This window comes from Halichoeres trimaculatus, unplaced genomic scaffold, assembly GCF_033239565.1.
Source record: "Halichoeres trimaculatus isolate MK-OKI-2021-1 unplaced genomic scaffold, fHalTri1.1 fHalTri1_scaffold_20, whole genome shotgun sequence".
Classification (NCBI taxonomy): domain Eukaryota; kingdom Metazoa; phylum Chordata; class Actinopteri; order Labriformes; family Labridae; genus Halichoeres; species Halichoeres trimaculatus.
The window spans coordinates 2,779,447-2,851,378 of record NW_027437198.1 but is presented as its reverse complement, the minus strand read 5'-3'; the positions used below and the strand labels follow the sequence as shown (position 1 = coordinate 2,851,378).

Genomic DNA, 71,932 nt, shown 5'->3' with positions numbered 1-71,932 from the left:
TAAATCAGCTATAGGCTGACTTTGAAAACAACAGCAGTTGCTATGTCTGGTTTGATTGTGTATTTACAGCCCTTTATTCAATTGTGCCTTCGTTTCAGGATTTGAAAATAGTGGAACTTTTCCTCAGAGTGGCAGCAGTGTGAGCAGCTTTGAATCAGGTAATACCTAAATTTTAGATGTGACTTGGAATCGGTTGTGAGGGCAAAACAATCAAACAGGTTGTGTTTTAAATCTTTTTTAATTTCTGTCTCATCATGACCCTCTCTATTTCTTCAAGGATCAATCTCCAAAGTGGAGTTCTTGGAGGCTTAAGTTCATTGGCAAGAAAAAGTCATCAAGGATCTGGAACAGGAACGCAATTTTTTGTGTGAACAAATCATAAGGCAACAACTAAAAGAAGGTGAGTATTTTCTAAGTTAATTGTAAAGCTATTTTAACTCATTACTGAAAATGTATAACTTACCTTTTCATATTTTTTATGAAAGCTAAACCCATGCTTTATGCCTCAAAAAAGTATAAAGGGGACAATGATTATACTGAGAAAGCAGACAGCCCTTTGTCAGTTATTCGGGAATCTTCAGATAGTGATGTCATGCCAAGACCGAAGCTGAAGCACTCACAGTCATCTACATCTCCGAGTGAGCCTGGCCGGGTTCATGTCAGAGGTAAATTCTTAGTTTTCTAAGGTTTTCCCTTCAGTTTTTAATAAATTTTACTCTATTGTTTACATCTGCGTTAACTTTTGTTCTGACGGTCAATTAAAAATAACATCTGAAGTAAAACTGACTGAACAGATGGACTTAATGGACAGCTCATGAACTTATACAGGGAGTGTTCTAAGTTTAAATAACATTTCATTTACCAGATTATGTAGGGAAAAGACAGGATACAATATTCTAATTATATAGTTTTAGCATGTGTGTAAGGAAAATGCGGATCGAAACAGGTGGGTTTTGAGTCTGGATTTAAAAAGAGGCAGGGAGGTAAGATTTCTGAGATCCGGGGGGAGAGAGTTCCAGAGCTGGGGAGCAGAGCGACTGAAGGCCCTGCTCCCCATGGTGCTTAGGCGAGCAGAGGGCACAGTGAGCTGGGTTGAGGAGGAGGATCTGAGGGAGCGAGCAGGAGTGACGATGTGAAGGAGGTCAGATAGATATGGAGGGGCAAGGTTGTGGATGACCTTAAAGGTGAACAGGAGGAGTTTGAATTCTATCCTATGCTTTACCGGTAACCAGTGGAGCTGCTGCAGGATGAGGGTGATGTGATGGTGGGAGGGGGTTCTGGTGATGATACGGGCAGCTGAATTCTGGACCAGTTGAAGTTTATGGAGTGACTTTTGGGGGAGACCGAAGAGGAGTGAATTACAGAAATCTAGGTGGGAGGTGACGAGGCTGTGAACAAGAATGGAGGTGCTGTGAGGCGTGAGGGAAGGGCGAAGACGGTTAATATTTCAGAGGTGGAAGTAAGCGGACCGGGTGATGTTATTGATGTGAGAACTGAAAGAGAGTGTGCTGTCGAGGATGACACCCAGACTCTTAACCTGAGGGGAGGGGAGGACCGAAGAGCTGTCGATGGAGAGGGAGAAGGTGTCCATTTTAGAGAGTGTGGATTTGGTGCCAATTAAAAGGAGTTCTGATTTGTCACTGTTTTATTTAAAGAAGTTTGAGGTGAACCAGTAATTTATTTCAGATAGGCAGGAGGTGAGATAGGGGGGTGGGAGTGTGGAATTAGGATTACAAGATAGATAGAGCTGGGTGTCATCCGCGTAGCAGTGGAAGTTAATGTGAAATTTACGGAAAATATGGCCTAAGGGGAGGAAGTACGTGATGAAGAGGAGGGGCCCCAGGACGGGGCCCTGGGGCACACCTGTGGTAACTGGGGAGGGATCAGACCGGAAGGACTGTAACTGAATGAACTGAGTGCGGCCTTTGAGATAGGACTGAAACCAACTGATGGGGGGTGTGAGTGATGCCAATGGAGGAGAGTCGACTGAGAAGGATGGGATGTGAGATGGTGTCAAAGGCCGCACTCAGGTCAAGAAGGATGAGGATGGAGAGTGAACCAGAATCAGCTGCCATGAGGAGGTCATTAGTGATTTTAAGGAGGGCTGTTTCAGTGCTGGTAGAGGGCTTAGAATTTTTAATGAGAGTGGCGATTTCAGATGGAGTGGGGAGATGAAAACTGGAAAAGCACTGAAAATGGCTGGGAGGAGGTGGAGGGGAGATGGCGGCCTGGTCAAGCATAGGTGCTGGTGGATATTGTTGATTTTGTCATTAAAAAAGTTCATTATGGAGGTACAGGTGTCCATGGAGTAGAGATGGGGGGGGAATTAGGTGGCTGGGTGATTTTATTAAGTAGAGCAAAGAGGGTCCTTGAGTTGCCGGTATTTGAGACAATAAGACTGGAGTAGTAGTTGGATTTGGAGTGGGTAATTGTGTCCTTGTATAACTGTAAATGGTTACTGTACATGTCCTTATGGATGGTGAGACCAGCTTTTTTATGGAGGCGTTCGAGTTGTCTACCCCTGGCTTTCAGTGTATGGAGCTAAGGGGTATACCAGGGGGCAGATGAGGAGAAGGAGACATAGCGGGTTCTGCCTGGGGCAAGGGAGTTGAGGATATCCTGTAGACTGTTATTGTAGAGGGTGACCAGTTCATCAGGGCTGGAGAGGGAGTCCGGGATAGGAATGGAGTCTATAATGGTGCCGAGAGTGTCCGGGTTAATGTCCTTTATATTCCTGAATGAAATGAGCCGGGGTAACTTGATGGTGGAGAGGGAGAGTGAGGGGCTGAAAGTGAGGAGGAAGTGATCTGTGACTGGGAGTTCATCGGCGGTGCAGTTGGAGGGGGTGAGGCCAGAGCAGCAGATTAAATCCAGAAAATGTCCTTTTTTATGAGTAGGGGAGTTGGTGAATTGGGAAAAACCAAAGCTGTCCAAGCAGGAAAGAAAGTCTCTGGTGAGGGGCAGACAAGAATTGTCGATGTGTATGTTAAAGTCTCCCAGCAGAATGACATTAGGAGAAAGGGCAGACAGATGGGTGAGCAGAGTTGAAAAGTCATTTAAAAAGTCCCTGTGTGGTTTGGGAGGGTGGTAAACTGTAGCAACTATGGCTGTAGAAGGACCGGACAGTTTAAAAACAAGGCATTCAAACGTATTGAATGCAGGCACGGACACGGGGAGGATTTTCAACCTCTCGCGGTGAATTATCGCGAGACCTCCTCCGCGTCCGTTGCCACTGGGGACAGCAGATGTAAACATAGCCGGGAGGAACGGCTTCATTTAGCTGGGAATAATCATTTTGCTGTTGCCAGGTCTCAGTCAAACAGAGAAAGTCCAACTTACGGTCGGTGAGGAGATCTTGGATAAGATGACCCTTGCTCATGAGGGAGCGGATGTTGAGCAGACCGAAGTTTACAGCAGTGTTCTCATGCTTGATAGCAGCGTTAGCAGACCGGGCTAGGCTGGCTAACGCGCTGTGGTCAACAGTCCGGGCTGGGTATCTGGGAGGACGGCGTGAGGTGGACCAGAAATATTTGATTGCAGAGGAGTTGTCTTGGTGGAAATTCCTGCGGGACCCACAGTGGATGTATTTACGGCGAGATGGAAGCGCGATGTCCTGGTGATGGTGCAGCACATGTGGTGGGGGCTGGGGTCGGTACCAGCGGATCCATAGCAGCTCGGCAGCAGTGTACTGGAGTAGTCCTGCCACAGGATGATGGCAGGACAGCAGGAACAACCAGACAAAAACTGACCAAGCATAGAGCTTGTTTGCCTGCATGGTGACAGCAGCAGGACGTGGATCAGAGCTGGTAGCAGTGCAACAGCCGGTGGGCAAAAGTTTGCCGGTGAGGACGACGCACTTAAAACATCAACTCGGCGTAGTATCTTAAAGGTGGGTGCCAAGAACTCACACATAAGGAGCAGTGTAACTTATTGCTTGTGTCGTCAAACCGTCATTCATAAAACCATAGTCAATTAAAAAGTTTAAAAGTTTAAAAAGTTCCAGAGAGCAGCGGCATTGAGTCACGCCAGCGTCCACTCAACCGGAAGTTGTGATTAGCGCCCCTCTGCGTCTTCAACCCCTCCCATCCGCCCCGTTCATGCACACACGTGTGTGGGGGGCAGGACGATAGGCCGCTTGAGCGTTTTCTTTTCGTAGGCAGTCAAACATGGACAGACAGAGAAGAAAGCTCTCTGGGGCACAGAACAGTAAACGGAAGAGGGAGATGAAAAAAGATCCAGTAGCAATACAAAAAGTTTTTCAAAATGGTTGAAAGACAGTCGGTAAGTTCTGTCAGTGTATGAAAAAGAGGCTTGTAAATATTAAGTTTAGCTAAAGCTTCTAGCTAAAGCTGCTAAACTTTACTGTACTGTCCTGTACTGTACTGAACATGCCCACCGATAGACGTGCAGACGTGATTAGATGCAAGAAAAATGATTATTTAATTGCTATTACTACTAATATTACTTTACAATATAATATTACATATATATTATATATTACAAAATTTCAGATATACCTGTGGACTTGCACTAATGTCCTCTTCACTCCAATTTGTGTTTCACAATTGAGCCTGACATGGGCATGGCCATAGCAAAGTATGAGGTCAGCGGTCTGGACTTCACATATTGTTTCTGAGTTGTTGTTTTTTTTTTTTTTTGACAAATATGCCCAACTGAATAAAACATTAACTCATAAAAACATGAAACCTTTCGATGAAACGTGCATGTAAGTTGTAAATTGTGGTAAACATCCACGGGCTTTGTGCTCCGTCTGTGCCTGTGTGTGTGTTGCGGTGAACAGCTGTTTGATCAGCCAATGCACGTACCCGCAAATGCACCCTGTGACACGCTTGGCAGTGGGCTAAATTCATTCAATCTAACAATACATGACAATAACCTTAAAAAGGCACTATTGCTGCACTTGGCTTGCCCCCAAAGAACACATGATCAAAACATCAGCACCGCTCTTTCAAGACACAGTCTCTGCTGTCCGCTGCAGCGCACGATCCGCTCCGTGCAGTACAGGTCTGGTATTTTTCATTTAAAGTTTGCCTGTGACCATTGTTTTATGTCAGTAATGTCATTTTGCAGTGCAGCCTATGTACGCTCTATGAGCGTAAAGATGCAGACAGACGCACAGGGACAGTGAGGGTTAATTAGTCTAACATAGACTAAAATTTTTATTGGTTTCCATCTAACCCTGAAACACTAATATTTCTAATGACACCAAGCTTATGAGTATATGAGTAACAACAATTTGATTTGGTTGCATACAGTATCTGTTTTTTTGTTTTTTTTTCTCCCTTAAATAGAATTTTTCCTGTTAGAAAGACAAGGAAATGCATTTGTCACAGGGCAATGATACTCATAAAAACTGTCAAAAAATCTACTTGTAAAAGTTCAAAAAAGAAACCACAGTTTCTCAGAGCTTGTTAAATATTGTAATACATTTAGAGTATCAGCATTTTTATTACATTTAGTCTCTTCGTGTATACTCACCTCCATGCAGAGTGGAGAAATAACTGATCAAGATTCCTCAACACTCGCTATAAATCACCCTGCACTGGTTTAGACCGTTGATTAACATGTTCTCAGCTCATTTTTCCCCCAGGGATTTTTATATTTCTCCACCAAAATCTGCAGTTTGGTGTCTACGGCTTTTAACTTTATGTTTCGTGTCAGTGGGCGGAGGTAAAGAGGACGCAGGTGACAGGTCGGTAGACTCCTGACGCCACATGTACATTTATCTTGATTGACAGTGGACAAATGTAATGGCAATACCCCAGACTGTTGCCAGTTGTGATGGACCTAGCCACAAGGAACAACATTGTGACTTGGAGTGAGTGGCAGACAAAAACATCACCATACTCTAAGAAATCTACTAATGGTACCACAACTGAGGTTGAAGGCAAGCACACTACTCTGGAAACAAAAGTAGCCAGCCTAGAAAAACTGGTGGAGCAAACAAATAATGACCTGCCACGTTTCAAGGTTCACCTCTTCAACATAGCACACCAGTTCAGAGAGATCAGGCAGCTGAAAGAGAGACTGGCAGAAGATGAAGTAGTTGTATATTTTGACTACAGTGAAAATTACAACTGTAAGTGGAGCAAAGAAATCAAGGACGCTCACTATGGTGGAGGTCATAAACAAGTTACTTTGCATACTGGTGTCCTGTATGTGAATGAAGGCCAGCCGGAAGCCTTTGCCACGATATCCAGCAGTCTAAAGCACGATGCTGTAGCGACATGGGCTCACCTGGATCCAGTGTGGCAGCATATAAAATCCATTCACCCCCCAGTAAAACATGTCCACCTGGTGTCTGGTGGGCCAACTTCCCAATCCCACAATAAGGTTTGTTATGGGTAGAAACTTTTGGACTGATATGAATTACTCAGAACTCAAGTCTGTGACCTGGAATTTCACAGAGTCATCACATGGGAAAAGTGCTCCAGGTGGCATTGGAGGAGCCCTGAAGAATCTTGCTGACAGGCTGGTAGCTTATGGAACCAATATGCCTGATGCTGAGGCCTTGCTACACAACCTGTCTGTGCATAGTCCAGTGAAACTCTTCAAGGTGACTGAAGAGGACATTGAGACATGTGGAGAGTTAGTGCCCCCATCACTGAAGACAGTGCAGGGCAGCAGCGGCTGGTCCATAGGGGGCGCTGGGGCTCCGCCCCACCAGTTGTGGAGAAAGGATTATTTTTTTTATATTTTTTTGCGTTTTTTTAAATCAATGTCAGTTTTACTTAATGGTGTGTATGTGTGTGCCTCCATGCAACCGCGTCATTTAAACAACATTTCCACCAGCTGACAATCATTAAACAGTGAATTCACACTGACAGACAGTGTATCATTCTCTCATGGGGCGCTCGACAAAGTGCCCGTGACTTGCAGCTAAATAGCCAATCCAGTTATGGTTACTAGGGGAAAATGATGAATAATTGGCCAATCAACGTCGCTAAATTCTATGCCTGAAGGGCGCTAGAAAAAGAGCCCCTACGGCTACGTAAAATACGTGACGATTTATGAATGATAGCTCTACGTGAGGAGCCAGCGAACATTTTTTTCGTAATGCGACTCCCAGACTCTATACGGAGGGAAAAACATACGGCGACGAGGAAGAGAGATGATGGCGGTGACGATGGCAGTAGTTCAAGCACAGCTTCGACCAAATTCGGTGAGATCCTTATTAATCCTGCTTGTGTTTTACATAAAAACGACTACTTTTAATTAAAAAAAGATCTGGTTTTAAAAGCATTTTTATTGTCATCTCCTTGGTTTAACTTGCTGCTCACCACTTGATTTTAAAGGACCAGTTCAGAATTTTAAAAATAATTTTAATCTCAACCTATTTTACCACCATTACATAGACATGCTGTATTATCAGCTCCAGAAGAGGAACATTGATGCTGTCTACATCGCAGGAATCACCCAGACATTCTTGAACAGCATACAGGCTATCAGGTACGTTAAATGCATTATTATGACAATTAGCCTAGCCTAATTGTTGATTCTCTGCCTAAATTTAATGTAGCCTAAGATACTTATATGTCATTTTATTCTAATAATCAATGTATCTGTTAAGTTTAGATGAAATAAAATTGCCAGTAATTATAACAAGCTTGGGTTTGGTTAATACATCCCTAACCAGTTTTCACAACTGACTCATAAAACTTTTGTTTTGGATCAGGGAGGCTGTTCTTCATCAGGAGTACAGGGGACCTGTTCAGGAGCCACCCACAAAGAAACGGAAAGCACTGGGAGAAGACACACAGCAACATTTGGCACTGGAGGTAAGCACTTTCTTACACACACACACACACACACACACACACACACAAACAGAGACATCAAATAAAATCAAATGAAGATACTCACCACTCAAGTTACTGATTAGGTTCATCTTGTCTTCATAAACAAGGTATATGAGAGCTGGAAGGCTCCTTAATCCCTGTTGATGGTGTCCGAGTCAAAAGAGATCAGGAAACGGGGAAAGGACACCATCAACAGGAATGAAGGAGCCTTCCAGCTTTCACACACCTGGGATTCACTTCTCCAGAGGCCGTCAGGCAACGGGGGATGTAGCTGGCGGGACAGATCACGTGATCAATCTGTCCCGCCAGCTACTACCGGAAACAGCTGATAAAAAGACACGCCACAGCTGTCAGGATGACAGCTTCTGAAGCAGACGGCAGAGTACGACACTTTTTGTCTTTAAAAAAGAACACTAAAACACTTGTGCTCACCACTCGATATAGTAGTCCAGATTCAGTTGTTTATTGCCACATGATATATATGGTAAATGGACTTGAGCTTGTATAGCGCTTTTTCTAGTCATGGACCACTCAAAGCTGCTGTACACCACAGGTCACACTTACCCATCCACACACTGATGGATCCAATCTTTACTATGACAGCTATCCATCAGTACATCTAACACAGTCACGCCCTTTCATACCCATTCACACACCACTGACGCAGCAGTGGGAGCAACTAGGGATAAAGTGTCTTGTGTCCTTGCCAAGGACAAATCGCCATGTGTTGCCCAGAGCTGGGTTTGAACCTGCAACCTTCCGATCACCGGCCAAGCGCATTCTCCAACTGCGCCACCGACGCCCCATATGAATGATTACAGTTAACAATTTTGGTTTATCACCCAATATAGGCTAGCTATCCAGAACAATGATTGTAGTGAGACATGTGAAGACCTAATTTTTCTTTAAATTTGTATGTTTTTGCATAGGTATGCGACACCATCATGAGCCATGCCAAGCAGAGGTTTTCTTTCACCAAGCACCTCATCAGTGCCACTCTCTTGGAAGGAGACTTGTTCCAACAACACAGCAGAAAGTTCCCAGATTCAGCACTGGAAACCACGGTGGAAGCCTATCCCTCATTGGACAAGGCCAGACTTAAAACAGAATTGTCCTTGATCTACGAGAATGAGGAGTTCAGGAGGTGCTCTGGCTCTCTATCAGGTTTTGATGGAAAACAACCTTGGAGAAACATTTACTGAAACTGTAAGTCTTCTCAATATCATTATCACTACACCAATGACAACATCAGAGTCTGAGAGGTGCTTCTCTACCTTAAAGAGGATAAAAACGTTTCTTAAAAAAACTAAATGCTAAATGCTCTAGCTATGCTCTCCATTGAGAAGAAAATGACAAAAGACATTCGTGATTTCAACAGCAAGGTCATTGAAAAATTTGCCTCTCAAAAAGAAAGGCGAGCAAAATTCTTGTACAAATAACTCCTGGAATGAGAGAGGGACACACAGAGAAACAGAAAGAAAAAACACTGAGAAACAGAGACAGACTAAGGAGCAGACACACTGAGGAACAGAGACACTGAGTAACAGAGACACTGAGGAACAGAGACACTGAGGAACAGAGACACTGAGTAACAGAGACACTGAGGAACAGAGACACTGAGGAACAGAGACACTGAGGAACAGAGACACTGAGGAACAGAGACACTGAGGAACAGAGACACTGAGGAACAGAGACACTGAGGAACAGATACACACTGAGAAGCAGACATACTAATGAGCAAACATATTTTTTGATGCAGTCATTATTTAGTTTCAGAGACTGCTTTGTGTTACTCTCTGGCTTTCAATTATTATGCAATTATAATTTTTGATGCTCCCATGGCACTGTTGCTGTTTTTTTTTTCAATTAAATTTTGCACTTTTGGTAGCACTTTAGATTACAGCCCGCGTCTTACAGTGTAGTTTCCCGTCTCTTACAGTGTAGTTTCCTCAACTGTAGGGGTAACTCTCACACATGTACCTTGACATTTTGCGGTACCTATCGGGTAGTTACGCTCTCGTCTTACAGTGTAAGTCCTGGAGTCTTACAGTGTAGTTTCCTCAACTGTAGGGGTAACTCTCACACATGTACCATGACATTTTGCGGTATCTATCGGGTAGTTATGCTCGCGTCTTACAGTGTAAGTCCTGGAGTCTTACAGTGTAGTTTCCCGTGTCTTACCATGAACTTATCAAAACAGTGTCATTTTCCTGGACATATGCTCTAACGATGCAAACCTTGATGTATCACTTCCTCATCAGCATGGATAAAGATTATGTAGACCAATGATAAAGTTAAAAGCTGTAATGTATTGATGAGTATGGGTTTCACATAATAATGATATTCAGACGTATAAAAAAAACTTTATTTTTTTATACACACAGAGACCCCACATTGTAATTCTCCTTTTAAGTTACTGATCCATTAAGATCACACTTGTCTTTGATTACTGGCTAACTATCCAATATTTTCTGTTATAAATTGCCTCTGTTCTTCGTTAATGTGTTGTAAGCATTTTGTATATAATTTTATTCAGGCAACTTAGAGGGCAGACCGGGGTCCTTAGGATTTTGCGTATTTACGTTCATGCCTTTATGCGGGCAGCCTGGGGTCCTAAAAGTTGTATATCCCGAACGGAGATTCCGCGATTGTTTAAAAGCATCTTCAAAACATCTTATAAGTTATCAGTGATGCATTCTTGGGGAAGTAAGTACTTTAATAGCTTACAAGTTATCTTTAAGGGGTGTTGAGTGAGGAATGAACATTTAGTTTATGTTTGTTTATGTGGCAGGAATTTTGGTTCTTATTTCCCTTACGTTGCACTACTAATGCTAAACAGCTAGTGGGCGCATCATTTACGTCTGGTAGACACTGTCTTTGATTCACCTTCTGTTATTTATTGTTTCAGATACCATACACTGCCAACCCTGTTGAGATGCACTACTGATAAGTGGCTGTTGGACGTTGATGTCACACACATTATTCATCCTCTTCGTTCATTCAATCTCCATGCATCCGGCCGTTGCTGTAATGCTGTTTCTAAAAGGATACATAAAAGACTGAACTGTGAACTGTGTATCTGCCTTTACTCTCTGACCGGAGTATCTGTGTGGATAAAGTGTCCAAGCATTATTCATCATAGAAACACAGATGTCAGTAGCTTCAACAGTTCCACTGCAACAACCCAGCACTTTACCTGTAACTACTGGTCAACACCTGGAACTGGACTAGAGTATAAAATGCACACTAGTAGAGGGTAGTTACACAGTAAGTAAAGCCAACAAGTGTGCACTTTAAAATCCAGCCCGGTTCCAGTTGTTGACCAGTAGTTACAGGTAAAGTAGTGGGCTGTCGCAGTGGAAGTACTGGACAGTTAGACAGTAAGCAGATGCAAGTGTTAACTTAATGGCCGGGTTACTTAAAAGGTGAATTACTATGTGGGGTCTCTGTGTGTTTAAAAAAATAAAGTTGTTTTTTTTTTTACATCTGCAAGTCTTATTATTGTGTGAAACACATACTCATCAATACATTACAGTGTTTAGGTTCATCATTGGTCTACTTTATTCACAATACTGATTGTTAAGAGGAAGTGGCACATTAACAGCAAAAGCATATGCCCAGGAAAATTACACTGTTTTGATAAGTTCATGGTAAGACACGGGAAACTACACTGTAAGACGAGAGCGTAACTACCCGATAGGTACCGCAAAATGTCAAGGTACATGTGTAAGAGTTACCCCTACAGTTGAGGAAACTACACTGTAAGACTCCAGGACTTACACTGTAAGACGAGAGCGTAACTACCCGATAGGTACCGCAAAATGTCAAGGTACATGTGTGAGAGTTACCCCTACAGTTGAGGAAACTACACTGTAAGAGACGGGAAACTACACTGTAAGACGCGGGCTGTAATCTAAAGTGCTACCGCACTTTTTGCTTTATTAGATAGGGTATAAGAAAACCATTTGTTCATGTTCAACTAATTGCCAAAATTGCCAACTAAATGTTCAACCATTCTGTTCACTGAAGGAATGTGAAAACTGGTATCTTTTTCTGTTTTTTTTTTCCGCTTATCGCAACAGAACCAGGGAAGATCAGAGTGAGGGATGTCTCATGCTTCTGTAAGCCTGCATGTGATTGCTACACTCCAAAAGAAGTCACTCTCAGAGAAGATAAGGAAAATGGAGACTTGATTGGAGTTGGGCAGTGGGTGCTCGTTACGTATGAAGGATGCCTGTATCCTGGTGTTGTAACACAGGTAGGAATGTGTTGCTGTTGAGTGACTTCAAGGTTTTAGGATTATTATATTGTGATGCAATAGCAATTTCTCCTCATCTCATATAAACAATGATTGTATATTCTTGAGCTGCTCAACCAGGGTTGGGTACTTCTCAACATGGCTTACCCATTCACCTGAAGCATGATTGTTCATTGCTTGAGCTATCGTAGGCCCGCTCACTTCACACTGACGGTGATTTTTTTTTTGTCTTCTCTAGATCGTAGGTGATGAATATGAAGTAGACACAATGAAGTCCGCAGGTGAGAATCGGTTCTACACCCCTCTACCAAGATCCCAGGGGACAAAGTGTGGTATTTCAGAGAAAATATCCTGGACCTGATCCCTGAGCCAGCTACATCATCAGCCAGGCACTTCAGTGTTGCTGCAGATATCTGCACTAAACATAAGTGAGAGAGGTTTGAAATAATTGAAAATATTATTGTATGCATTATATTGATTGTGCTTGCATTAAACCTTTTGTTAGTGTGTTATGAATTTTTCTTGATTAATTAAAAATGTTATTGCTTTAAATTGTACTGATTGTGGTTGCATTAAACCGTCTGTTACTGTTATGAATTTTTCTTGATTAATTAAAAATGTTATTGTTTTATTGTTATTGTAAAATGTATTGATTGTGGTTGCATTAAACCGTCTGTTATTCTGTTATGAATTGCTCTTGGTTCATGTTTTTTTTTGTAAAGTCATGCTCAGTTTTTCATTGCCCAAGACAATCTAATCATTCAGTGATTCTAATGTAGCTTTACATGATACATGAAACAGTGAAAAAGATATGGGCAATAAAACCTAATTTGTGAATACCAAAAAGAAAGGCCTCTATGTGAGGTCATTACCGCAACAAAGCTTTTCATTACTGTAACAACTTTTCATTACCATAACACTTGTTGTAAGTGTAAATACTTGGATGGGAATGAGTAGTAACTTCAAATTTTATGTTTGCACAGGAACTATTTTTCAAGTCTTTTAAGATTAGAAAATTGACATGTATTTATTTATTTGTAAAATTTACACTATAGGGGAAAAAAGGTATAATACATGTAATTTTGTTATGGTAATGAACATAATAACTAAAATTATTATATCAATAAACATTTATGTGAATGTTTACACTATGTGGCTATTCTGAACTATTAGTAGGACACACTTGAAAAAAAAAGTCTACCTTCATACAAATTCGGTAATGAACTTATTTGATTGATGACTCAATAAAACATTATAAAAATGTATTTAATTTAATTTTTTTTTTTTTCTCACTTTAATTGAGTCAGTTAATTGAGACCCTACTTGCCACTATTGAGGGTAAAAACTGGCAAAATTGACCTAAAATTGTTTTTGCAAGTCAGGACAGTTTCGTGAGAATCACCCACTTGTATTTATATGTTTTATTCTCCTCCATTTCGCCGTTGCACTTCCTGTCAAAGTCGTCGAAATGTGTATCGATGCAGGCTCGCTGTTTAAGGGCTGAATGATCCACTCTCCCTCCGCACTACGTGGACCTTCCGCGAGAACCCCCAAACGGAGGGTTTATGTGTAGCGGAGTGTGTAGGGGGCGGTTTGCGATTGAGCCAGAGTGTGTAGGGGGCGGTTTGGAAAAGGCCCATTCAGTTCCCGGCTACCTGTGGAGGGCAGTAATACGCCTTCATGCGTCTTAACTGCCGGAAAATCACATGAAGAAGAAGACTCGTGACGTCGCTGCTGGTTTGGTTTTGGCAGTTTGTTTCGGTACTCGCATATTTCCGGTCTAACAACAAATCGTTTCGTCCTGGATTTCTTCACAAAGGTACGGTATCTAACTTCCCTGGATGTGTATTTACAAACACAACCGTTAAAGGCCGTGGATTCATTTCCAAGTGTTTAAGAAACCCTGCTTGCGATAAACCCTGCTAGCTAGCTAGCTAGGTAGCTGGCTAACAAGCCAAGCTTATTATCATTAGCATTGGCTTGTGTGTGAGGGCGGTAAATGATCCATTAAATTATCTATTACTTCCAACTACGGCTCTGATTCTTTGTCTGTGCCCTCAGCATTGAAAACTGGAGGATAGTTTTTCCGTATTAAAGCTAATGTCACAATCGAAGATGAGTCGAGGGGAGCCCTGACAGCTGCTGGCTGCTACCTTCTGATCTGAAACATCATCCAGGGTTCACTTTGACTTCAGATCTGCTGAAAGTCGATCCAGAGAAGCACAACTGGAAAAGTGAACGCTCTAGCCACCGTGTTCATATCTGACCAAACAGGTCAGCTGTTAGCAAGCTGACTGTAGACACCCAAGACCCAAACCCCCTAAAGCTGATGTAAGAGCCAGTCTGTCTGTAATATAAGATCCGTTGTTTACTTTGTGTTGTTGTGTACTTTGTTCAATGCAGCTACCTGTCGTAATATTTTTTGAGCTGCATCTGCATCAGACAATTTTCACTTTCGTCCTCTTTAGCTTACTAAATTTATATGCTGTGGAAACGTGTCAAAGTGAAAGTGAAACACCTACAGTGGCCTACCAGCATAAATAATCTGTGTGTTTGTATGTATGTGTAGATGGGATTGAATGTGCAGTAAGTGTGTGAGTGGGCTGATTCAGGAAGCTGGGAGGTGTGTGTCATCATGGCGGATGGAGGCAGCGATGACGAGGTTATTCACCTGGCGAGCTTCAATGTCCACCGCAGCCAAGGTAAGACAAACTCCTCAAATGATGACGTCCTGGCACAGTGACAGTCAATGTGTGTGTGTCTCACACACTCCTATTTTAAATTCTGTACAGGCATCGTTTTACAGAGATGGGTTTCAATAGGGGTCAGGGTAGGGCTGCACGACATGGCCAGAATCCAATATCTTGATATTTGTAGGCTATATCTCGATTCTCCTCTAAATCACCATATTAATGTTAAATCCAACCCTTCGATGCACAAAATGACGTCAGTATAATGGTTCAGACCTTTTAGTTGAATTTCTAAAATTTGAATATAAAAAGGGGAAATCTCAATCAGGTGAAGTTTAGCAAACCTTTTATTTTAGAGAAAACTTTACGTAGTATCTAGGACTGTGACTTTAATGCGTTAATTAGATTAATTAATTACACCACACATAAAAGCGTTATAAAAATCAATGCAAGATTAACTCATGGGCTGCCAGCCATTTCAGAGCATCTTGAACAATCTTTTAAGACCCAAATAATCTTGTTTTCTATGACCATGTAAACATCAAAGTTACTTAAGAAGAGTTGACTCTCTTCTTCTATGTCTTTCTTCTTGTCTTTGGTCCAAAAAATAGAAATATCAAACTTTTTTGATCGTGTTCATCTCGGGCGCTCCATCCTTTGATCCTCTCCATGATCTCCGTCGTCTTTTCTCACGATGGCGCCGCTCTTTCTCTCTGAACTACCGCGACACATCCTCAGTCGGAGTGTGAGCTGCCTGAACTTTTCTGACTCGCAGCGTCTCTCTGTGTCTCTGTCATCTCACATTTCTCCTCATATTCATGCTGAGCTCTCGTCCAAAGAGCGCACCCCCACAGTAGTTTACGAGCAGGATTTTGATTGACAAGCTCCACCAGACCCCTCCTCCCTCTGCTGAAAAATATAATTTACTTCTATAGACGCAGTAAACAGTAATCGAATGTCAATGGCAGGGAACACGGACATTTTAATTAATATTGTCCAGTTGAAAAAAAAAAGGATTTACAACTCTTCTCTTTTTCGTGTATTCATTCCATTAGTCACGCACTATAATTTTGTAATGCCCTAGAATTCAAATTCTTTATGTGGGGACCTTGAGCAGATATAAGATTAAAATGTGATTAATTAGATTAATTAATTAAAAATCCTGTAAATAGTTAGATTATTTTTTAATCTGTCCACCAAAAAAACATCTTCTAACCAAAATAAACAGGATTTTGTTGTTTAAACTTCTGTATGATAATATTCAATGATTTAGTCTTCTACAAAATCTGTTTCAATTGAAAAGTGTTGCTTCTGATGTTAAATATTGATGTGATTAAAATGCGATTACCGTAAAATACCAAATAGTAGCCGGGGCGTTTATTTGTTTCAATCACTGAGCAGACCAGGCGTTTATTTGGGACCGGGCGTTTATTTGGAACAGGCGTTTATTTCTTTCCAAGAAAATAACATTCAGCGGAAGTGGTAACGTCTTCTTCTTTGACTTTTCAAAGCCTCCTCATCTTTACGTTGTTATTGCATAATTCGACCTGGCAGACTACCTGCGTTTGTTAATATCTGGCACGCCACGCGTGGACTGATACACTAAGCGGCGAGCGCCTCGTAGCCAGCTGTGGCTCTGCAGCAGAGGTAGCGCCTTTTTACGACACGATGAGAGCTAGAGCCTTATTTAGCTGAGTTTTTGTGTGAAAGCAACGCGCTGAAAATTCTCTAAATAAAGCGTGAATGCAGACCAATATCAGATTTTTTTGGTGGGAGTCCATTTATTTGTGTTTTGGGTCAAGTAAAATATGGGCTCATCTGAGTCTACACTCAAACGGGGCAGACAAGCAGACGAGCAGGGATGGGGTGTTTGGTGCGAGCGCTCTGGGCTTATGCTGCACAAAAAACACTGCTGTAGGGTCATGTGTGTGCCGAACCGATTATGGCGATCCTAACGGATCACAGATCAATCATGATCTGTTGCACCACTACTAATAAGGTGCAGTCTGATTATGTTTCTTTTACAAAAATCAGTTTTTTAGAGTCAACTGTCAGTTGTGAGCTCAGCGTTTGCATGTGTGTTCTGTAACTACAACCATGGAATGAAAAAAAAAACAAAAGAAATTGACTGCGGCTCGTAGGCTGCGCCGAGTAACTTACCATACCCCTGGCGTTTATTTGGAATGGGCGTCTAAATGTGCTGCTACACCCGGCGTTTATTTGGAACCCGCCGTTTAATTGGAACCCGGCGTTTATTTGGTATTTTACGGTAATTACGATTAATTAATTACAAATGGCATAATTAATTCGATTAATTTTTTAAATCAAGTCCCACCACTAGTGGTAACATAATTTTATTTCCAGTAAGATAATTCATTCAGATTTATCCAACTGGCTGATTATATTGTATCTTATTATATTATATTATACTACACTTTAAAAATATCATGAACTAAAGTTGGAGACAGTATTACTTTCATTTCCATAAAGTAGCTACCTGGATAATGTTGGTCATGCTGAAAGTACTCTAGTGACTTCTGCCTTTGAGCCTGGGGTCTGGTTGAATTGTATTGCATTTGGGTTTGTCTTCTGATAATATTCCGGCTTGCAGTATTTTGGTGTTCAGCTGTAAAATAGCATCAAACTCATCTGCTGTCATGTTTCGAGCAGTGCACAGCTGAGTACCATGACTGAACAGCACTCAGAGAGGGGGAGGCAGAGTGTGCTGAAAAGCAAAAGTGAAACTCAAAAACATGTTGCGTTTCTTGTTGTGGAGAGTTGGAAGAGAATCGGTGGGATCATACAGGCAGCAAAGCAAAACCAAATAAGCAACTACACTCTTGTAAACAAGCCCTGGGAACCCACAACCCCTGACTGATTAGATGTGCAAGCGACTTTCTTCTCTGCTCTCCAAATACCAAAACACGCATGTGCAGGATAGTTTTCCTGGGTGGGCGGGGGCGCGTGGTGCTTGCTGTGAGAGGAGCACTGGCTGAGCAGCAGAGAGTGAAACAAGCAAATCACCGAAGAGATTTACGTTCCGCTGTCTGCTGTTTGTACTCTATGATTGCGATATAGTCACTTTATTTATCTCGCGCAAAAACCCGCAATACATTGAGTATATTCGATAACCCCCCCCCCCCCAGCTCTAGGTCAGGGGTCAGCCTGTCCTTTCCTACAGCTTCGTTCTTTAGGTTCAGGCTGGAGTCTGCAGCTTCTTTCAGAGCTCAAACACATCTTTAAAAGACAACTTTCCACGTTTCTGAACCTGAACGGAAACAAATAATAATATTGTGGCTTCTATCAGTCAGACATGACGGATTAATTAATCAAGGTATAAAAGAAAGATGTGTAGCCTAAATTAAATGTTTAAAACTCTGTTGTAGTTTAGTTTGTCACATCCACGCTGCTGACAGCTGCAGTGATTTCCTTGCAGGTGAGTTTTTTCTGATTCGCTCTGTTTTTTCCGACTGCCAAACAACGCAGTGTCATTTCCTCCCTACCTGTTGCTATGGCGTTGTTGATCACCGGCATGGATCTGTTCCCCTTTTACCCATAATGCGTCCCTCCATGTTGTAAATTCTGTGGGTTCAGCCAGCAGAACCTTGAATATTTAGGGGCGTGTTATGTAAATTACGATTGTTTTCAGCCGCCACATTTATCAACAGCTGATCAGGCGTACGCCGTGATTGGCCCTGGTACGCACGTTTCATAAATCAAATGTGAACGTTGCCGTTAACTGATTTTTACACCCAGATCTGCACAAATTCCCACGCAAGATTGATAAATGAGGGCCACTGAGAGGTGTGGTTATTTTCCAAAGCAAAGTGGACCAAACTAAAAAAAATGGAGCTACAGAGCGTCATGTCGGAGGATCACACATCAAAAAGACCATCTGGAAAAATGTGAACTGTAAAAGAAAAATTTATTGTGGTCCTCAAAGAGACCGTTTCCAAGAGGACTGGCAGGAGGGTGTGTGAGTATATTGAGAAACGTAACAAAGGCATTACCAGGGCTGTCATCAGAATTACATTTGAAACACCGATGTTGTTGTTACAATTGTATTAATATATCACAGTAGGACCACAAGTAGCATAACATATAAGACAATCAACGTTCACAAGAAAAGATTAATCACATGCCCGAGCACTTGTGTTCTGACTCCCTATTTTCACTGTACTATAATGGTGCATTCTAACGTGCAGCTTTACAAGATAAAATCAACTTTTGTTGATCCACAGTACAGTATATGGGTTAAAAAAAGCAGTAGTCTGCCTGATTACTGACACTGATCTCCAGGATGGCAGGCCATGATCTGCTAACTGTACTAAACTGGCGGCAGTTGTGCTTGAGCACAGCATGGTTTGGACGGCCAGTGTGACTGCCCTCTCAGACCGTTCCTGTGAGTGTGTGTGACCTTTGGTTAACCCTTGCTAGTGCAGTCCTGCTGGCTTGTCTCTGCTCTTTGACACAAGGCTGTATCTGTTTAGGCCCTCGACCCCGTCTGAGAGAGCTCATCACCATCTCTGACGACTCGGACGAAGAACCTGTGACTCTGGTACCCGGCAGCCCAGTTTTAGTCCCAGACGATGCTGATGATGACGACGTCAGCATCCTGGAGGTGAAGCCAAGTGTCTAAGTTCTGATGTGTGTGATATTGATCTCTCCTGTGATGGGACTGAGAAGCTAACCGCAGGTTTTCATCTGCTCTGCTTTGTCCCCCTGCAGCCCCTGACTCCTGCACGCAGACACGTGATCCGCCCAGCAGCAAAGTGGAGTGCCACCTCTCACAGAACCACTCCTGAGAAAGGTCACAGTAGCTCAGCCTCTAGTGCTCCCACAGGAGACCCTAGTTCTGCTCCCTCTACCTCCAGAGACAACAAGGCCACCCCTTCAGCGCGGCCAGCCATACGAACTCATGTGCAGCCACACCTGGACCCATCCTCATGCAAACTCTCCCATCCAAAACCACACACCAGCTCAGAGCTGCAGGGCACTAAGAGCACTGCAGTGGAGCTCCATGCAGTCCCTTCACGTACACTGCACACCCCGTCTACATCCACACACTCAAAGACCCACTCCATCACAGCCAGAGGACCTATACAAGACCTGCAGCCTCAGTCTAGCACATGTAGACTCCCCCAGTCTCAGCCCAGCACATCTGGACTTCCTCAGTCTCATTCTAGCACATCTGGACCCCCTCAGCCTCAGTCCAGCACATCTGGACTCCTGCAGCCTCAGCCCAGCTCTTCAGGACATTTCCCTGAGGCAGGGAGCTCCAGCTCTGCCTCACAGGCATCCTGCTCAGTCCCAACAACAGGATCCAGTTCTTGTACACAGACTCAAGAGGATGCTACAGCGAGTGCTCATTTACAGGACAATCCTCAGCCTGGTCCATCCACACAGACCCAGTCCACAGTGACTGTACATCAGCAACTCATCAAGGTGGAGCAGGGGAAAGTCCTGATCCTTCCCCTGCAGCCTTGTGATCAAGCTCCTGCTCTTGTAACCCAAAACCTGCTGCATCCAGTCTCCTCCCACCGCATGCAGGGCAACCTCATCCAGATCCAACCCCAGCCCCTCGCCCAGTCCCCTGCCCAGACTCCAGTCCAGGCTGCTCTACCCCCTCAGCTGATCCCTCCTGCTGTGCTGATAGCCATGGCCCCAGAGAGACTTGGACCTCCAGAGGCAGGCCACAAGATCATCCTTGGGAGCCAGGCAGCTGGGGGCCCAAGTGCAGCGCACCCTCATGTTCATCCAGCTCCTGCAGCCTCAGCCCCCCACAGCGGGGAGGATGCTCATCTTTTGCTCCCAGCTCAAAACCAAGAACGGGTTCATCCAGGTTCTGCTCTTGTTGCTGTTCCTCCAGCGCCAGAAGAGATTCCCCGCATCGAGGACGCAAGGCCCGGTCCCTCTGCTTCTGGAGAGAGGGCCGAGCAACAGCCCCACATCAGAATGCTGGTCTCTGGAGTGGTAAGTGTGTGTGTGGGTCTCAGGGGTCTTCTGACTGTCAGGGGTTTAAACCTGTACCCTCTCTGTCTTCTGCAGCTGGACCTCCTCCCTGACGTCCAGGAAGCCTTTATAGCAGAGCTGATCCAAAAGAACAACATCAAAGACCTGAATGTGTAAGACCTGCATGAAGTCCAGCTTGCACTGACAGATCAGATCTTTCTTCAATGACTCAATAAGACTTTAAATATGAAAGAGTTAAAAACCAGCAGACCTTTTGGGGTCTCTGACAGCTCAGTCTGGTCCGCCTCAGATCACTTTAGGGTTTGTTGAAGCATCAGTAGTGTCTGGCTTTATTTGATTTGATGCTCTGATGTGTCTTCATTCCTTCAGGGGGAATCTGAAAACCTTCCACCAGGTTAAAACTGGGTATTAGTGTAAGTGAGGGAGCCTGTTCACATGAAGCTGCCTCCTCTGCTCTTTTAGGATCTGTAACATGCTGCTGGAGAATCCAGACTACCCCAGGAGGGAGACCTCAGCCTCAGCAGGCCCCACCAGCATCCTCCTGGAATCCGGAGAAGCTCAGACTGAGGTGAGAGAGAGCTGGCGTTCAGACACTAAACCTCATTCAGATCCAGCTCAGACAGACCCTCAGAAACAGCTCAGTGTTTAACAATGCATGTTCTGGGCTCCTCTCAGGTGACAGACAACCTCTTTGACTACCCCAGCCTCGGCACAGTGGGGCCTGAGGCTGTGATGCAGGCCGCTGATCTGCTCATGGCAGATTTCAGAATGCTGAGCTGTCAGGACATCAAATGGGCTCTCAACGCTTTGAAGGGACACTATGCAATCACACGCAAGGTTTGTGCTGTCTGTGTTCCCGCTGAGCACAGAAACTGACTAATCACAAAATCAGTCTGGATGATCCACAGAGAGACTGCCTGGATCCCCTGACAGACAGAGCTGCTTCAAGCTGAGCACTGACAGAGCAGGGTCAGGGCTCGGCTTGAAGAACTACGTGTGACAGGTGTGTCCGTTCAACATGTCAATTCTTCAGTTTCTAACAAGCTGTGAGAAGAAAAGGTGAACGTGGTAAAGAATGTCCAGGCCTAAGCTTAATGTTTTGATTATGTGTTTTCATTATGTGTCTTTAAGTCCAGACCTCAGTTCATGTTTTCATAACTTACCTTTAAGTCCAGACCTAATTTTTCTTATTTTTTTGGTCATGACTTTGCTTTAAGTCCAGTCCTTAGATTCATCATTTCATAACTTTTCTTTAAATTCCAGAACTCAGCTTAATGTTTGCCTAAAGTGTCTTTAAGTCCAGACCATTTCTTTAAGTTTCAATAAGTAGGGATGCACCGAATATTCTGTAACCAAATATTGCAAAAAAAAGCCACATTCGGCCTTTGGTGAAGTGAGTTGAAAGCAAGGGCAAATAGTAGTGCGTGACGCAATGACATAACCGAACGTGATGCGGTGACCTCCTACATTTGGGAAAATGTCTGCGGTCTGGAGGCATTTTAAAATCTTGGAGAGCGAAAAAAGACTTGCAGTTTTCAGAGTGCTCGACAAAATATCTAGAGGGGGTTGCTCAGCAAAGACTTTTAGCACTTCTGCTTTAGGCCTGAACCACACGTATATGGATATTTTTTTGATCGGATATCTTTGTCCTTGTTTAAAAAAAAATCTCCGTCCACACCACAGAAATATCTCTGTTAGAGGTCGACCGATATGGGTTTTTTGGGGGCCGATGCCGATGCTTTCCAAATATGGGCAGCCGATGCCGATATGCGTAGCCAATTTTTCCAATTTGATATTCAGGCCTATAGTTAAATAAATATGTATTTATCACATTTTTGTGAAACGCAGCAATTTCTGAGCAACTAAAAGAAATCTATTACAAGTCGTGTCCAGTCCTATGAACAATTATTCAGCTTTCAAAACAATGAAATATTTTGTCTGAGTAAACACACAATGTAACAAGCAGTAGTAAACATTCACACTCTTCTTAAAATGTCAAAAAAGAAATTTAAACTTATTAATATAATTTGAACAAAAGTATGTAATGTATCCAAGTGGTTCCACAAGTTTGAGGTGCTCATCTTTTTTGTGCCTGATCAAAAATTGCGTCATTTTATACAACGGATCAAAAATCGGCTTTTTAAAAGAAAATACTGCCAATGGCCGATAGAGACAAATGTCCAAATATCGGCCAGATATATCGGCCGGCCGATATATCGGTCTACCTCTAATCTCTGTCCATGCGAAGAGGCCAAACTGGAAACGATCACCTCAGAAGCCTGCAATGCCATGCCTGGCCGATAAGTGGCAGGTTAGCAAAATGTGAAAACCATAGAAGAAGAACGTTTTGAGCATGCGCAGTCAAACACAGTGACTTGTTGCTAGGCGCTTGATGTCATCGCGTCAACACCAGCTCCGTTTAACACCGCTACACGGATCCACTCAACCGGATATTTTTTTAATTCTTCACTTTTTTATCCGTTTTTAAAAATCTCTGTTTATGTGGGTGAAATCGCTGTGTTCGTGTGGTTGAGAGGCCCAATCGGACAGGAAAATGTGCGTTTAGGAATATATCCATATACGTGTGGTTCAGGCCTTAATTTGTCATTTAAAAGCCAAACACCCTGAACAGCATGCTGAGCAAGAGAGCGAGACGGCTGCAGCAGCTAAAAGGAAAGCGTTTTGGCCTCAGCACCCCAACTCCGTCTATGGCCAACATCTTTGAAAAGACAAAAAAGTTCGCACAGGGCAGTGTTAAAGCAAACGGGATTACAAAGAAGGTCATGGAGTTCGTGGTAATTGTTTAGTGTTGTGGAGGACACTGGCCTTCGGAAGCTTATGGAGCACATTGAGCCCTGTTACACAATACTGAGCAGGCGGCATTTCTCGAATGTGTGCTCAACGGAAATGTACAACAGTGTTGCACCTCGCATCCACGAGTTCTTGGTTAAAGATAAGGATGCTGTCTTCAGCTTCTCAACAGGCATATGGAGCTCGGATGTCAGCCCCACCAGCATGCTGAGTTTAACTGCGCAATGGGTTGGTATGGATTTCAAGTTACAAAAGCTTGCACTTCACTCACAGGAGTTCAGAGGATCGCATACAGCAGCAGCCATCTCCGAAGCATTCACCAGGATGTTTGAAACTTGGCGCATTGACCAGGCTCTAAAGTACATGCAGTATTGAGGGATGGTGCTAGAAGCGATGGCAAAGCGATGGAGGACAGTGACCTGAAAAGTATATGTTGCATGGCCCACACTTTACAAGTAGCAGTCAACGAGGAATAGAATAGAATAGAACAGAAAATACTTTATTTATCCCCGAGGGGAAATTCAGGAGTCACCGCAGCATTTAAGAAAACAAAAGTAAGAAAGAGTATAGAAAGTGCAGAAAGGTCCATAAGAAATTAGATGCCAACATCCTGTCCACCACTCGTCCGCCACTCTCCAGCCAGCCAGTCTCCACCTCCACAGGGTCCAGGACTGAGCTTCTTCAGCAGTCTGTTCAGTCTCTGTCTCCTGGATCCTGTCTGCTCACAGCAGGTGAAGCTCCTCCAATGTGGCACCAGCGTCCGATGTCAGCTCCGTCAGCCACGTCCGTGAACAGCACGATGCCGCTGGGTTAGCACGGCTAGCTCGTCCATCCCCCGGAGCTAGATCCTACGTTCCCAACAACGATGGATGGAAGGACAGGTCCACGTCGTCACCTCCCAGCTCAGAGAACCAGCACGTCGTCCTCACCTCCTCCTCCTCAGCTCGAGGGAAATCAAGCCCTACACTAGTTAGCATTGACATGCTACAGGCTGCCAACAGCTAATTTCGCATGTAAACAATGCAGCCATGGTTACATGTAGGATCTCCAGACAAACACAGGAGAAAAGTAGTAAAAATATCGCTGAAGCCAAAAAAAATTTGTGTCCATGACCAACAGTGATCCATACAAAGTGATGATCCACTCCAAATACAAAGATTACGAAAAAGAGACGAAAAAAATTACAAGAAACTGACGAGAGAGCTGCTGCAACAGGCAGCTACTTGGGCAGCGCCAGGATGTGTTAAGTCAGCGCAGTATTGTGGATATCATAGCCACAGGGCTGGAAATTGTAGTCACTTTTTGTATGTCACTTTAAGCATTCTCCCTTTGCTTATTCTCGACTCCAGTCGATTAAAGAACTATTTGGGTCGCCACTAAAATGGTTCCAGCAGGATGTAAGCACTAGGTGGAACAGTACTTATTATATGCTAGAGAGCCTTTTGGCACAAAAACGAGGCTAGGCTGTCTACGTAGCAGATTATGAACTGCCCGCTACATACACCTCATACCAGTGGGTGTTAATCGAGAACACACTCTTTCTTCTCACCTAGTTTGAGTAGGTAACAAAGGAGATAAGTTCATCCAATCCATCTGCAGCAGATGTTATCCCATTACTTGCAGCACTCACATGTCTTCTCAAGAAAGAAACTGAAACAGACCATGGAGTCAAAACCACCAAAAGTGCACTGTCAGAAGCTGTCAACAGACGTTTTGATCAGGCAGACTCTGAGCTCCTGTTCTGCATCGCGACTTTGCTTGTCCCTGAATATAAGAATCACTACATTGATGGGGAGAAAAAACAGAGCATAAAGGAAATGGTCCAGACTGAATTGGACTTATTAAAGCCACTTGGAGACAGTGAAGTGACGCACAAAGAGAGGGGGGAGAGGTCGCAGAGGCAAGAGGAATCGGCACCTCAGTGGCAGTGTATGCGCCCTCAATCTCCTACATGTTCGAAGAGATCCTCCAGGAAAACTGCTCAGATTCCAGGCAGAGAAGTGCAACTGCTCAACAGATGGATTGTTACCGGTCAGAGGTCGTCATCCCCAGGAGTGACAATCCCCTTGCATATTGGAGGACCAATCAAGGCCGCTTTCTTGACTCTGCACAGATGGCACCCAGGTAATGACAGTCAATAAGTTTTACTGTACTTTTCATAACGTAACTACAAAGTGGTTTACTGTTGTAAAATCAAAAGGTAGAATTTAATTAATTCAATATAAAACAATATGGGATGACAATGAAAGTGCTTAAGAGAAATGGCTATGTATGGTTACATTTTAAACAATAAGCTGATAGTACGGGAAAGGGATTGGTTTATTTTCTGGATTATTTCTTTTTTATTGCTTGTTAACAATGAACTGAACGTACACTATTGTGTCCATTCCAAGGTACTTGGCTGCTCCATGCACAAGCACAGGTAATGGGAGGCTGTTCAGTGCTGCATCCAATGTTTGTGATGAGAGGAGGAACAGACTGACATGTGACAAAGCAGAGAAGCTACTGTTCATAAAGAAGAACCTGCCACTGTTCCTGAAGGAGTAGGCTAAGTAAACTTATGCCAAACGAACAATAGTTCATTTGTTATGTGCACTTGGATTTTTATAGATTTTTTCAGTGCACTTGAATGCATTTTTTTGTTGGAATGCCTTCAGCAGGGGTCAGCGTAGGTTCAGTCATTGGCCAGATTTCTTTAATAACTTATTTGGGGCTTGACATACAGGCACAGTTGTTTTAAGTTGTCACAATTGTAAGATGTTCTAGATGTCATAGTTTTCTTCCTTTTATTTTGAAGCTAAGGTACTGTTATTGACAAATCTGTTCTGGCCTGGAATCTGTTGTGGAACTGAGGTTACAAGCACACACTTATTGAGATTTACTTTGGACTTCTGTTTACATTATTTGCCTATCCACTATGGCTAGGCAGACTTGTGCCAAAAGGACAATTATTCATTTGTTGTGGGTTGATCTACTTTAATGAACTTTTTTTTTTTTAAATGCATATTTTGTTTTGTTTGAAGGTCTGGAATAAAAAAAACAAAAACAAAACTTTGTTGTGCTTTTTTTTTTTTTTGAAAAGCAAAGGCTACTGGAATATTCAAAAAATGTCAGAATATTTTATAAACATTTAATTAAAAAAAATGAACATGTCCAAGAATTTATTCCAAGCTATTAATGCACAACCATAAAAAAGTGAAAAACTTAGCATCTGCATCCAATATTCAATATTCTGTATTTGATACGTGGTATTCGGCCAAGCGTTTATATTTTATTCGGCTTCTGCGACAAATTTTCATTTCGGGGCATCCCTATCAATAACTTGTTTTTAAGTCTAGGTCTTAGCTTCAAGTTTTCACAACGTGTCTTAAAGTCCAGTCTTCAGCTTCATGTTTTCATTATGTGTTAACTTAACACATAATGAAAACATGAAGCTGAGGTCTAGACTTAACACTGTTAAGTCTAGACCTCAGCTTCAACGTGTATTTTAGTCCAGATCTCTGGCTTATGTTTTCATAACGTGTCTTTAAGTCCAGACCTTAGCTTCATGTTTTTATAACGTGTCTGTAAGATCAGACTTTAGCTTAATGTCTTTAGAATGTGTCTTTAAGACCAGGGCCCATATGCACGTTCAGTCATTAAACAAATGGGACTATTAGTCCTAAAGTTCTGTTATGGAATGACCCGTTTGGCTGCAGCGTTAGCTGCGTGCATGTCTGCAAATAATGGGCCTGTTAACTTATTACATCATGAAAAACACAGGTGCAGATTACGTCATAATTGAAAGTGCATGTCTACCACTCATAAACAGCAATAAATGGCCAAACAGGCGCTGTACTCCTGTCATTAGTGCCTGTAATGGTGAGGTATACCTGTATTACACTAATGGCTGGTCATGCATACATGCCCTGGCCTTGGCTTTATGGTTTCATAACTTATCTTTAAGTCCAGACCTCAGCTTCATGTTTTCATAACATGTCTTCCTGTCTAGACCTCAGCTTCATGTTTTTATAATGTGACTTTGTCAAGGCCTTAACACCATGGTTTCATAACGTGCCTTTAAGTCCAGACCTTAGCTTGATGTTTTTATAATGTTGCTTGAAGTTCAGACCTCAGCTTCATGTTTCATAACATGCCTTTAAGTCCAGGGGGTATTCCACAAAGCTGGCTAAAAAAGCCTGAATAAGCGGCCACTGTAGGCCATGTCCACAAGCAGCCGGGCAATCTGGATATATTTTATAAGTTTACTCCTGTCGTCCACACAAAACCGCAGTTTTATGTCACTAAAAATGATGTTTTCTGAAAGTGAAGATTTTGGAAAACTCTGGTTTTGTGTGGACGCCGGTAAATGGAGTTTTCAGTTCTTTAACGTCACAGCTGAATGACGGGGGCTCACTCTGATTGGCAGGCACAGGTTTTATGTCTGGAAAACACTGCCCATTATGGGTTTGGCATGCCTTGAGCCGCACTAACAGGTGGATTTACCTGGTGCGTGTGGACGAAAGTATTTTTTTTTTTTTTTAAATGAGGGGGGGATACTCGTTTTTGAAAATACCCATCTACGTGTGGACATGGCCTTTATCTTAGCTGCAGCTCATTCCACTAACGAGGCTCAGCTGTTTTTCAGAGATGCTTATTCAAGCAAGACTAATCCAAGCTGTGGCTTAGTGCCCGTCTACGGTAGATAAAAAGCCCTGAAGTGTTGATTGTCAAAATGACAAAATCACGTTAAAACCAAGAGAAGAGACATTTTCCTCAGTTGAGCAAAAACTCCTCATGAAGTTGTATGAGGACTACAATGGAGAAAATCACATAAAAGGGCAGCATGCTTACAATTAAAAAAGCCAGACACGCTGCTGGTTCAAGAGTACCATGCTAACGTAGGCCTGTGTCAAATCAACAATGATCGAGTTTCTGCTGTGTTGGTTGAGCTTTTTTTTCTCAGCCTGAAGCTTCTCACACTGCTGTGGCCCAGAGGAGACCAATCTTGATGAAATTAAAGCTGTTGACGTGTTGATGAAGATGATTTCTTCACCTACAGACCTGATCAAAATCTTAGGACCAGTTGAAAAATTATACGCTTTGCACATTTGGACCTTGATGAGGTTTTAAGTAGAGCTACAATATGCAAAGCAAGAAGGGGAGCTCAGAAAGGATGGAAAACCTCCCATGGAGCAGAAGGGCAAAAGCTCGCTTGATCTTAATTTTCAGTTTGACTACGCACCGTGAAAGCGGTGCCTCACAAATCTCTTTGACTTTTTGGGTTTTGATCAGGAGGTGTTCGAAAAGTTACCCAAAGGTCTTACTTTATATTTCAGACCAAGAACATCATGCATTGCAGTTTTAGATGAATTTGATTTGAGACATGCAGTTCACAAGGCGTCTTTTGAAAGCCTGTCGGACTTTCTCTGAGACAAAGCTATGGTACCGGTAAGCTTGACCAAAGCCTGCCTTGGACCACTCTTGTTGCGCTGGCTGATTTACCATGGTTACCAAGCCACGCTAGCCCTAAGCCCCGTTTGTGGAACCAAACTCTGACTAAAGTTAGCCTGGTTAACCAAAATAAGCCAGGCGTTGAGTTAAGCCAGCTTCGTGGAATACCCCCTGGACCTTAGATTCATGTTTTTATAAGGTGGCTTTAAAGACAGACGTTAGCTTTCATGTTTTCAAAACGTGTCTTTCAGTCCAAACCTCAGCGTAATGTTTTAATAATGTGTCTTAAAGTCTAGACTTTAGATTCACGTTTCTATAATGTGTCTTTAAGTCTGATGTTTGCTTAATGTTTTCATAAAGTGTCTTAAAGTCTAGGCCCAAGCGCAATGTTATCATAAAATGTCTTTAAGTCCAGGCCTTAGATTCACGTTTTCATAATGTGTCTTTCAATCCAAACCTCAGCTTCATTTTTTCAAGTGTCTTTGAGTCCAGGCCTTTGCTTCATTTTTTCACGTCATTAAATCCATACCCCTCTCTTGTTTTCTTACCACGTCTTTAAGCCCAGGCCTTAGCAGTATGATTTCAAAACCTGTCTTTAATTAAGTCCAGACATCAGGCTCTTGTTGGTTTTGCATGTCTTACCTTAAGCCCCATGTTTTCATAGCATGTCATTAAGTCCAGACCTTAGCATCATTGTGTCATAACCTTTCTTTAAGTCCAGACTTAAGCTTCATGTCTTCATAACCTCTCTTTAAGTCCAGACCTCAGCTTCAAGTTTTTGTAACTTGTGTATAATTCCAGACCTCAGCTTCATGTTTTCATAAAGTGTCTTTGAGATTAGACCTCAGCTTCTTATTTTCTTACCACGTCTTTAAGTCCACACCTTAGCCTTATATTTTTATAATGTGTCTTTAATTCCAGAATTTTGCTTAAATGTTTTCGTATTGAGCTTGAAGTCCAGACCTTAGCTTTATGTTTTTGAAACGTGACTTTAGGTTAGACCTCAGCTGCATGTTTTCATAACCTGTCTTCAAGTCCTAATCTTAGATACATGTTTTCATAATGTGTCTCTTAGTCCAGTCCACAGCTTCATGATTTTAAAAAGTGTCTTTAAGTCTTGCAAAATGTGTATTTATGTCTAGACCCTGCCCCCCCTCTCTTCCAGGCCTTATGTGAAGCCCTGAAGAAGTGGCAGGATTCAGGCGACCCCTCAGGGAAGAGACGGCGGAGCAGAGCCTCTTCAGAGCGCTGCTACATCGACTTTCATTTTGAGCATGGTGAATGAACTTTTCCTCACTCACCTTCTTCCCTACTCCACAAAGCAATGTGGATGTGATCTTATGGATAAAGTCCCCTGAGCTTCAGGGGGACACTTCAGGACCAGCTCAGTGATAAAGCTACCGGTTGTCTCCATCCAGCAGGTTCAGCGAAGTTTGACAAGAGGATGTATTTCTTGGAGAATGACCGTCGGTACTGCAGGACATACAACAACCTGGAACCCTCTCTGCAGAAAGAGCTTTTATTCTACCAGCAGAAGGCCAAGGAGTGGGCAGAGGTACACACACACACACACACACACACACACACACACACACACACACACACACACACACACACACACACACACACACACACGCACACACACACACACTGAGGGGAAGGAGGGGACTGTTGGCTTAAGACTCAGTCAGATGAGGAGAAAGAGTCGATGGTGGTGTGTTTCAGAGTCTGCTCGGTCTCTGGTCATTCTGGGTTTTTTTGCTGCTGTGAACTTTCCCTCTCCCATTTCTGCAGCATGAGGACTTCCTCCTGGCTCTGCAGGTCAATGAGGATGAATACAAAAAGGTGAGATGATATAAACTGAGGATGAATTTCTTGGAACACAGTGAGTTTTTGAAGTCAGACATGTATTGTCCTGTATTTAGTCTGTTAAATGTTTCATGTTAAATTTATACTTTAAATGATGAACAAACGCTCACACACAGCAAAGAAACTGGATCCACTGTAAGAGCTGTAAAAATGTTGAAGAACACCTGCTCCCTCTGAGTCTGAAGCCAGCATCACAGTTCAAACAGCTAACAGGATCAAACTTTACTTCATAATGCTTCTTAAATGGTTCGAATCATGAAGCAGACCTCAGATTCAGAAGGGAGACCATCAGACTGTGTTTGTGTGAACAGTTCACTCTGTGTCTGTGGGATTTCCACGCTCTGCTGAATGAGCTGAGATATCTTTTAGGGACTCTCAGGAATAAGTAGATGTTTCTCTGAAAGCTTTTGTTGTTTTGTTTTTTTGACCTCAGTCAGTGGACATGTCCTCACTCATACAGTGAGGTGAGATTTTTTGCTCAGTCTGAAACCTCACAAGATGACCTGACAGTCCTCCTCACCTCATGACTCCCTGCAGGATGGTCAGCTGATCGAGTGCAGCTGCTGCTTCGGAGAATTCGCCTTTGAGAAGATGACCCAGTGTTCAGACGGACATCTGTTCTGCAAAGAGTGCCTGATCAAATACGCTCAGGAAGCTGTCTTTGGCTCCGGGAAGGTACAACACACACAAATGGTCATACACACACGGACCCTCATTGTACAACCTTACATGGACTCTGGCTCAGATTTAGGTGTAGAAATGAGCTTACAGCAACGTTTTGAAACATGTGTACCTTAGCCAATCATAGCATTCTCCTCATAAGTTGTTGGTAATTGTGGCGGCTGAAGACAATCATGATTTACACACCAGCCCTATTAAGGATACAAACAGGAGCATATATTGGTTAAACTGGTTAATCTACAGCTGGTCTCATTGACTTTATCTGTTGTCAGTTTGAGAAGTATGTCACTTGTGCTCAATTACACACAAGCACAGCAGTGTGCTGTATTTTAGCATGAGACAAGCTGATTAGTAAATGCAGAAAATCGCCTTTGAGTGGATGGTCGGTTTTTTTCACACAGGTCAGGTTGATATGATAACAGAGTCAGGAGTGAACCATACATCATTAGTGATGTATTTTACAGATTGGCAGAAGCAGATGTTAGGAACATCCTTGGTGTCATATCTAATTTAATCTCTGTTAGTCTGAAAATGCTCTGTACTCGCACCACAGTCTTCACAGATGGATTTTCCTCTCTGACTTGAAACTTGCGTACATGAACTCAGAGCTAGTGTGGGATTTGAGTTCCTGATATATGAGGACCATATATACAGCCATGCAGCAACCTCTGGTGTAAAAAATAGGATAGCATGTGGAGATGTTAAAATCTGCAGTTTGCTGAGTGTCCACATGAGATGGCTCCAGAAGTACCAGAGACCACATCCACCCTTAGCCAAAGAAATGTGTTTCCCAGCAGGATAAACGTGTTTACAGCCTGGGACAACAAAGGTCTGAACAGTTGATCTCTCCAACAGCACACACTGACTGTACAAAGGAGAACTTAATCTAACTCAGCAGGTAAGAAGAGATTAAGACCTCAGCTCAGCTGACGGACATGTGGGCGCCCTAAAGCTGTTGGTGTGGAGGCTGAAAGCCCACCCCACTTACAAAATGGCCCCTGTTGCCGATTCTGTTTCACAGCTCCATTTCAGAAACAGACAGCTGACTTCAAAGAGACTACGCCCATTAATTTTACAGTCTGTGCACGGGTCATATGAAGTCACTTGTTGTCATTTAAAGGAACATAGATGTTTAATGAAGTCTTGCGTTTGTGTGTCTCCTCTGGAGGAACACTGGGTGTGATCTGTGTGCAGGTGTTCATGGTCCTAACTGGTGGTCTCTGCTGTATTTTTGTCCCAGTCTGAGTTGAGCTGCATGGAGGGCAGCTGTCCCTGCTCCTACCCAGTGTGTGAGCTCGAGAAAGTCCTCCCAGAGAACATCCTATGTAAATACTACGAGAGGCAGGCGGAGGAGGCGGTGGCTGCCACCTGTGCCGATGAACTTGTGCGGTGAGTGTGTGTAGTTTTGTGTTTCAAATATAAACTGAAACACACAAACTGTTAAACATAAGGCCAAGTGCTTTGAACAGGAGGTAGAGCTGGCTTTAGGGCTGGGCAATGTATCAATATCTTAATCATATTGATATATGTCTTCTACGCAATATAAAGATAGCTCTATCGTTTGTATTGTTATAGCTATTTTTGCGTATTATTAAGCAGTACATTTCTGCACACGGTTCGCAAGTCCGCTCCTTTTTCTCCTCTTCCTTTCTCTGTGTCCGTATTTCTCACACACAGCATCTGCTCCACCTCCTGAACTCTGTGACTTGACAAACCCCCCCCCCTCACTACGCGACAACGCGGGGACAGATTCAGTCACCGAAGAAAAGTTATTCAAAGATAAATAATGCCTCGATAATTTGATGATATTTTGGATCCAGTGTGTCAGATGACCAGCATGACAACGTTTTCTGTTAATGAATGTGGAAAATCGAATTCCTGAGTGCTGTCAGGCGTTTGGTGCAGGATGAAATTGTAACAGCAAGTGCTTCTGTGTAGAGAGCCGAAAGTGCCGGCAAGATTGAGAAAAAAACAACAACAGTGAAACACGACACTCCTTTCCTATTGGTCGATAGTCCATCACCTCAGCCAATCAGAAAAATTATATAGTTGCTAGGAGAGGGGAAGTTTGGGAGTTACAGCAAGTGAGAAGAAAGTGAGCTTTTATCCATTTGTGACTTTTAACATGTTTGTGTGTAGGAAAGTGTCGAGTGTAGCGATGGGTAGATGAGGTCTCGTGAACCATTGCGGCACATTACCCAAACTGTATTGATACTGTGTCAGTACTGTGTAACTTTGTTGCTCGATATGGACACCTGCTGGATCTTAAACATCATTGCAGGAAACAGAGTTGAGAGACTCAAGTGGCGTACTGATTCAGTGTCCCAGAACACACAAAATTATTTGAATTATTACATTTTATATTGTGTAGAAATCTAAATTTTAAGTATCTTTCATGTCTTTAAAATATAAAGTCAATAAATAATGTGAACACAAGTTATAACGTGAATCAAAGTTAAAGTGTTGTGAATGATGATGTTGCTTATGCACTTATCTTTGAGGCAGGGAGGTTTGTTTTCAAATAAAGTTTTAATCAAAGGAACATATCTTTTTTGTGTCTTGGCAATTACGTTTTTGGAGAAAGATCTCCGGCTTCATATCAAGCAGAACCTATGAGGAACCAGATGAAAAAAGGAAATAAAATTGCCTTATTTGGCGATATAAGATCAAAATGATCCCACAAGGCGGTAACCTTACTTTTTTCAGGCTGCGTATCACAATGGCTTTAAGGAAAGAATTGTGCTTCAAAATAAATGGGAATGTTTCAGCAAAGACGCGTCCTGTTGACAGATGCAATCTGTAAAGACAGTTTGGTACCTCAGTGAGAAAGGTGACACTTCAGCTGTATCGGTCACGTGACTTTCTCAAAGCGATATGTGCACCGACACAGGGCTTCATTCTATGAGCTCGCCATGTACGCTGAGGTATCAGTGTCACCGGACCCATCAGTTAAGTGTGTAGTGTAGTTTTTGTGTATCAGAGCACTGAGGCAATTCATGGCAATTATTCTGTAAATCTTTTTGACACCTGATGGTTTTGCAAATAGTTGTACAAATCCTGTTTTAATGCAAATAGTTAACGGTATTGTTTGCTAAATTTGTACATTAGTATTTGACATTTGCAATATATATTTGCATTCTGAATTATAAAAATGAATCGTTGCACATGTTTGTGGTTTCCACATTGAAAAATAAGATTTTTTCCTACTTTTTTTATTAACAAATTTATGTCAAATGTGTTCATACATCAAAACAGAAACAAAATTAATATGAATAATCATAATTACTATCAATGCACGTATCAAGTGTGTGCCAATCTGGTTCGATTGTATGCAACAAAGCAACATCCCAAGGCTAAGTCACAATATCAAGATATGTATCGTATATCGTGTCATGGCCTAAAAATATCGAGATACGGATAAAACACCATATCCCCCAGCCCTTGCTGGCTTCATTTAAAAATTTGATCCAAGAGCTTTGTCTTCTTTGTAACTGAATCAGTTTTCAAAAAGGTAGTGGCCCAGACGAGGACCAAACATAACCCTGAACCCTCTCCCCTCTCTGCCCTCAGGTGCCCGTTCTGCAACTTCCCAGCCCTGCTGGACAAAGACATGTCTCTGTTCAGCTGTCCAAACCCTCGGTGCCGAAAGGTCAGTGCAACTCAGCGTTCCTCTGAGTGCCCTGTGGGGCTGTCTGAGGGAATTCAGGGGGATGAGGATCCAGCTGGGTTCAGAGAGATGGAGGTTTGAAGAAGACCAGTTTTAGTGCTTGCTCAGGCGCACTGCTCACTACTCCTCAGCCCTTTGCAACTTAAACCTGAGTTCAGCCTCACACTGAGTGATTTTATTCTCCATGGCCTTCAGCTCTTTGAGTGAGCCATGTTTAGAGTTTACTCAGGACCAGCAGAGGCTAGTAAAACCTCTGCTCCAGCTGCTGAGAGATGTGTTCAGGTGCAAAACTCTGCAGTCTAATGGTAAATCAGGATGAGTGGATATAAACTCTTCTGTAGTTCTCTTTGTTACCTGAGGGTGGAGCCATGTGTTCACAGATTCCACCCTACACAGCAGCTGCATCCCATTTCAGGCTCTGGAACACACCAAAAGACAGAGAACAAAGATCCAGATTTCTGCTGCTGTCACTTTTCTATAAACCAGACCCAAAGCAGAATCAAATGAACATCAAATGAATCATTAAAAGAGATCAGTCTGAAGCCGCAGTGTGGACGATGACATTCCCCCCACCCCACCCCCTACACACACACACACACACACACACACACACACACACACACACACACACACACACACACAAACTATAAAGAAGGTGTGTTCCTGTCTTTACTCTTGGTCAGGGTCAGTTGGACATAGTTTAGGACTGTGAACAGGGAGGGGCTTCATTATGTAACTGACACACTCTGTAAGCCCACCGGCCTACACACACATGCACACACAGCAGTCTGATTGGCTGGCTGCCCTGTCCACTCCCCTGAAGCTGGTCCCTCACTGTTCAGACACACTTCCCCCTCTTTCAAATGTGGTTCAGATCCAGTTTGACCCAGATTCTCCTCCCTCCCATCCTCCACTGTGCTCAGGCTGACCTACACACACACGCACGCGCTCTCTCTCTCTCTCTCTTATGCTTACACACCGGTGAGATGAATGTTTTCCACATGTGGCTGTGAGGACTGTCTGCGTGTCATAACTTCATGAAGGCGGGGAGATTAAAATGTAGGCCACAGAGCAACTGTCACTGCACAAGTGTGTGTTTGTGTGTGCGTGCGTGCGTGCTTGCGTGTGTGTGTGTGTGTGTGTGTGTGTGTGTGTGTGTGTGTGTGTGTGTGTGTGTGTGTGTGTGTGTGTCTGCCCATGTCTGCGTCCGTGTGTGCGTGCACATGTGTGCACGTGCTTGGACAAACACACACACTTGTGCGCACACACACACCCTGTCTGACGGTTCTCTTCATGCTGTCCCCCTTACTGGTCTCTGAGTTTGCCACTAGCGGGCAGTCTTCTCTGTGGGTGTGATCTAGTTCTGGCAGCAGAAGCTGTTCTGTGATCACCTTATAAGAATCTCTGTTAAAGTTCCTGATTCAGCACCAAATGTGACTGAGGACAGACAGAGGTGAAAAAGATCTGCAGTGAGCCATCAGCCCTCTGCTAGTTTTGTAATTTTACATTCAGGCAAAACTGGTGGATTCAGAAGTGACGATGAACCACAGACTGGATGAAACCAGAACATTCTCACTCCTCCAGAAGCTGAAACATGGCCGTCTCCTGAACTGAAATGCTGACTCAACCACACTCTAAAGACGCGGTCACACTGGCAAACTGTGCCGCGCTTAAGCACGCTTCAGCCCTAAAGCGCGTTTGGAATGGCCAGTGTGACCACAACCCGGCCGTGCTTGAGCACAATTTACTTCTCCGCTTCGGCATGCTTTGGAGAGGTGGGCTTCAATACGGTTTACTTCATGCACAAGCACAAGCACGGGGACAGCGCTGAGCTCCATGATGTATGATCACTGCAAGGGCATCACTCAAGAATCATTTTAAACTAAGTGGGGGTGTTAGAGGGCTGTGTCAGGTCAAAACGACTTACCATTAGTCTAAAAGTGTCTAAAGTTGTAGCAGATTTGTCTGTGTCTGTTGACTCTGATGAGATCGCACTTTATGTAAACAGACGCTTCACAATGGCATAGGTGGGCCATGTGCGTGTGTGATACCTGCTAAAGTCTGGTTTATAAAGGGGTAGTGTGACCGCCTGACGTACTCTCCAGCTGAGGAACAGCGCGGCGGGGGGGTAATCGTGCTTAAGCACGGCACGGTTCAGATGGCCAGTGCAACTGCGCCCTAAGTCACCCAAAGAGCAAAGAGGCCGAGCTTAAGTGAAAATAGGTGGCTCAAAGGTGTGACTGTTGGTCAGATTAGTGACAGGCCCCACTTGATGCTGAGCTTGTAGCCTCAATCTCTTTAAAACAACTTACCTAAAATAAATCCTGAGTTACCCCAGAAAGTCCCAAGCTGCATTTCACATTGGAAACACAACACAAACATGTTCATAAAGTTAGCAGCAAGGAAATCAACAGAGGGCACCAAACTCAACAATAACTACTACCCTCAGGTATTTCAAACAGCAACCTTTAGCCAGATTAAAGTTCCTGAGTTAGACCACAGGGAGGACCTAGAGACCCAGACACCCAAAGACCCAGAGGAAAATGAACAAAGGATGTCCACTCCTCCCTTTAAACTGTCCAAATACAGAGGACTTGCCAACAGCTAACTAATACTATAACAATCACTATTACTGTTACCATCTCCATACCTATAACCATAGCTATAACTGAAACCATCACTCTAAGTATTGCTTATACTTGACTATCACCATCACTATAACAATAATTATCACTAGAATCACACCTATGACCATGAATAGACCAAAATATTATCATTATAACTAGGGCTGTCGCTTTAACACGTTAATTAGGTTAAGTAATTACACTGTAAATTAAGTCATCCGCTGCCAGCCAGTTTCAGTGCATCTTGTACAATCTTTTAAGACCCAAATAATGTTGTTTTCTATGACCATGTAAACACCAAAACTACCTCAAAGAGGGGACCCTTTTCCTTTATAGCCGCATTTCCACCAAGCAGACTGGTTCGGTTTGTCTCGATACGGTGCGCTTTTTGCGGCATTTCCACTGACTCATCCCGGGATAGATCCCTAAAAACCGAGACGAGCCGACCTACTTTTTTGGGACCCTTTCGTATGGGTACCAGACTGAACCGATCCGCTCTTGGAAGGTTGGGCAACATACTGCAGACCGTTGATTGGTCAAAAGAATCGTCACTTACCCCGACAGCGGCTGCATTTCTCCTGGTGGCACACAGACTTCTCTGAAACAAAAGCTTGATTGCACTTTGTATCAAAGAGCAACATGCTAATCACAGAGAGGACAAAATGCTGCATCCATCTGTGCTCTTTGTTTACTGTGCCGCCTTTTTCTTCTTTGTTGGATTTATTAGCGGGGTAAGCTGCTACGGCGTCGCACTATTGTTTCACAGCTGCGGCTTCCGGCATCCAGCTTACACGCCGCCTACCACGAGAGGGCACAGTTTGCTGTGATCCCGTTTGCGTTTCGCAAACGGGATCAGGCTTAAATGTACCAAACCGTACCGAACCGACCCGGACTGCTTGGTGGAAATGCAGCTTATGTCTCTCTTCCTACTTTTGATTAAAAAAAAAAAAAAAAAAAGATTAAGCATACTTTTTTTTGATCGCGTTCATCTTGGGCGCTTTGTCCTTTGATTCTCTCCATGATCTCTGTCATCTTTCCCCACAATTGTGCCACTCTTTCTTTCTTAACTACTGGGACACATCCTCAGTTGGAGCATGAGCTGCCCGATCTTTTCTGAGTCGCAGCGTCTTGCTGTGTCTCTGTCATCTCACATCTTCTCATATCCATCTCTCATCCAAAGAGTGCTCCACTGTCACCCACAGTAGTTTATGAGCAGGATTTTGATTGACAAGCTCCGCTAGACCCCACCTCCCCCTGCTAAACACATAATTTACTTCTGTAGGTACAGTAAACGGTTGTACAACATCAATGGCAGCGAAGAGGGACTTTTTAATATTGGCTAGTTGAAAACAAAATGTGAATTTGTAATGAACGATGAAACTCTGTCGCTGTTTAAAACGCCTTAGGGGGTCCTTTTCCAAATGTTACTGCTATTATTCAACCACCTTCAGTAAAAATAAAACAATGGCAGTTTAGTTCAAACTAATTTCAACTTTCCTTTATGAAATCAAACGTTGTTATAAATAGTCAGAAGGGTAACTCAAAGCCTTAAAAGCACTTAGCACCTTTAAGCAACAGTAAGAAAAATTTTATTGCAAAAGAAATTCTCCTTCGAAACCAAACATTTTATGCTTCAAAATTAACACAAAATACTCCCTTAATGAAATTTTAAAAAAGGATGTCCTCCCTAACTGTTTTTAATGCCTCTTCTCTTTTCAATTGTCCCCGGGGCTTTAAAGCTCCACGCCACGACCACACTCCATTGTCCTTAAGTTCCGCATCCTGAAAGTCCCAGAAAGGAAAAAAAAAAACATATAAGTAATCCACAAAAAAGGCACCAGTTGTTTCTTCTTTGGTCCCAATCAATAGAAAAACAAAAATCCAGTAGTTCCAGAAATAGTATGTCTTTAAAAAACAAAATCTTTAGGTTAATCCCCCAGGTTCCAGCAGGCGTGCTCCTGCAGGGTGGAGAATCCGGCCCTAAAACTTTCCACCCATCTCTTTCACTTTTTCATAGTACTTTAAGTCTTTTATGAGCATTCAAGCTCCTTTAAAGAGACACATTTTATTTTACTTAAGTCTCTATGATATCGCTGTAGAATATTTTCTGACACAAAGACCTTCTCGGATGGTGCTTCCTGTACCTCCCCTTTCCGGCATCACCATATCCTTAAAAAAACTTTTCCTTAGTTAAAACTATATCCTTGTCCTTCTTTTAACCTTTTATCATGGAAACATTTTAAGTTTAACCATAAAATGGCAGTTAACAAATCCCTCATTTAGATCTGTTACTTGTCACTGTGACAAATCTTCTCTTCTTCTTGTATTGATTTTATTAGTCACATAGACTGTATATAGAGTGGACAACCTCGCTCTGCCATTTACCATTGTGCGGTTTTGAAGCCAAAATACCCCAGTCACAGGCGCAGCCATTGATAACACTTTTGCATCCAGCCAGCTTGCTTGGGCCGAGCAAGTTGACATCCATTCATCCATAGTTATGCACTACAATTTTGTAATGTCCTAGAATTCAAATTATTTATTTGGGGACTTTACGCAGATATGAGATTAAAATGCAATTAATTGCAGATCATGTAATCAATATGATTAATTTTTTTAATCGCCCGACAGCACTAGACTACATCCAACACTATAACCATCAGTATAGCTATAACCATAACTATTACTTAAACGATCACCAATACTATGACCATATCTATCACTATCACAATAACCATAACCTCTCTACAACTACAACCAGACTTATTAATACAACTATTGCTACAACCATTACTGTCACTATAACCAGTGATGTCATCCAGCCACCCATTTTTCCAAATGTATCCAAAATGTTACCTTTTGTTTGTGCTTGTTTGTGCCATAAAAACTGTCATTCGTGCTCCTATGGTTTTATAGATATGACATAATTGCCAGAAATTAAAGTGTTAATAACTTAAAAAACCATAGCAGCACAAACAACAGTTTTTACAGCACAAACCAGCACAAACAAAGCACAAATGAACAGTACCATTTCGTGTTCATTTGGATCTAATGGAGGGCTGGGTGAACTCTGGATGACCTATAAATAATATGTAATAACTTAAAAACCGTAGCAACACAAATGACAATTTTTACAGTACAAACCAGCACAAATGAAGCACAAACAAAACAGGCAATTTTCCCTAAATTTTGCAAGGGGTGGGGGGCTAGCTTGATATGCAGGTGCAGACTTTCAGGTTATGAGTTGCATCAGCTGTCACTTTCCACGCTTTTTAATATTCCATGAGCATGCTCAAATATTAATGACACCACCTTTGCCTTGGGGGACCTTGGGTGAAAACCTTCACAACCTCTGTGTGTGTGTGTGTGTGTGTGTGTGTGTGTGTGTGTGTGTGTGTGTGTGTGTGTGTGTGTGTGTGTGTGTGTGTGTGTGTGTGTGTGTTTCTGCCCCTGCCTGTCCTTGGAAGTCTGAGAATGGAGGAGCTGTTTCTAAGCAACCAGGCTGACAGCCAGTGAAAAAACTGTAGTCTCGCCGCTGTCACACACACAAACACAGATGTAGGCACTTTGCAGGGAGAGCCACGCCTCTCCATGCCTGCAGTGAAGCAGCAGCAGCATACAGAGCAGCAGATTATTCAGCAGAACCTGGAGTCAGGGAAAAGACAGATAGAAAAGAGAGGGGAAAGGGTGGGTGGGTGGGGGAGGGACCTAAGGTATCATTACAGTGTTTGCTGACAAATCAGTTAGGCTAAATGTTCTCTCTCTCTCTCTTTCTCTGTGTGTAGAGTCAGTCTGACTGTATTTTCTCTCTTTCTCTGTATGTAGAGTCAGTCTGACTGGTCCTTATTTGTGTCTTATCTAGGAGAGCTGCAGGAAGTGTCACGTCCAGTGGAAGCAGCATGTTGGAAAGACATGTGAGCAGGTCCTGGAGAGGGATGAGATCCGCATGAGGGTTCTGATGTAAGTGACCTTACTTCAAACAATGAGACTCTTCAAAGTCTAGCAGAATGAATATTTGGCATAACCTGATGTTATGTAGAGTCACTTCTTTGTTGAATATCTCAACCCCAGACTCCGGCCCAGGTTAATCCCACATGCTGACACCTTTAATAAACAAGCACACCTGTCACCTGGTGAAGCTCACACCTTTCAGTCCCTGCACTCAACTTTACACAATGGCTCAGGTACCCAAAGTTAATCTGGAGCTGCAGGTGCCTCAGAAAGTATGCTGGGTAATCACTAGGGGATGGCCCTACAGGAAGTAGAGAGGCCATTTGCTCCCTCTGCCCAGCTGGCCCTGAGGCAGCACTTCCTGTTTTGAGCTGCTCACAAGTCGTTTTACTTCCTTAAAGAGGCAGCAAGTGCTTGGCCCCCCTGTGTTCAACAGGATGTTAGTAAAACAGCAGAAGAATACAATCTTCACCACAGATCAGCAGAGTGAGCCTGAAAAAGGAAGAGAGACATGCTCACTCACCCCCTCTGTCATTGAGCTCTTTGGCCTTAAAGTGAAGGAAGGGTTACACTGGAGTAAGGGTTAATCTGGGTAAAACTGAAGTTAGGGCAACACAGGAGTCAAGGTTAAACTGATGTAAGGTTTACACTGGAGTTAGGGTATAACTGTTTAAGGTGTAAAACTGGAGTTAGGGTTAAACTAGAGTTAGAAATAAAGTGGAGTGATGGTTAACCTAAAGTTTGAGTTAAACTTCTGGAGTTTAAGTTAAACTGGAGTTTGGGTTAAACTAGAGTTTATATTAAACTGAAGACAGGGTTAAAGCTATGGTCTACAATCTGAAATCCAGTTGGCTGATGAGACACATTTGAAAAACGCAGCCTCACTCACCCCTCCCCTCCGTGTTCCAAGATCCCGCCCCCCAGCTCGTATCGCCCTTCTTCGCCTCCTAACAACACGCCCCTCTGACAGAGCAAGAAGCCGGCCGGCAGAAGATGTAACAAATAAGACAGTCGTCCTCCTTGTAACACACAGTGGTAGCTTTTTCAATTGGACCGGCGCGATCAAAACCATGAATTGCCTGGCGAAGCAGGTCTGGCGTTGCCACTGCCAGCTAATCAGAGCAGAGCTGACTGTAGGCGAGGCTTTACCTTCCTCAGCGTGTCTTCCCCAGCTCAGTTTACAATGCTAAAGATGTGTGGCTAACTTATGTTAAAATCTATTGACAGAGCCGACCCGTTCCGACCAGTAGTATCAGTCATTAGCCTATTGAGGCACAGACTAATAAGAGTTATTCATCTCCCACTGTGGTAAACAAAGTCATTACCTGTACAACAGAAACTCAGCTGTCCTGGCGTCAGTCTTCAGTCCCAAATCCCTCTGCAGCTTTTTCCACCGGTCGTACATTTCTCCAATATTCAGTCTCTGTTGGCACCTGTATCGCTCATAATTCTTCCTTGCTTCAGCCTTTTCCTTGAAACTTTTTTGTTTTCTTCCCTTCCCTGTGGAGGGTAACAGTAACAGCTTCCTGGTTTCGGTCTTCTCTGGCTCCATGACACTTCAGTAGCTGAGCAGCTAGCTGACGTGAGAGGGGTAGTGGGGAAAGATGAATTGGGACCATGGGCGTGACGGTGCAAAGCAAGGGAGACGGGATTGGATAGACTCATGAGTATCAACTAGTATGCAGCTTTGCAGCAGATATACTGAATTGAGTTTCATACGTTCTTTTTGGTCTTTATATTGTGTAGATTGGACCATAGGACCATAACAGCCCTATAAACTGTGTTAAGATGTAAAAAGCTTCCAAATCGTACACCATAGCTTTGAATGAAGTTAGGCTTAAACTTGTGTCAGGGTTAAACTGGAGTTAGAATTAAGCTAAAGCAAGGGTTTACCTAAAGCTAGAGTTAAACTGTAACTAGAAATAGACTGAAATAACATTTAAAGTGACATTAGAGCTAAACTTGATTTAGGGATAAACTGTAGTTAGGGATAAACTGTAGTGAAAGTGAAACTGGAGTAGGTTTAAACTGATGTTAAAATTAAAATAAAGTCAGGGTTAAACTGTGTCAGGGTTAAACTAAAGTAAATGTTAAACTGAAACTAGAAAAAGATTGAAGCAAGATTTAAAACATACAGCCAGACCGACTCTACATCGAGAGAGAGAGAGAGAAAGAGAGAGGGAGAGAGCATACAGAGCATACAGTCAGACTGACACTACACAAACACTCTGTATAGTGGACAGAGAGTCAGGAAAATGTCACAATCCACACAAGAGACACAGGAAAACAATCTCCAGGTGAAACAACAACAGCGTCCGACAAGTCAAGATAAGTCTGTCCTCATGGTTTATGAGGTCGCTGATGCTGCAGTTGACACAGAGATTCTCAGGTTGCAGATGTGTGGTTTCCAAACAGCTTCATAATTTATTTAATGTGGTCAAAATGTTTCTAAATGGGTTCACACAGGTTTTTGATCACCCAATGAATGTTTTATTATGATTTTTATCTTCATTTAACATACTCAGTTATAACTTTTATCACTTCACAGCTTTAGATCAGTCAAATTCCTGTACCCCCTTGAGCCCTGTGGTTCTCCCTGTGGGGAGGGAGATCAGAGCAATGTTCCTGCAGTCAGAGACACAAAGCTTTTATTTCCTCTTGTTCATTTTTGTTCCTCACTCTTGTTTTACCTCCGTCTGTTTACTTCCTGTCCTGCAGTGAGGAGCGGATGACTGCGGCTCGGGTCAGGAAGTGCGTGAAATGCGGAACAGGACTGGTAAAGTCAGAGGGCTGTAACCGGATGTCGTGCCGCTGTGGCAGCTTCATGTGTTACCTGTGCAGAGAGCCAATCACAGGATACAACCACTTCTGTCAGCATGCTCGTTCACCTGGCGCTCCCTGCCGCCACTGTCGCAAGTGCTCACTGTGGACCGACCCCACGGTAACGTCTCCCGTTTTAAATGTCTTCTCTTTGCCTTTAAGCTTTTCATCCAGTCTGTCCACTGGTTTTTAAACTCAGACACATACCAGGGGAAACAAACGTTACTTATACCTGAGCTGAATACGTCTGACATTTCAGTCAGACCACAGTTTCACAAGCCCTGATTCCACTCTGATGAACCCTGAAAACACATCTTCTCATCCCCACTCTCTCTTTCTTCAGCAAGATGACGAGCGCATCATCCAAGAGATCCAGAAGGAGGGCGAGGCTGAGCTGAATAAGAAGAGCTCAGGTGGGGCCCAGAGTTTTAGCCCCAGTGTGTTTACAGTGTTTGTGTGTGTGATTGTTTGGGACAATGAGATTTGCAATCATAATGAAAAGTTATATTAGTCTATATGCTTTGTTCTACAGAAACATAAAAGCATAAAGAGATGATCGGCAGTTGAGAAAAAAAATTGTACCTCTCACTAAAAAACAGACAAGTATTAATGTTATACATTTTGACTTCTAAAATAAAACAAAAGGAAGCTTAAACACACAACAACACACTTTTTAGTTAAACTGGGGTCAAGATGTGACTTAACAAAGCGTCTGTTTTGAAAATGAATGGAGATCAGATTAGAGCAAATTTTCTTTGTTCATGACAACTTTTTACCCGGTACAGTGGTAAGGTATTCATTAACAGTTAGGTAAAGCTAACTAGCTTTCAGCAGAGAAAAACACAGATCTCTCTTCTCACTACTTAACTTTGTTAGCTAGCATGGTGTTGTCATAGAGACTCCATCTTAGTATAAAACAATCCAGTCCTGCTTGACCCGTTCAGGATAAATAGTAGCATTTAGGATTAACTTATGTTTGCGCTGATAGTCTCATTTTAAAGTGTGGATTAGGATCAGGCATATTTACAGTTTACGGTTTCATTTAGCAGACGCTTTTGTCTAAAGCGACATACAACACAAGCAAGAATTCAGACAAAAGGCAAACCTTGTTAGTGCGACAACAGTGCTACAAGTTGTTCGGCTGCAGGTGCCATTAAGCAGGAGTTCATTTATTTATTTATTTATTTTTGGTGGTGGTGGGGGGGTAATCAACAAGCCAACAAACCACAATTAATTGCTGCAACAGTATACTTCAATCTTCAACAACATTCAATAGGAGTGCTGAAAAATCAATAAGAGCTGAGTCTTACCCCTTAATTCCACCGCAAGCGCAGCGCACTTGAAACGTACTGCGGAGCACTTTAGCTTTCATTGTAATCTATCAGGCAAATTCCACTGCCCGCGCCAGGGCCTGGCACGAGGAATACGCTTCAGGTCTATTTTCTGCGCGGCGGCTTCCAAACCTCGTAAATCCACTGTCGATAAGAAAGCACTAGACAGGAAGTCACCGTGTAAAGTACCCGGAAGATTCCAAATAAAACACAATGCACAGACTCTCAAACGTAACTTTACCCCGTATGTTATAACATATGCCACATCTGAAGGCACGTGCATTAGGTAAACAGTCGGTCGGAGGGTCCTAGACGCACAAAGGCATGGATGAAGAGAAGCTGATCTTGGAAGTGGATAAGTTCAACATTCTGTATGATCCCAAACATCCTTTTTATAAGGATACAGGCAGAAAGGACAAGGTGTGGACTGACATATCAAAAGTTATGGGCGTGGATGGTGATCGTGTGATATCGCTATTCATACGAGAGCCCGTGACTCTCCGAAGATCAGCCCTCCCCTTCCAGATTGAGTGGAGCAGCGCTGCACAGCGCGCTGCTTCCAGTGAGGTTTGACAATCGGAGCAAGACCACGGCGTTTTGCTGCGCTGCGCTTGCCATGGAATTTAGGGGTGAGACCTACCGACTCAGGCCCCGTTTACACGACGCCGAAAACGGTCGATTCCGCAAACATTTCGTTGCGTTTTGGCCTTCCGTTTAGACGAGACCACGTTGCGTTTTCAGTGAAAACGCAAACTTTTGAAAACGCTCCCCAGAGTGGAAAGATCTGAATCCGCTCCTCCATCCAGCTTCGTGTAAACACAGAGCGGAGCGTCTCGGGGTGAAACGCTGACGTCACCGCATGCGCACTCGCAGTTTTAGGTGAAGGCTCCGCGCTCAGCCACATTTCCAGTTGAGCCAGTAGTTGGCGGTAATGCGCGTTATGGTTGGATTGCCGACCGTCTCACACAACAAAACGGCAGAAAAAGAAAGAACAGAAGAGGAGACTTCTCCTTCTGGAGTCGTATGAACGCGGATCGTTTTCACGCCGTCCTCATGTAAACGCGGGTGGCTTTTGAAAACGCAAAGGAAGAATCGTTGCGGGAGTCTCCGTGTAAACGGGGCCTCATTCTACCCCTGAGGGCAAAGAGGAGAAGGGTCAGATTAAGTGCACAAGTGTTCCCTGAACAGATGAGTTTTCAGACATCCCTTAAAAGTAGTAAGGGACTCTGCAGATTGTATAGAGTTAGGTAATTCATTCCACCATTTGGGCACAGCAGAGGAGAAGAGTCTGGCTAGTGATTTGGAGCTGCGCTGGGCTGGGAGCACTAGGCGTCTTTCACAAGCAGAGCGTAGTGGGAGAGAAGGAGTGTAGACCTGGATGAGGGGCCCTAGGTAGGCAGGAGCCATTCTTGTCAATGTTTTGTAAGCCAGAAGAAGAGCTTTGAATTTGATTTGAGCTGCTACTGAAAGCCAGTGAAGCGAGATTAACAGCTGGGTGACGTGCTATTTTTGGCTGGTTAAAGACCAGACGTGCTGCTGCATTCTGGATCATTTGCAGAGGATTAAATGTACACACAGGGAGGCCTGCTAGGAGGGAATTGCAGTAGTCGATGTGTGATATAACAAGGGCCTGTACCAGAAGCTGCGTGGCCTGTTGTGTCAGGTAGGGTCTGATCCTCCTGATGTTATAGAGGGCATATCAACAAGACCGTGAAATTTAGGCCACATGAACCTTAAAGGTCAGCTGGTCATCAATCATGACACCCAGATTTCTGGCAGAGTTTGTGGGCACGATTTGATTGGAATCAAGCAGAACATTGATCTGTAGTTGATCCGAGGGACAAGCAGGAAATACAATGAGCTCAGTTTTGGACTGATTTAGCTGAAGGTGGCGTTCCTTTATCCATGCGGTGATATCAGCCAGACACGCTGATATCCGGGCCGAGACAGTTATGTCATTAGGAGGAAAAGACAGGAAAAGCTGAGTGTCGTCAGCATAGCAGTGGTAGGAGAAGCCATGATGTAGTGTATAGGGAAAAGAGTAGGGGACCAAGCACTGAACCCTGGGGTACCACTTAATAAGCCATGTGATTTAGACACTTTTCCTCACCATGACACTCTGAAGGATCTGTCTGTGAGGTAGGACTTGAACCACGACAGCGCAGATCCTGAGATGCCAAGTTCAGAGAGTGTGGAGAGGAGGATTTGATGGTTTACTGTGTCAAAAGCAGGACAGAGGGACTGACCAGCGGCTCGAGCCAGTTGCAGTGATTCTGTGACTGACAGGAGTGCAGTCTCAGTGGAGTGGTTGCACCTGAAGCCAGATTGATAGGAGTCCATCAGGTTGTTTTTCAGTAGATGCTCAGAGACTTAGTTATAGACTGTGCGCTCAAGTATTTTTGACAGAAAAGGCAGTAGTGAGACAGGCCTGTCATTGTCAAACTGGGCTGGGTAGGTAGAGATTCGTCTTCTTAAGCAGTGGGGTGACCCGAGCATGTTTTAAAGATTCCAAGGAGGAATTCACAATGTGTGTGACTGCAAGTTTGATTTGGGGTAAAATGGTCTGCAGAATGCTGGTAGGTATAGGATCAAGAGGACATGCTGTAGTTTTGAAGTTTAGGAGAAGTCTTGAGACCTCCTCCTCACTTAAAGGAGCAAAAGAGCAGAGTGTGGCTTCAGTAGCAGGTCGTGTCTGACAGAGCTGGTCAGTTGAACTGGTTGTTTCAGTGGAAAAAGGAGGCAAACTTGCGTGGAGTCAGTGCAGTAGAGAGCTGAGCGGTTGGAGGAGAGGGTAAGGAGTTAAACACCGTAACCCCTTTTTTTTGTGTGTGTGTGTGTGTCAGTGGCAGCACAGATCTTGTTCTTACAATAGGCTTTCTTTGCTGCATGAAGGCAGGATGTGAATGATGCCAGTTTTAGCTGGTATGAGGACAAATCGGTGGGTTTTTTATACTTGCGCCACTTTCTCTCCGCTGCCCTAAGTCCTCCTCTTTGTCCTTTTAGAACTTCAGAGAGCCATGCACTAGGTGGCTTTGTCTTAGCAACTGAATGTCGTTGAAGATTGAAGTATACTGTTGCAGCAATTAATTGTGGTTTGTTGGCTCGTTGATTAGCAGGTTTTGACACCGGGGGCAGAGTTTGTCCAAAGCCGATTCAAGAGAGGAGCAGAGTGTGTCTGTAGCCTGATTAGTGGACAGTAAAGAGAACTGAGAGTGGTTGGGCAGTGTGGAGGACACTGTGTCAGTCTGCTGTGTTGCTGTGAGGGACCTCAGGTTTCTGCGGAAGGAAACTATTTGCATGGGTGCCTGTGTTTGAGGGAAGGCTGCAGAGAATTTTACCGAGAAATGGTCTGAAAGGTGTAGTGGGGTAACTGTCACTTCTGCTGTGGAGCAGTTACGAGTCAGCACCAAGTCAAGGATTTTGCCAGCTTTGTGAGTTGGAGGACAAGGGACCAGTTTGAGGTCAAAGGAGGAGAGGAGTGCCAGAAAATCATTTGCCTGTGTCTTGTCAATGTGAATGGTCATGTTTCCCATGACAATCAGTGGTGTGCCATCATCAGGGATGTCAGATAGTAACAAGCCGTGTTCCAAGACAAAGCTATCCAGATGACCCCCTGGTGGGCGGTACACAACCAGAACATGTGCTTTCATTGGCGCAGTAATTTTTAAAGCATGATATTCAAGTGCTGTGTTGTTGTTCAGTGGACAGAAACTGGTAACAGTCCAACTGTCTGGAATAAGCATGCCTGTACCACCTCCTCATCCAGCAGAGCGAGGAGTTTGACAGAATGTAGAGGACACCGAGTGTGCAGCTGGTGTCGCTGTGTTTCCTGGGCGGATCCATGTCTCAGTCAGGGCTAGGACCTGAATATTTGAGAGATTTCTCATTGAACTGATGAATTCAGTTTTGTTTACTGCGGACTGACAGTTCCAGAGGCCAGAGGTAATTGAGGCTGCTTTTTTACCATATTTTAGAAGGGCGGATAGGTTTTATGGATTTCTTTGTCTGTGTAAGATGCATATATCGAGAAGGGAAACTTTTTCAGGATCACTTAGAAACTCCTCACAGGGACTTAAAGCATTTCTGTCCATGCAATGTGCCATTATCTCTCGGATTAAAGCTAATGTGGACCGCCCGTCAGAGACCTGTCCCTCTCTTCACAGTCAGTAATCACAGATCCTGATCAATGCATATAAAAAACAGTTGGATGTTCTGCAGCAGAGTGGGCATGTTCAAAGAAAAACTGATGTGTATCAAAAATACAATAAAAAATAAAATAAAATTAAAGCTGCAAGCAGCGATCAACGGGCCCTCGCCCTGTGCACGCCAGTCGGAGCGTGTGCTAGCCGCCACATGTGCTCACCCAATGCCTGCCTATAGGAGCATGCCTAGCTGCCACATGAGCAGTGAAATGTGGCTCAGCCAAAAGCCATAGGTTAAGGCATGCTAGTTATGCCCAAAAAATATCAGGTCTGTAGCTCAAAGTAGTCGAGGGGGCTGAAATTTTAAGCCCCTGGGTGGCACAATGGAGCATTAATGTTAGTGCAACCAGTAATAGAAATGCACTGACGCTGTGACACTGAACCTTTGTGTGCATCTTGGCCCTGATCCAACACTGTACTAGCTATTAAGGTTTTAATGAAGCAGCCAAAATGGTCAACTTTGACCGTCATTTCTGGCCACGCCCATTGTCATAGCAAAAACCCATTTGGAACTTATCATTGTGTGTGTAGTGTGTGTGTAGTGTATGCAAGGCAAGTTTGGCGTTGATCTGATGGAAAATCAAGGAATAGTTCCATTGAGTCTGAGGCTAAAATCGTCAAAATCTGATGTTTGCGTCCAAATAGCGAACTTTCTGTTCGGAATTGACTATGGTCATAATACACTTTTTTGTAGGCCTCAGTATGATTGTTATGCTTACCAAATTTCAGACCGGTAGCCCAATGTGGCCAGAGGGGGGGGCAAAAATTTTTAGCCCCTTGGTGGCGCTATGGAGTATTAATGTTAATGCAAATAATGATAGAAATACAGTCACGCTGTGACAGTGAACATGTGTGTGAATTTTGGTCCTGTACAGGAGAGCTATTAAGATTTTCAAAAAGTGGACAAATGGCCAACTTTGACGGTCATTTGTGGCCACGCCCAAAAAATTATAACAATCTTTTAATAACTTTTTATCTTTAATATGTGTTGTTCACACAGGCCAAGTTTGGAGATGATTTGAGAAAAAACCTAGGACTAGTTTGTTCAAATAAGTACCATATGCATGTAAGTTTTGCCAAATTCAGGCCTTTGCTACTAGGGGGCGCTGTACTTTCTTGAGGAAATAATTACATGGCTGTGTCCGGGATGCAATACTGGACATGTGTGTCGTGTAAATTGGAAAAAGTTGAAAAAATGCCAAACTTTGGGCCCATGTCGTAGCCAAGCCCAACAAGATTATAACAATCTTTTAATAAATTTTAATTTTCACTGTGGATTGTATACACATGCCAAGTTTGGAGTTGATAAGACAAAAACCCTAGGACAAGTTCGTTCAAATAAGTAGCCCAGAAATCGGTAAAATGCCGATTTTACGTGTGAATAGCGAAGTTTGTGTTCGAAAATCATGTTAGCCGTAAGAGACTTTTTTGTAGAGCCATGCATGCTTGCTATGTACAGCAAATTTCAGGGATGTAGCTTAAAGTAGCCAGAGGGGCTGCAGTTTTAAGCCCCTAGGGGGCGCTATGGAGCGTTAATTTTTGTGCAAGTTGCAGATTCATAAATTTTTTCGGGCATGCAAATTTTGGGTACACGTGTGTTCACGTTTTCGCCAAGTGAAAGGCGTGCAATTTGGGGTTGTTTTGGGATAAACAAAGTATAATAATCGCAAGGGTTTCAATAGGGCTTTCGCCCCCGATTCTCGGGGCTCGGGCCCTAAATATCACATATAAAAATATCAAAAGATCAGGGGCTTATTTTTGGAGAGCAGCAGCTGTTACACGTGTGTCAATCACATTATTAAAAATTATCAATAGTCTCAAAATAAGCAAACTCCTGAAAAGTGCCAGATAAAACACAGAGCACACCCTTTGCAGCATCTAGCAAGTTATCATGGCAACACATGGACGTATGTTTAGCCACTTTAATCTCAAACCACAGCCTTCTGCAATTACAAAAACCTTAAAACCAGATTGTGGATGGATTCATTGTACAGGGCTAGTTTTAGTGTGCATGTGTTTTAATATGTGTTTCTTTTTAAAACTTAATTTGTATTAAGTTTTACAATTTTTGAAACCAATGTAGACAAATAGAAATATGAATCATACAGTAACCACAAGGGGTGTGAGTTAAGTTTGTTTATTGAGCTCAATAGACTGCTAAAGGAGAGGAGTCAGGCATAGGATGAGGTTCAGTCCTGCTGTAAATAAGCTGTCTGTATAAACCGTCAATACTAACGGGGTTTATTACATCCTCTAACACCAGAGGTCAAGAGCCCCCTGCCACTGACGCAGGCGCTCCGTAGGGGGAGTTATTACACTTTAAGGCAGCGGTTCCCAAACTTTTTTGGGTGCACAACCCCCTTTACCCCCCCCCCCCCCCCCCCCCCCCGGCTTAGCTGCACACCCCTAATGCCCGAGACATTAAAAGAAAAGGTGCAGTCTTTATATCCACACATATATATATATATATATATATATATATATATATATATATATATATATAGTGTCAAGTTTAATAATAGGCTACTGTTAAAACAGAACAGAATGTACAGTAGATCTCACATTAGAAACGATGAGGAGAATAACAGTAACAATAAAATAATGACAATAATAGTATTTAAAAGTCAAGTATGGTCGCCAAGCTTTGAATAGCAGTCATTTACTATGTAACAAAAATTCAATATTTAGATATTTAAACTGTGAACCCTTGTTAAAAAATGTTTCAATCATTTTTTTCATTATTTATGTACAGTATTGCCAGTTATTTGGAAAAGTAATCCTCAATTTACTTTGAAAAAAGTAATCCGATTACTGATTACTCCTTCAAAAAATAACTTGATTACTTTACTGACTACTTGATTTTAAAAGTAACTAAGGTAGATTAAAAGTTACTTTATTAGTTACTTCCAGCAGCTTCTGACAACACCTGCAGCTGCATAATGTGGCAAAATTGTGCCATGCAATCAAAATGAATAGCAATATGAGTCTACATGTTTTGTTTTTTAGTAACATGCAGACATTGGTAGTTGTAAAACGTGCACTTTACAGTTAAAAACAAAAATATATATTTTATTCATTTTGAATTTCAAAATACAACTAAAGAAAACTTTTGCAGTACTTTTTTTGGTTCACTACAACACTATTCAGTTAAATTTTAGATTTAAATAATTTTCTTTTTGAATGCTTTGTTTTTGTCTAGTTTGGATTTTAACAGTTTCATTTTTTGTTAAAGCTGAAGTCTGTTGATCTTGTAATTGTGATACATAAGAAAAAATAAATGTTGCTTGAGTGCGGGCTCACATAATCCTCAATACCCTGCACAGGGCACCTCAGTCTAAGGCCCCGTTTACATGGAGACTCCCGCAAAGATTCTTCCTTTGCGTTTTCAAAAGCCACCCGCGTTTACATGAGGACGGCGTGAAAACGATCCGCGTTCATACGACTCCAGGAGGACAAGTCACTTCTTCTGTTCTTTCTTTTTCTGCCGTTTTGTTGTGTGAGACGGTCGGCAATCCAACCATAACGCGCATTACCGCCACCTACTGGCTCAACTGGAAGTGTAGCTGAGCGAGGAGCCTTCACCTGAAACTGTGAGTGCGCATGCGGTGATGTCAGCGTTTCACCCTGAGACGCTCCGCTCTGTGTTTACACGAAGCCGGATGGAGGAGCGGATTCAGGTCTTTCCACTCTGGAGAGCGTTTTCAAAAGTTTGCGTTTTCACTGAAAACGCAACGTGGTCTCGTCTAACCGGAAGGCCAAAACGCAACGAAATGTTTGCGAAATCGACCGTTTTCGGCGTCATGTAAACGGGGCCTAAAAAGTCTGGGCACGTCCCTGCTTGCCACTGGGTGCCTCATTGTAGTCCGCGTTATGTTGCTCTGCTCCTCAACGGATGGATTTGTTCTAAATGGAGGGTTCAGCTCATGGAATAGAGGGAGTTACAGTGACAAACAGGACTCACCTTTCACCCAGGTAAAAGTAAAAAAACTTCTCAAGTGTTGATGGCCGCAGTGTGCTGTTCTCTCTCCAATTGATTCATAAATGTTTCAGTCAAAGATCTTAAGCAAACTGCTAGCACAAAGTGAAAAACACCGTGATATTATCATCTTTAGCTGAAAAACTCAAAACAGTGACTGTGTTTCCAGCTAGAAAATGTACATCTCTTCTGTCCCCCTCTGTTTACCTTTGTGTGCTGGCTGCTATTTTACGCGAGTTTTTCACATGCTGAAACCATGATGAATGTGCCACTCCCATCACTCCTCGCAATGCAAGAAAAAAAGCATGTAGATTCTTTTACAAGAAAAATGAAAAGAAAAGTGACGTAAAGTGATTTAGATAAGTAGCTTAAATCTAATTACTGATATGGAAATAACAGTAACAGGTTAGATTACAGGGGCGGGGGGCATGGAGTAAATTACTCTGCAGGGCGAGCTGCACCAACTATGTCTTCCCTCCTTCTTTCAGATACTTCAGGGAAGAGGGTGGGTCCTCCACCGGAGCTGCTTGCTGAAGCCAAGCGGCCTCGTGTGGGTCCGCCCCCCGAAAACCCAGCAAACCCCCAGGCCCCTCCCCACCCCCAGGCGGTTCAAGCTCCCCTGTTTGTGCCTCCTCGCGCTCGCTACCCACCTGGTCCAGCCCAGGGACAGATGTACCACCAGGTGATCATGCAACGGCTCCCCCCAGCCCCATATGTGCCCCCCCTGCAGCCGCTTCCTCTCCTTAACAATAATAATAACAATGACCGTCTTCACCACAACGCCCCTGGAAACCCCCATCAGCACAACATGGACGTAATGGAGCTGCCCATGCACTATGGGCCCGCACAGCGCTACTACAGACATTACTGACACACACACACACACACACACACACACACATACACTGACACAGCATTACTACAGACTCTCCTGACACACACACACGCAAACACACACAGCGCTACTACACACACTACTAACACACACACACACAGCGCTACTACAGATGCCACTGAAACACACACACACACACACTCACTCGCAATGACTGGTCTTAGGCCTGTTTCTGGGAGCAGTGTGTTTCCTATCCTGGACTGTTCAGGTTTTTGGTTCCTTGAATGAAACAGGTTGAGATGGAGCACTGGGACACTGTCAGACCTTGTGGCTGACCTCGATCTCTGTGGTGCAGTGGGTGACGGTGTTTCGATGTTTTCTTTTGATCATGGTGGAGCTGACGATGGCTCAGAGACTTTTCTTTGTTTCTGCTTTCTACTGATATTTTTCAGAACATGTTTGAAAAGAACAGTGAGCGTGTCCTTCCTCTTCTTTGTGTAAGACACCGCTCAGTTTTCTAATAAAGACTTGACTCCCGTCCTGGATTCACCTGATCCTGATTTCAGTCTCCCTCCTCCTCCTCATCCCTCTCCTCTCTCTCTAAAAAGAGGCCGACTCAGGGTTTCTAAGCCTCCAGACTATCAACCAATCAGACAACAGAGTAACTTCCTTCCACCAATCACAGCTCAGTCCCCCTTCTCCACCTACTCCCCTCTCCTCCTCCCCTGTTCTCCTCCCCTCTAACCTCCTAGCTGCTGGTGTTTCTATGGAAACCAGTCATTGGAAATGGCAGCCCTTTTGCCTCCCCTCCCCCTTCCTCTGTTTTACCCTCCCCCCTCTGACAGACTCATGCAGTGGTTTTCTGGGGACTGGACTGAGTGACTCATCTGCTGGGGGGGGGCAGACGGTGTGTGTTTTGTCATATCCGGTGTTCCTCTGGGATCCCCGGGGGGTTTGCTAAAAGCCTGCTGCAGAGGCTCATCATTGCACACTGACCAGTGTGTGGGTGTGTATGGGGGGCAGGGGGGCAGGGGGGCAGGGACAAAGGCTCCATTCATGAGGGAGACAAGTGTGTGTAAGTTTGTGTTTCTGGTGTGTTTCTGTGTGTGTATGTGTGTGACTGGGCCAGGCATGAAGCTGCTGTGCTCTCTCTCAGGGGCTGTTTACACAACAACGGTTAAGGCTGAAACGCAAAAGTTTTGTTGCGTTTCAGCCTTGCTTTTACACAGGAATGGCATTTCAGCTGACCTAAAACTCAAAATTTTGAAAACAGCCTTCAGAGTAGAATTTTTCTGAAACGCTGGCGACACTGTAACCATGTTAACGGCAAGCCGACGTTTTCAGTGGAAACACTGACGTCACACTCTGCTTCACGGGAGCAAATACACCAGGACAACAGTACCGTTTACCATTGTCGTGGACTACCGTGTTGTGCTTGTGCTGCTCAGTCTACTGAATCTGCTGACTGTCTGTACACAAAGTGTGCATGTGTTGCTCCACTTTTACACTTTGTATTCGCTGAAACACCAGATGATCAGCTCAACTCTACTTCTGTGGAGATCTCCCAAAAGCCGCTTCTGAACAAGGCACTTATAGCGCTGACTACAAGCCTGGCATGCTTACTACAGCGTTTTCAGTCCCTCAGCGTTTCCATGTAAACGCAGATTTTTTTCACTGCGTTGTAGCATTTTCAGAGGAAACGTTGTTGTGTAGACGGCGGCTCAGTTAAATCATGTTTCAGAATCAGGCTGTCCATAATCTGTGATTTTGTACCTGAAGTTAAGTGAAAGCACTCCTTTTCCAACCCGAAAATTTGGTCATATACGCCTATCGAGATATCCCCATTAATTTTTGTTCTGTGCATGTTCTGTTCGCAAGGAAACTTGGTCTTTTGAGTTCAGGAAGACCGCCATGCTGCTCCTGCTGTTGTTGTTGCTATGGATACAGCAAGACAAAGAGGAGATGACACGCATTGTGTCATGACATTTTCCGTGCGTCGAGATGCTACCTGTGAGTCGCTATTTTGATCGGGATACAATGCAAACAGTGTTTGCTCACACATATAAATGAATTATGCCGAACTAATAGAAACCGAAATATTGACCCTAACCCGAATAATGACTGTGTAAATGTAGCCACTGACAGAGGATCACTACCACACAGTGACTGACGGAAGAACGCTGACAGTGACTTTGATTATCAATGTGTTTGGATTTTAAAGTGTTTTTGTATTCACTTAGAAGCGAGCTTCAGCATGGCAGCTGATCTATCTGAAGTGTCGACTCAGCTGTTTGCTTATTTAGCAGGTCTTTTTATGATGAAGTTAAAGAAATATTTAGAGACGTTGCTTTCCAAATCCCACTTTTATTGATCGTTGGGTTTCAGGTAAACCAATGGCACAAGAGAGATTAATCCACAATATCAAAGAATTATACAAAATAATAATAATACAAAGAGAAGTTCCAGTTATACAAAGCAAAGATGTGCCCATAAACTGGTGAGTAAGGCACAGTCATTAGCACACGTTTACCTTCCTCATCATAAACATGGTCACCCTGGAGACACTGTTTCCTCCTAACATCATCACTTCTTTTAGTCACTGGAGGCTTACACAGTCAACACTGGCGGGAAGAGGAGCCATGTTTAATTGAGCTATGGCAGAGATTAGAGATCAGTAAACTGCTGCTGGTTCAAAGAAGGAGAAGAAACACAGCCACACTAACTTAACCACAACTTTAGCATCTGCGCTGTTCCAACCGCAGAAAGGATGCCACCAACACACTCTGTTCAAGGTACCTCTGCAACTCAGACAATAAAAACAAAGAAGGAGAAGAAGCAGGAGGTCAGACATGCAGCAGAAGGACAGGAAGGGAAAAATAAAAGAAAGATAAGGTAGAAAAAAAAGAGGCAGAAGAAAAAACAAAACCGGAACAAAGATTCAGCAGGAACAAAACGTCACTCACAGATGAGCTGGTAGCATCAGGTTAGAGTGTGGCTTTGAGTGTGTGTACGATCTGTGAGGCTGAGCCTTGGTGTTTCTTCCAGGGACTCATAAGCAGCTTAAGTCTTTCCCTTTCCACAGTGCCCCCTAATGATAATGTCTGTGCCAAAGTCACCCAGGTGAGTTTAACAGGTGTGTTTCTTCCAGTTAGACAGGTGTGCAGTTTACCTTTGTGCCTGCAGCATTTTTTACCTCCTCACAGTCCTCAGTGAGGAGACAAGGAGGGAAAGGAAATGTTAAGAGAGAGGACATTTGTTTTACTTCTTGTTTAAGAAACCTTCATTAACCAATCATAGCACAGCTGGAGAGTAACACTGGCTGACACTGGAATAATGTGTAGATAAGAATAAAGATGGAAGGGGTTACATCATCATCATAATCAGATAAACTCCAGTTATATCAGAAAGTCATCACACAGAGCAGAGTGGTTCTACCTGGTCCCACACACACACAGACACACACACACACACACACACCCATCCTGTCTGTCCGGCTGACAGGAAGAAGTTGCAGCAGGTGTTTGTGTGTGTAAGATGATGAGTCTGTATTGGATCAGAAAGACTCAGAAACAGAAGAACATGGAGGGGTTAAACTCAGGGGGGGAGAGATTGACAGAGCGACAGATGGGGTCAAGCAGCAAACCAATTTAGAGCAGCTCTGCAGTAACTATGGCAACAGATACAGGTGTGGCAATGCAGAAAACAAGGAGGAAGGAGTCAGAAGGTGTGAAGGACTGTCTCCTTCCTGTCCTCTGGGAGTAGTGGGACATAAACTCTTTAGACAGGTTTAACATGAAGCGCTGGGGACCCAGGGGGCAAGCAGGTGAGGACAGGTAGAGCAGCAGGCATCTCAGTACTCCCAGAGTGTGGCGCTCTCCAGGTCGTCCGCGTTGGCCTTCAGCACCCCGGCGTGATCTCCGCGGAGGTACTTGTTGTCTGCGGCGTGGCGTACAGCAAGCTTGTTGTAGTCACAGAATTCAAACAGGAAGTCAACAGGTGTGTCGCTGCTGCTCACCACGGACTGCTCGTTCCCGATCATCCAGTATTTCCCTGTAGAATCTGCAGAGAGGTCAAAAGTCAGTCAGACTGCAGCAAAAAGCGACAAACAAGACCACTGATCCACTCTGAGGTCACAACACCACGAAACAACATATAACTATTAGTGCCGCACGTGTCCAATATGTTCCCCACACCTTCTTTACCCTGACAGCAAATCTCAAAAAACATGCTTACACCAAAAAAATAAATCTTACTCTATGATGAAGTTTGATTCGATTGTGCAGCCCTGGCACCAAAAATGTGAGCACAAATCTTGGCAGCTTTAATTCATCTGATAGGAAATTTCAGATTGTAATAGGATTGAAAGATGTGGAATCACTTAAAACCATTTGAATTATAATGTATCTCCTGTCATTGTAATAGCTTCTGATTTAATGAATTTACAGGGACAGTAGGAAAAACGAGACAGCTGGAGCAGCTTTTTGTTTCACACACAAAAAAAGAAACACTGCAAAAGTGGTGTAAGAGTAAGCACCTGCCCTATACCAATGAAATTAATGTGTGTCATGGTTAATTCTGTGTTATTTTGGAGGAATGCAGCCATTATCAGTCCTGTACAGTGATACTAGCAGCGAGCCGCAATCTGTGCCACAGCGTAACAGCCACACATGGGGGCATCTTTCTGTTGCCATGGCGATGAGGTCTTCTGTTTTACGGTACAGTGATAGGGGACTCCCATTCCTGCCTGTCATATTTATACCCTCCCCCTTCAATTTAAGTGCCCTCCAAAGCCACATTGTGAGTGTCACTTCATTTAGAGTGACACTGTCGTGAAGGGGTAGTGTGTAGGGGGTGGTTTGGGAATGAGTCACACAGTCTGTGATGTATAGGCATGTGAAAGGGGCGGGGTCAGGACACCAGCTGATCACTGACCTTGCAGGCTGTACGCTCCATCTCTAAACTCCAGGGTGAAGTAGTCGTAGGAGGAGCGGTTGGAGTCCAGCGTCCCCGTCACCTTCCTGCAACCGATGAAGCCGTGCTCCCCACGCAGGACAATGATGGGGCGGTTGATGAGCTTCATGAGGAACTCCTCAGACTCACCTGGAGAGAGAGAGAGGACGCAGCATGTGAACTGCTGTCAGAGGACACAGTCGCCAAGAATCTCCATCTGATGTGACCCCGAGCCGTCAGCTCATCTCTCCAAAACTAACACAAGTGTTCTGAGTCTGCACACGCCTGTTCCTGTTCTTTGACCCTGAACCAGTAAATCCATCAGCAAGTCATTGTCCCACAGGCCGAACCAACACTCACCGGCTGAATCAATGGTAGCTGCTAGCTGCCCGTTTTTCTTGGCTGCCACATATTTTCCATTGGCTGCCCTCAGAGTCAGCCTCTTCCCACGCCACTCAATGTCGAAGTAACAATTAGCTGACCTGCAGACAGGAAGGGGGGGGTTCATTTAGTTAGCTGTCAGATATTCAGGAGCCCTCTCAGGTGAGTGTCTGATCAGTTTTTGCTCTTTAGTTCACTTGGATCTCTCCTGAACAAAGCAGGGTTTCAGTTTCCTGCTCAGTACAGGGATACTACATTTCCAGTAGACTCTAAAACACAGCTCTGAAACCTTCTCACTGAGAGCCTAAAGGAGGACAGTTCACCCTGGTTCCAGTCTTTGACTAAAACCTGGACTTCAGCTGGGATATATCCCTTTCCAATCACTGCTTTCAGTCTTGAGCACAGCCCCCTGATTGGTCTAAACTAGAGGGAAAAAAAATAGCATGGATGCTACCAGATGTGTGTGATACTCACTTGGTGGAGGCAGTGCACTGCAGGCCTCCATTGGCAGTCAGGGTCCAGTATTTCCCAGCAGCAGTCCGGAAAGCACACTTCCTGTTTTCACGACAGATTTCCACCTGGAACACCTCCTGGTCACCTTCTTCATCCTGATTAGCTGAAAGGTCCATACCTGGGGTCAAACAAAGAAGGGTTTAGATACAGGCAGGGGGCCATCAGCCATCACTGACACTTTAGAGCAACAAAGTGGTCAACGCTCATGAGTAAACTGTAGGATGGAGACAGAGAGCCCTGGGCGCACACACACACACTTTATACAGCACAACCAGAGCTATTGTATGTGAGGTCATGGAGTGGAGCGACCTATAGCTGGGGGGTGATAGAGAGACAGACTGTCTGCTGTGTAAATGTGTGCAGAGAGAGAGAGAGACGCCCTGGTGTGTTTTTTTTCTGTCTCTCTAACCCCCCCGTTCTTGTTTTCGACATGTTCCCGCTCTCTTAGTGGGCTGTGGGGATGGGACGTGGTCATGTGCTCCATGTTTTCTCAGTACGTGCTTTCAGCTCCAGGACAGTTTGAAGGGAAACTCTCCAGAGAGGACAGAGCACCATCTTTGTGTCCCGGCTCAGTTTCATGTTTGTCATGTGATGTTTTCTTAATGCTCAAGTGTCCTTCTGCTGACTGTCCATGACTGTCCATGAGGTGTCAGGAGGACTGAGAGGCAACGCCTCCTCTGCCTCCATCTCTTTTAACCTCAAGTCACACACACACCCACACACACACAACCCTCACAACCCATTTCATCCCTTACATTAGGCCCCGTTTACACGACAACGTTTCATCTGAAAACACTATAACGCTGTAAAAATGCAGTGAAACAAATCTGGGTTTACACAGAAACGCTGATGGACTGAAAACGCTGTAGTAAGCATGCCAGGCCTAGGTGGTGCTTTAACTGTCTTGTCCAGAAGCCACTTTTGGGAGATCTCCACCAAAGTAGAGTTGAGCCGGTCATCTGGTGCATTGGGGAATACTAAGTTAAAAAGTGAAGCAAAAGATGCACATTTTGCTGAAAGACAGTCAGCAGATACAGCACGGTAGTTCACGACGATCGTAACAACTGTACTGTTGTCCTGTTGTATGCGTGCGCGCGAGGTAGAGTGTGACATCAGTGTCTCCACTGAAAATGCCGGCTTACTGTTTACACGGCAACGGTGTCGGGAGCGTTTCAGGAAAATCCCCCTCTGGAGGCCGTTTTCAAAAGTTTGCGTTTGAGGTCAGCTGAAACGCCGTTTCCGTGTAAACACGAGGCTGAAACGCAACAAAACTTTTGAGTTTCACCCTAAAACTGTTGTCATGTAAACATCTCCTAAAGCTCCACAAACCAACTCCACTCACTCTCGCCCTCTATTACCCCCCCCCCCCCCCCCCCTCTTCTCCCACTTACTTACCCATACATCCACTCACTCATTCATTAACTCACTCACCCTTTTATCAACTCTATCACCCTCTCACTCCCTCAGCTGGGTGAACTTAAAGCTCCTCCAGAGGAGGACTGGATGTTCTTAAAGGAGGTTCAAGATCTGCAGGTCTTCCACATTTCTCCTCTCTGCCATTAGAGCACACACACACGCACACGTTTTTTCCACCCAGTGTGTGTCTCGGCGCTCATATTTCACTGTATAGACAGATGGAGTCCTTACAGAAATATGTGAGTGTGAACACAGTGTAATGCACACAGACAAACTCAGACACACAAAATGAAACACAGACGAACACGCACCCAAATGAGGAAAAAATTAAGACTGGGAACACATGGCTTGGAGGATGAAACTTGTTTTTCTGAAGCAGACGGAGGTTTGAAAGATTAGAGGCTCAGCTTGCATCCACCATCACCCCTCATGTCACTGACCTCAAGTTTGTTTCCTGTTTGGCCAAGACACACACACACACACACACACACTATCTGTCTTAAACCATAAAACACAATCTGAAGATCTATAGCCTCAAAGGTTTATTCCATCAAGGATAAATCAGTGCGTGTGTGTGTGTGTGTGTGTGTGTGTGTGTGTGTGTGTGTGTGTGTGTGTGTGTGTGTGTGTGTGTGTGTGTGTGTGTGTGTGCGTGCCTGTGCCTGTGCGTGTGCCCGTGCGTGCGTGCGTGCACGTATGTGAATGAGAAAGTGAATTACCACTCCTCACACTGCAAGGATTTACACACATCTGGTTGGTTTGCCTCATGTCTCATTTCCTGCTGGCAGGGTGTTAGGGCTGAATCACATCAGACAACACTGTTTGTCACACACTCATGTCTCTGTCTCTGTCTCTCTCTATCACACACACACACACACACACACACACACACACATTATACACATCCTAGTGGTGCTCTGACTTGGTTTCAAAGCCGGGGAGCAGCAGAGATCCAGGAGAACAGGAACCCAGTGAAAATGGTCTAAACAATGTTAGGGGATGTTAGAGTTCCTGTGAGGAGTTTCTGAGTCCTCTGCAAAAGTCTCCCTTCCAGATACATTCCTGATCATAATCCACACTCTAAAATGAGATTACCAGCACCAATATAAGATATTTCTAAATGCTATCTTTCAGATTCCTGAATTGGTCAAACAGGACCGGATTGATTATGGCATGTCAATGTCTCTATGACAACACCACGCCGCTGATCAAGTTTTCAGTCCTCTGACTTAATTCATCAATCACCAGACCTCAACTCCAGCCTCAATCCTCTCACATCAGTCCTCTAATCTCAGACCTTGGTCCCAGGGCCTCAGCCCTCTGGCCTTAGTTCTCTGTCTATTGGCCTCAGTCCTCTAGCATCATTTTTTATCAGACACTTCAGAGAAGGAGAACAGATCCCTAAGAGCCCCTGAGCTCATTGACCCTGTCCCAGTAAACATAAAGGTCATTCAAAAGTGTCTGAGAGTCTGAGACCTGTGCCATCCTGAGTCTTAGACTTGGAGTGCTCCACAGACTAGAATCCAGTGAGAACAGTAAGAACAAGCAGTGAGGAACATGCAGTGAGGAAAAATGCAGTGTGAAAAAGGCAGTGAGGAACAGGCAGTGAGAACAAGCAGTGAGGAGCAGGCAGTGAGGAACAGGTAGTAAGGAACACTCAGTAGCTGTGTTTCCATTGCACCTAGAATTGCGCAAAACCTAAATATTGCAATAAAGAAATTGTAATGGAAACAACATTTTCAAAAAATCTCTCAAATTTTGATGAAAAGTTTTAACCCTCTCGTTAGGTGGTTTTTCCGGAAGTTTTGATTTTGAAATCTATTGCAAAAGTGCAATGGAAATACCTTTTTTGCGAAAACATGTCACGTTGTCATAACACACCTTCCTCACCTTCTCTGTCTGCTGCAACACATACAGACTCCAGTGTCATATTTTATCAGCTCTGCTGTTATTTATAGGTTCAATGCAGATGTTTGTGTTTTTGACGGACACTTGAGAAGGCATTGGGAAGGCTGATAGCAGGTCAGAGAGCAGCAGGCAGAAGGGCGGAGGTCTGTGTGCGTGAGTGAGAGAGCAGGCGGACTGGAGATGATGATTGGCATGATCATGGCAGACAATTGTGCCAGTTCATAAAAACAGTAATGTTCATGACTTGGCATCATTATAAGTGCAGCATCCGGACAGACCCTAAGTTTGAATAGTTGTCTCAAGTTGTGCGCAATTCTAGTCATAATGACAACACCAGCGAGGGGCAATTGTTCTTTATTGAAACTTCAGAAATATTGCTTTTATTTTGCGAAAAAGTGTAATGCAACCGCAGCTAGTGAGGAAAAGGGGGTAAGGATCTGGACTCAATCTCACTGAGCTGCTTTGAGTTCATCAGACCCTCCTTAAGGACTCGTCTTCAAGACAGACTCAAAGTTCTGCTTTTTTAACATGTCTGAACTCACTCCATGGGTTAGGATACGCTGTGAGGAACTGATGCACCATCAGCGTTTTTGGGTCGTAAGAAACACCAGGACTTCTTTTTCATTCACACACAGAATTATGGTTTGGTAAAAGCTTCAAGTGTCATTGTTCTGGAGCTTGAGATGACATTGAAGGTCCCATATTATGTAATAATCACTTTATTTAATCTTTTAGTTAAATTTGTGGGTTTTTGACTTTCCTCCCAGCCCACAAAATGTGATATTTAATGACAAAACCTGGACTATGTAGTGCTTGTGAATGTGAAATCCTGACCTAAAACAAGCTGATTGGAATTTCCAGGGTTTGCCGACGTCAGCAAGTCCCTTTTTTTGACCAATCAGGAGCAAGTCTGACCTGATTGGTCCACTGCAGCAAATACCCCCGAACCCCCTCCCCACCCTCAGGAGAGAAATCTCTCCAGCAGCAGGGAGAGGAGTGTGGCTGTTTTTTGCAGTAAACAGCCACATAGTTCCATGCACAAGCTTCCCATCTTGGAAGAAGACAAGACTAAGTGGCTAGAGTTTATTTTCTGAAGGAAATATAACAGCTACACTCAGTGAAACATGTGTGAGCTAGTCACTTCACGGCCGACTGCTTTTCCAACTTTGGACAGTACAACAGAGGGCTAGCGAATAGACTGGTCTTGAATCCAGGCGCATTACCAACCATCCACCAACAAACCTGGAACCCTGGAAATGTGAGTATTTTAAATGCTGTGTGCTATGGAGCAGATGTAAGAGCTTTTCCTCAGTGTCCCCCTGTCTCTGTGTTAGCTTCAGGATGCGCTCTAGCTGCGGTTAGCCTGTTGTTTTAGCCTGTAATGTTACGGTAAATAAGCTTTGCTGTTTTCTAAACATTGTGCACTCGGAGCTCGTGGCGCTGCTCTCGGTGACGCAGAAGAGTGGGGCAGTATCAGCGGTGTCTCATTTACATATTAAGGCCGCGCCCACTAAATCAGAGCGTTCTGAACAGAGGGGCTATGAGAGCCTGAAAACAATGCTGCTGTGCTTGATTTATTGGCTTTTTGGACCAAAACATGTTATTACCATTTCATGAAGACATCAATTATCCATATTAAACTGCAGAAAAGGAGCATAATATGGGACCTTTAACAGGATATGGCACCAGATTAACCTTTCACAACACAAACACATAATCTGATTTTGGCTGAAATGACTTTTTTCAATGAGGGATTAAAAATATAATCCAGCTCTGACTGAGCGCACCATCCCCCTGACCCATCCGCTTTAAAAATGTCAGAGTTTATATAATGACTGTATTGACCTCTCCTTCACTCCGTCCTCCATTTTGATTCCAGAGGAGAGGAAAAATATCCAGAGAGGAACTAACGGAGCCCAGGCTGAACAAACAGAGTCTTTGTGTGACCCAGACACAGGAGCTTACAAAAAAGAAGAGGCAGTTCCTGGTTTCTGTGGACAGACCAGAAAATCACACACCCCTCAGACCACACTAAATACAGACCTGAAGACAATCATATCCCATCATCCCTCACTGCCAAGAGTAAACACCACACAGGCCCTGAGGCAATCAGCTTCTCTGCCGACATCACACCCAGAGCCAGACACCTCAGAGCCTCCACCCGGACCCAGAGGCTCTTCAGGGCCTCCATCAGATACAGGGACACCTCAGAGCCTCCACACAGACCCAGAGACACTTTCAGGGTCTTTATCAGACCAAGGTTTATTTATTTTATTTTATATTTATTTATTTATTGTAAGCCTACTCGAGAACTGTTGTGTACACAGGACAAAAACACCATGTGGTCTTCAAAAGTCCACAGGTGGCATAATTGATTAATTATACAAAACATAGAGCTCCATGGGGACTAACTCACTGCTGGAGACAGACTCTAGTGGACACTCAGGGAAATGCAGTTTATTTTAAACAAGGAGCTTTATGGGCACTGACTCACTTCTGGAGACAGACTCTAGTGGACCTCCAGGGGACTGCAGTTTCTAGCACCTCTTCATTGTCTTGATTTCTCAGGCTTCATGCCTGTGGCTGAATTTGTGTAAGTTGTCAGCTGTTTAAGTGCTGTCTTATGCTAAGACTGTGTAGCTGCTCAGCCTCTTAAGCTGTTTTACATTTCAAAGACAGAACACGTGCTCATGGTGTGAAACCAGGCCAATTTCTTTCTTTGTTAGACTCTGCCAACAGCCTGAGACACACACACACACACACACACACACACCACTGACAAACATGAGCCAGCTCCAGCTCCATCCACTCTGCTACTCCACTTCAATCATCAGGACCACGCAGGGAGGATAGAAATGTCATGGATTAATCCTTGGTGTGTGTGTGTGTGTGTGTGTGTGGGGGGGGGGGGGGGGGGGGGGGATGTGTGTGTTTTATGATCTGTAATTCAGTTCATTGACTCATTTTCATATCAGATACAGAGGCAAATGTGCAAACACTGACATACTGACTAAGTGTTTGGATGCAAATATTAAGGAAAAAAACCTCTGTGTGTGTGTGTGTGTGTGTGTGTGTGTGTGTGTGTGTGTGTGTGTGTGTGTGTGTGTTTACATAGGATTGTGGGGTGCTGTTTGACATTCCATCACTTTAACTCTTACTCTGCCACAGGATGACACACAAGCAACTTACTCACTCAAACACACACACTCCTTCTCTCTCTCTCTCTCACACACACACACACACACACACACACACACACACACACACACACACACACACACACACACACCACACCACACCACACCACATCACACCACACCCACCTTGCCGGGTGGAGACGTTCCTCTCGTTGGCCGCGGTGAAAACAACCTGCGGGTGGCTCTGCTCCAGCACGAACAGCTCGTCCTTTCCCACGCGAGCGCTTTTACCGGACTTCATGGTCCCAGAGGGCCCGGATGGCGCAAGGTACCTGCCACCACAGTCCCTGAAGGCCACCTTCCCGGAGCGGAATTCTAGCGTGTATCCCGTGCACTTGTCCGTGGTGGCGACCAGCGTGCCGTCGTTCCGCAGGAAGCGGTTATCGGAGGTCTGCAGGTGGTAGCGCTGTTCACGGAACACCAGCGTGATCATAGAGTCCACTCCCCACGGCACGTCCCGGTCTATGGCAATCTCGTCCACCTTGGAGCTCAGATGTGCATAGCGCTTGCGGGTGAGGCTGAAGATGTTGACCTGCGGGTGCATGGCGATGTGCACGCTCCATTTCTCAGCCACGGACGCGGTTTGCGCAAAGCAGATGATCCGGTCTTCGGTGCCACCCAGGTAGCGCCCATGCTGCTCGGACTGCAGAGACCAGCGGCCGTCATCGTGAGCGGTGATGATGAACCGGCACTCTGGGCCTGGGGCCTCGCTGTCCCCGGTTACGTTGCCGTCCTTGTCGGCAGCGATGTAGCGGCCCAGATGTGACTTGAGGCAGAACACGTTTCCGTTGGACTCGTCCCCGCTCTGCTCCAGGGTCCATATCTGCTTCTTCTTCATGCTCACGGCGGAGGCGTTAATCTTGAAGCCGAAGGTCTCCGCCGTGAGGTACTTGTTACCGCAGTTGATGAGACCGAACTGGATCTGCAGCATGTCGCTGGTTCCGTTAGTCGCGCCGTTGGTTGTCATGTTGTCTCGGTGAGCTCGTGCTCTGGGTCCGAACCGGTTCCGTTAGTAAGTACTGTTTCAGGGGGCGGTTCTTCTAGCTCGCGGCTGAAACGGTGGGATGCTGAGCTGCTCGCGTGCTTCTCTTTGTCTAGGGAGTGTATGCGTTTCGTTCAATCTGGGAGCGCGCGCACCGGTGCTCTGCCTGTCTCCGCCGCGCGAGCCCGCCGCCACAGCTGCAGCCTATCTAACCATCAGTTACGTCGTGCCACAGGCCACGCCCCTCAGATGGTCAGAATTTAAGAGTTGATTCTTTCCAAAGTTTGTCTGGTTTTTTTTTCCCCTCCCTCTTTTTGTTCCCTCTTTCCACTTTGCTCCTCTTCCTTTCCTCCTCTTTCCCCTCTCCCCTCCTCTGGAATCCGCGCCTCATTTTCTTCTCACAATGCCTTTTCTTCATCTCTTCCTGTCATCAGTCTGATCAGACTGGAGCCGTTTGCGTTTAAGAGGATCGGGTCTGCGGAGATAGAACAGAGACATGATCTCTGCTCCTCATCAGATCACTGCCTCTCCCTACCATTAGATGGACTCCGCGGCCAAATTATGAGGACAGGGACTGTGTGTGTGTGTGTGTGTGTGTGTGTGTGTGTGTGTGTGTGTGTGTGTGTGTGTGTGTGTGTGTGTGTGTCAGTCACACAGAATTCTATTCATGGCTTGAGCACGCACATCAGAGGGCAGGAAGGGCCCAGCTCCACAAACAAAGAGGCCAAACAGATCACTCTGGCATCTTCCCTCAGTACGTGTTGTGCATGCATTCACACACACACACACACACACACACACACACACACACACACACACACACACACACACACGCACACACACACACACGCACACACACACACGCACACACACACACACACACACACACACACACACACACACACACACACACACACACACACACACACACACACACACACACACATGTCTGTCCTCAGTTTGGGGAAATCATTCAGCTCAGCCATGGCACATAAGGCTTGTAAGCTTCAATGTTAGTGGGGTCTAAGAAAGTTGCATGGCCGTTCTGGTATTCTCCAGACACCAAGATGACCAGTCCACCGCTGACATCATTAATTTAAAAAAAACGCTCTGACCAACGGCCTGTTAGGGTCTGAAAAAAGACCGGCCATCCGGGAAAAGTCCCGAAATTTCCTGATGGCCAGCCCGCCCCTGTATAGGGGAAACCAGGTATGGTTGAAACACTTTTTGCTTCAATACCTTCAACTCAATTTTTGAGTCAGAGTTCTCAAACTTTAGAGCCAAGTATCTACATTTCTTAACTACAAATGGCACCAATTCAAACCTCTGCAAGAATATCACAGACCTTACCAGGTGATGTCAAACACATGGTGGTCCTTTGTTACGACCGACCCCAGTGCCAGGGTTGGTTGTAACACATGCTGGGGTAAGCTGTAACAGTAAGACAAAAAAAAGCAAAACGGAGTTCACATCCCTCAAAAAGAGGTTTATTGAAATAGAACAATCCAGAAAAATGTCTCTCTCTGTGACTGACCATAACTCACTTCCTGTTTGACTCAAGAGTTCATCCTTAACAGTATGTTTGCTCAAACACTACAATGAAGCTGTGTAAAGAACACAAGGGTCTGACAAAAGATGTGTGTGCGCACCCCTGTGTGTGTGTGTGTGTGTGTGTGTGTGTGTGTGTGTGTGTGTGTGTGTGTGTGTGTTTAAGCAAAGTCACAAGGGTTGTTTGTAACCCTGGAGTTGTGGCTTTTTTCTTTCTTTCTTTTATTTTTTCTTTTTTTTTTTAAGGAGCAACATTTCCTTCTGTCCGTCATAAAAAAACCTTGCTGCTGCTGCTCCAGTAAACTACACTGGGATACCACTTGGTCCAGTAACCTACATGGGGATACCACTGGACCCTCTTCTGCAGTGATTTGTCACATGGCAGATCCCTTTTGCCTTCATGACTGATCTGACTGACTAACTGTTCTTTGTGACTTAATCAGATGCTTTTTTAAAAACATCTGCAGGCACACCTCTATCAGTCTTTATTTTCTACTGCCTGAGCGTTATGTAACATAATGAAAATCAGAAAAATGTTCTTAGTTGTTCATAAGAGGATGGTTGTAACACATCTTCTAAATGTGTCACAACCATCCTCTTATGAACAACTAAGAACACCCCACTCCATCAGCCAGCGTTTGGCTAGCTGCATTAGCATAGCAGATTGAAATTAGTTTGGGCAAAATGCATCACAATTGGCCTGAGAAACTACAATTGATTCTGATATAAGTCAAATGGTTGTATCTGGAATATTTTAAGTACTGAACAAAATGTAGTCTTAGTCCAAAAATTTACTTTCATACATCAAAATCAGTTTTTTTTTCTTTATAGAATCTGCATGCACCTGTTTCCAGCTCTGACAATCATCATGTGGGATCAGGGTAGAAGAGGGTTAATATTGTAATGATCATAAAACTCCTATCTTATCCCTGATTGGTGGAATTGATGGTATTACCACTCTCCCCATTTTACAGCCATACCCAGTCTCCCCTAATCTTTGTAGTGTTTAAATGTATGTCTGTTTTAAAATGTATTCTTTTCATAATTGAATGTATAAATGTATGTATGTCAATTAACAATCACCAACCCAGTAAAAATTAACCTTGTGGCAGCTAAATGCTTCAAAAATACCATTTATTGCTTCATCAAAATAGAAAACATGCCATGTGTGTGTGACTTACACATACTTCTGTTTTTTTTTGTTTTTGTTTTTCTTTTTCAAAACTAACCTTCAGTCTGGAAGAGCTCTGTGGCATCACCAACTGGCCACAAACACAAACTACACCCTTTGCTTACACACACACACACACACACACACACACACACACACACACACACACACACACACACACACACACACACACACACACACACACACACACTTACATTAAGAGACCTGGGGCCTATATTACGAAGCAGGATCAATGTCTTAGCGAGGTAACTTCATGGTTAATCCTGGTTTATTGATAGCACAAAGCTGGTTCGTTTCTCATCAGGATGGATCACCACGGTGACTTAGTCTGAACGGCTAACCTGCTCCGGAGCATTGTAAGTTAGGGTTGAATCTGATCCTATAAAATGTCCCTCACACTGGCCAATCAGCTTCTCTGAAACAATGAACTCTCCTTTGCTTCCTAGTCCAAAAGACAGAGGCGCACAATGTGTATAATAAGCATTGAGATGTGAGAAGTTGTTCCAGTACTTATCTGACCCACTGCATCTACCCAATGAGGCGCTTTATGAGAGGTACTGATTCTCACAGCCCGGACTTATCTACCTCCGCAGGGTAGGCTACACCGTCCACAGGAGCGGTGTTATGACCATCCTGGGGGTATTAAACCAGAAAGGGATAATCAAAGAAATGAAACTTCATTTCTATGCCCCTCTTCTATTGCCCCTTTCATACAAATGCAAAGTGCTTATCAAAATAAAAGGGATGTAAGTGTAAAACAGCACAATATTCTATCCTGTTATTCCTACACTTCATATAAGGTGTTTGTAGGATTTTTTTTTTTTTTTAAAAGGGACCGTTTATTTTAGTCCAGCTGATTTGTGAATTGTTACTTTGGGTCAGATGTCACCTCAGTGTTTTCACA

At 44.0% G+C, this 71,932-nt stretch overlaps 2 protein-coding genes and 1 pseudogene across 4 annotated transcripts; 1 reads left to right on the top strand and 2 right to left on the bottom strand.

Moving 5' to 3' along the window:
- Window positions 1-13,738: 13,738 nt before the first annotated feature.
- rnf216 (ring finger protein 216) lies at window positions 13,739-55,478 on the top strand. Of its 3 annotated transcripts, none has more exons than XM_074696238.1 (17): window positions 13,739-13,897; window positions 14,648-14,780; window positions 19,259-19,389; window positions 19,497-20,729; window positions 20,817-20,893; window positions 21,204-21,309; window positions 21,417-21,578; window positions 30,151-30,262; window positions 30,404-30,540; window positions 30,780-30,830; window positions 31,392-31,529; window positions 32,776-32,924; window positions 35,106-35,184; window positions 41,689-41,786; window positions 44,496-44,718; window positions 44,941-45,010; window positions 54,595-55,478. In XM_074696238.1, exons 2-17 carry the CDS (start codon window positions 14,714-14,716, stop codon window positions 54,975-54,977), a joined length of 3,216 nt encoding a protein of 1,071 aa, XP_074552339.1. In that variant the 5' UTR covers window positions 13,739-13,897; window positions 14,648-14,713; the 3' UTR covers window positions 54,978-55,478. The 3 variants fall into 3 exon arrangements, with proteins under 3 accessions (XP_074552339.1, XP_074552338.1, XP_074552337.1); XM_074696237.1 differs by having other exon boundaries at window positions 19,497-20,741; window positions 30,407-30,540; XM_074696236.1 differs by having other exon boundaries at window positions 19,497-20,741.
- On the bottom strand, window positions 49,012-50,031 carry LOC141809315 (uncharacterized; annotated as a pseudogene).
- A 1,814-nt stretch (window positions 55,479-57,292) lies between the features above and the next one.
- Window positions 57,293-68,601, bottom strand: fscn1a (fascin actin-bundling protein 1a). Its single transcript, XM_074697073.1, has 5 exons — window positions 67,433-68,601; window positions 60,747-60,903; window positions 60,252-60,373; window positions 59,874-60,041; window positions 57,293-59,000 (listed from the first exon to the last, which is right to left on the bottom strand). Exons 1-5 carry the CDS (start codon window positions 68,271-68,273, stop codon window positions 58,792-58,794), a joined length of 1,497 nt encoding a protein of 498 aa, XP_074553174.1. The 5' UTR covers window positions 68,274-68,601; the 3' UTR covers window positions 57,293-58,791.
- Between the last annotated feature and the right edge of the window lie 3,331 nt (window positions 68,602-71,932).

Coding starts and splice junctions, on each gene's coding strand:
- fscn1a (XM_074697073.1), bottom strand. CDS start 68,273: ATGACAACCAACGGCGCGACTAACGGAACCAGCGACATGCTGCAGATC. Junction 60,374..60,746: donor CAGTGCACTGCCTCCACCAA/GTGAGTATCACA, acceptor TCCTGTCTGCAG/GTCAGCTAATTGTTACTTCG. Junction 60,042..60,251: donor AGCTACCATTGATTCAGCCG/GTGAGTGTTGGT, acceptor CTCTCTCTCCAG/GTGAGTCTGAGGAGTTCCTC.
- rnf216 (XM_074696236.1), top strand. CDS start 14,714: ATGGCGGATGGAGGCAGCGATGACGAGGTTATTCACCTGGCGAGCTTC. Junction 30,263..30,403: donor CGACTTTCATTTTGAGCATG/GTGAATGAACTT, acceptor GTCTCCATCCAG/CAGGTTCAGCGAAGTTTGAC. Junction 44,719..44,940: donor CACTGTGGACCGACCCCACG/GTAACGTCTCCC, acceptor CTCTTTCTTCAG/CAAGATGACGAGCGCATCAT.